The 60,948-nt window shown below is 37.1% G+C and overlaps 4 protein-coding genes across 7 annotated transcripts; all 4 read right to left on the bottom strand.

Moving 5' to 3' along the window:
- Positions 1 to 4,846: 4,846 nt before the first annotated feature.
- On the bottom strand, positions 4,847 to 8,609 carry LOC113761926 (protein trichome birefringence-like 25). Of its 2 annotated transcripts, none has more exons than XM_027305114.1 (3): positions 8,009 to 8,609; positions 6,877 to 7,157; positions 4,847 to 5,999 (listed from the first exon to the last, which is right to left on the bottom strand). In XM_027305114.1, the coding sequence occupies exons 1-3, from the start codon at positions 8,307 to 8,309 to the stop codon at positions 5,223 to 5,225; spliced, it is 1,359 nt and encodes a 452-aa protein (XP_027160915.1). In that variant the 5' UTR covers positions 8,310 to 8,609; the 3' UTR covers positions 4,847 to 5,222. The 2 variants fall into 2 exon arrangements, with proteins under 2 accessions (XP_027160915.1, XP_027160916.1); XM_027305115.1 differs by having other exon boundaries at positions 6,877 to 7,154.
- A 13,995-nt stretch (positions 8,610 to 22,604) lies between these two features.
- LOC113762622 (protein ENHANCED DISEASE RESISTANCE 4-like) lies at positions 22,605 to 27,985 on the bottom strand. Its single transcript, XM_027306156.1, has 5 exons — positions 27,508 to 27,985; positions 24,841 to 27,166; positions 23,986 to 24,046; positions 23,668 to 23,891; positions 22,605 to 23,131 (listed from the first exon to the last, which is right to left on the bottom strand). Exons 1-5 carry the CDS (start codon positions 27,620 to 27,622, stop codon positions 23,077 to 23,079), a joined length of 2,781 nt encoding a protein of 926 aa, XP_027161957.1. The 5' UTR covers positions 27,623 to 27,985; the 3' UTR covers positions 22,605 to 23,076.
- Positions 27,986 to 35,544: 7,559 nt separating this feature from the next.
- Positions 35,545 to 35,994, bottom strand: LOC113760355. Its single transcript, XM_027302904.1, has one exon. The coding sequence runs from the start codon at positions 35,992 to 35,994 to the stop codon at positions 35,545 to 35,547; it is 450 nt and encodes a 149-aa protein (XP_027158705.1).
- A 2,803-nt stretch (positions 35,995 to 38,797) lies between these two features.
- Positions 38,798 to 43,631, bottom strand: LOC113761168 (jasmonic acid-amido synthetase JAR1-like). Of its 3 annotated transcripts, none has more exons than XM_027304035.1 (5): positions 43,231 to 43,631; positions 41,576 to 41,891; positions 41,364 to 41,465; positions 40,412 to 41,199; positions 38,798 to 39,537 (listed from the first exon to the last, which is right to left on the bottom strand). In XM_027304035.1, the coding sequence occupies exons 2-5, from the start codon at positions 41,875 to 41,877 to the stop codon at positions 38,999 to 39,001; spliced, it is 1,731 nt and encodes a 576-aa protein (XP_027159836.1). In that variant the 5' UTR covers positions 41,878 to 41,891; positions 43,231 to 43,631; the 3' UTR covers positions 38,798 to 38,998. The 3 variants fall into 3 exon arrangements, with proteins under 3 accessions (XP_027159836.1, XP_027159835.1, XP_027159837.1); XM_027304034.1 differs by lacking the exon at positions 43,231 to 43,631 and adding an exon at positions 42,685 to 43,178; XM_027304036.1 differs by lacking the exon at positions 43,231 to 43,631 and adding an exon at positions 42,048 to 42,098.
- Positions 43,632 to 60,948: the final 17,317 nt, after the last annotated feature.

Raw genomic sequence — 60,948 nt, 5'->3', positions numbered from 1 at the left:
TCCCCCTTAGATTAGAATAGTGTAGGATATTATCGATAAAATGACGATTGACAAAAAAAAAAAGTAAGTTATTTTAGGGTCAATTAGAGCTTATAGTAATGAGCACCAGTTAATCATATTTTGAAAAAAGTAATGTTAACCATAAAAGCATATAAATATAGGATAGGATAATAATTGTCAGTGTATGAATGAATTCATATGGTAGATTAGACGTGATATAAGTATACTAATCAATGCCCATTAGACAATCATTAGAAATTTTTTTTTTTTCATAAGAGTATCCATCGAGTAAGTATTCGTGCCGTGATGACTTTAACCATACATTTAGATAAACACCTTTATGCAAAAGACTTGACAAACAGTGTATTTATCATCCACTCCCATAAATAAATAAAAAAAGAGAAAAGAACAAAATACTACATGCTTTTGAGAAATTGACATAAGGATAGAAAAATCAACTCGTTTTGAGCGAATTGGCCACTACAATAAGTTCCTTGTTAAGTTGTAATTTAGGGAATTAGATCTCCTTAGTTCAATTTAAGGCAATAATTCAGGGGAAAAAAATAGAGGGCAGGGGTACCATTCAAATTCACACTAATAAATTAATGGGTTAATTACATTTACCTCCCCTGAGGTTTGACCATATTACCAATCAATCCTTGTAATTTGTCCAAATAACGGTCTCACTCTTTGAATGATCAAACATTTAACAAAAACCCCCTTAATGGCGAAAATACCCTTATTGAGGCCATGTTGCATTAAAAAAAGAACATATTTTTATTTTATTAACCCTGAAGCAATCCAAAAAAATAGAAAAAAGTTTTTGCTTATTATTTTATAAAAACCATATATTTGCTTCCATAAATAGTTTTGAATCAATAATTATTTTAAATCTTAAAAATGAATATTAAAAATTAGATAAATTGAAAGAAAAATAAAAAAAGAAGAAATTATTTTAATTCCTGGAGTATGGTTCAAATTGAGGAAAACATGCCTTGTGCTCTCCGCAACATGCCTTGAACCACAAATTCGAACCATACTTGAGGATTTAAAATAATTTCTTCTTTTTTATTTTTCTTTCAATTTATCTAATTTTTAATATTCATTTTTAAGATTTAAAATAATTATTGATTCAAAACTATTTATGGAAGTAAAGATATGATTTTTATAAAATAATAAGCAAAAACTTTTTCTATTTTTTTGGATTACTTGAAGGTTAATAAATAAAAATATATTCTTTTTTTAATGCAATATGGCCTCAATAAGGGCATTTTCGGCATTAAGGGGGTTTTTGTTAAATGTTTGATCATTCAAAGGGTGATACCGTTATTTGGACAAATTACAGGGATTGATTGGTAATATGGTCAAACCTCAGGGGAGGTAAATGTAATTAACCCTAAATTAATAATACTATTGCAAGAGATGCGAATTTAGTTTTATGCCCACAAAAAAGGAAAAAAAGAAACGCATAAACACACCCTGCGAGACTCGTAATAATCTCTCCATCCTTTTTAACCTTTTGAATTTGTAGTTGCTACAACAAAAAATAATAAAATATATAAATATTCTTACATGTCAATTTATCTTGTATCTTGAAAGACAATTATAACCAAATACTAATTTATATCTTGTACTAGTCACTTAGTAAGTGGTACAAGATAATTTGAGAATTTGATACATACCAAGCACAGGGTAGTAAAAAGGCTTAATAAAAATTAAAAATTTGGGCAGAACTGGTTTTTGGGGTTTAATTGAAAGTGTACTTGTACACAATTGATTGGGGGGTCAATGTAATTTTAGAAACACAAAAACTAGCCTATGTAATTTAGCAAAACTTTTGGGGAGGTTAATAATATTTATCCTTTTCGAGGGAATGAGCTTTTTGTTTTTTTTTTTTTTTGTGCCCGGGGGGGGGGGGGGGGGTTGCGGGTATGCGGGCAGTAGTTATTTGGGGAACTGTGAAGGTTAGAAGAAGGATAAGGGAGGAATTACCCAATAGCGAATAGGGTAAATCGAAGGAGAAGCAGAGTTGGTGGGAAGGGGAAGATGATACACAGGAAATGGAGTTTGCTAACAGGCCCAGTTGCCATTCTGGGTTCAATCGTCGGCGCTGTTGTCGTCGCCAACTACCTCTTCATCGAAAATGTATGCCTTTTCTTTTCTCTTTTTTTTTTTCCTGCTTTTATGCTAATACTTTCATCAATTTCTTATCTTTTTTGTTTTCCTTGAATCAGATGCAATAGCCCCATAAGATTTCCTATTTCTTATGTTAATTTTGAAATTGGTTTTAGATCGCAAAACGTTGTGTGTTTTGAGTCGCTGTTTTTAAGATTTAAGAATTAAAGAATGCATGTTGTTCTTCTGCCTATCTGTCTAGTTATAAGTTGTTTATGTACCATGTTTGAATGGGGATGGGCTGATTAACTTTTGAATATTTTGGAATTAGGTTTTGGCTTGGTTCGTTTATAGATGCAGTAGTTGAAGCCTAACTTTTGTTAGTATGTTCTGCGATAAGCAAAGTATCCAGCAAGTGTTATTGGCCACTAGAGCTATTTAGATCAAGCCAATTTGGTCTTTGACGATGCTCTTTAGTGTTGAAGTTGGAGCTTGGATTTTTACAATTGCAAAAGGAACTAGTAATGTTTGATACCCCAAAATTCTTTGGTCAATTGAAGCATTTCCTCTGGGCAGGCCTCCAATTGATTTCTCTGCCTTTGGATCATGATAAGACTGTAAAACTTTTTCTTTTTTTCAATTAATAAGACTGTAAAACTTAGTGCCGCTCATATGCATTAGTGCTGCTAGGAAAGTTTACGAATATAGAAGTCAAGTAATTCCCTTGAGGTATCGCATGACACAGGAGGGAAGGGGCACAAGTACTGGGTGTATATTTGGTCTTGATACTTCAGGATATTGATCAAGTATCGGCAAAGTTACTAAAATGAAGGCTCTTGTTACATGTCATTAGATGGTTTAAGAGCCAGTGTTTTAACAAATTTTCTTGCCGTATCATGCCTCTAGATGCCAAAAGCATTTCTATCTAGTAGTTAGATAGTTTGCCCATCTGAGCTTGAACGCATTGAGTACCAGTTTACAGCCTAAACTGAGTGAAGTTTGTGACCAAGCATAGAAGTTAAGCACAAATAAGTATTAAGTAGTTATCCCTTCTGTGTCTAAATAGTATTCTGGCACTTTTTGTGACTTGTTGAGAAGCTTCCCCGTTTCATATACTACCATATGTTGAACCCTTGTACCAACTCCACATTAAAATAATTGGGGTTATAATTACTTCTTCATCTTCCTCTTGATGCTTGAACTTTTATATATATATATGTCTTTGCTTGGATTCAGTTTCTTATTCTCATATTTTCTATATGTATTCATTGTAATGTAGGATTGGTTCCTTAAGCCAGATCCAAGGAAACAAGAAACTCTGCCTGCATCCAAGTGAAGAGGAAATAAGAGGGGAAAAAAATCCTTCTTCAATGTGATTTAACCTGGCTTTCAGTGTCTATTTCTGGGCATGTTATCAGAACTGATGTTTTTGAGTTTATGTTGGAATAAATATTTGTTTGGATAAGTTGATTTTTGCCAGTTACATGTAGAATTTTCTTTCAGTTTGGATGGATAACCTGCAGTTGTTCAGTTCTTATTGATGTAAACATCTTTTGGGCTGCCTTCTCAATCTTTTGGTAAGATTTGGACAGATTCGGTACAAATATGGAGAATGTGACTTGTCAAAAAGGAATACAGTGTGCTAGATCCCGTTATATCGTTGTTATTTCTCAAAAAGAATGAGGAATTATCCTGTTATAAGACTATACCATAAAACTCTCCATCATCAACTGTTTTTCCTGGTTTTTCTCTAGCAAGTCTGAGCTTTTCCTCCTCCCATCTTTTTGCTGTATATGGCAGAACTTAGTACATCATGTAGAACTGAACTGAATATTTCACGTGAAACTTGTGTAGACTTGTTGCCTGAAATGAGTTCATTTTCGTCCGTATGGGTGATGAATTCACTGCTGCGCAAAACAGGAATCACAGCAGGATTGCTTTCGTCCACCAAAAGTTGCTTTCCAGTTCTTCTCTGCCTGTTGTCTTGGAGGTGGCAAAGGTGGTTCCGGTGGCACAAGTAGTTTCATGGCTCCCGTGACATATCTGCATGTATTGAAAAAAGTAAAAGTCTTGCAAGCTAGGTTCTTTCTCTTTTGCTGTTCTTGTTTCTTGAAGAGAATGCATGGTTTCATAACTACTAGTAGTATTTGTTTGAAGACCTAGGCTGGCAAAATTTCATTCCATGTCACTGCATGAGCTTTTCGGCAATCCACAGACTGACTTGAATTTGCAGTTTGCGCATTAGTTTTGTCAGTAGAGGATTGGAGTTTGGTTTTCACAGGCTCATAGTCAAGATGCATCCAAATCCAACAAACTCAACATAAATCACAATTTGCACTACTTGCGCTCTGTTGGATGCGTGGTTGCTTCCAGACTTCTGAGTAGAGCAATGAAGAAGATTTGTCAAATTCATGTTTAAGGGGAGAAAGGATAGAAAAAATCTCTGCAATTCGGACTTTTAAATTCTTTTTTTCTTAGCAAGGAAGGGGTGGGATTTAAGAAGCCGGAGGGAGCAAAGGAATTAAAACTCAGAACCTCTATATTTTAATGTCTCAACCTCTGTAATTAGGACTTTCTTGCTTCGTTTTCTCCCCAGTGTCCCAACAAATGCAAAGGCTTAAAACCATCCCTATTGACATGATGGCTGGAGCAATATTAACTTACATCTGCCGCTTAAAATTGATGTAATAGTGTTGATATTCTTTAATAGATCGCATGCTGGCATCACTGAGGAGTAAAATTGGCGGTGCTTCCAAAAGAATGGAGATGTTATAGACAAAATTATGAATCTTATGAGCCACAAATCTCATGTTTACTCTTGATCTGAATCTATGATTCTACATGGGCCTCATAATCATGACTCCATTTTCTATATACCCAGGAAAACAAAAGGCTACAAGTGAAACTGGCTTCAATCTTTCTGAGCATCGCTCTACACTGTACGCACACTAGGCATCAGATTAGGAAATGCAATCTGCAAAAAATCTCGATGCTGGTATAGCCATTCGAAAATGGAGAAACCTTTTCCTTCTTTGAGACCATCAGGATCATTCAAAACACCCAAAAATATAGTGCACACAAGATTTCTGGCTTAATCATCACAATTTTCAACTGTTCAGCAGCACATTCAGCATCAAATCATTCCAAGAGTCTACGGGCCCAGGCAAGCACCAATGGAGACAATCATTTTGGACTTTTACATTCTTATCCTTTCCAGCAAATGGCTGAAAATGCCGGTAAGCCCCTGGGTGCCCATCAGGCCTCAGTAAAGAAAGATAACTTGTATCAAATAATTTCAAGGTTATCCCATTCTGAGATCCAATAGTCGATGCCATCTCAAACTCTTCTAATTCAACCTTACGCAACATTTCATCTATGGGATTCATGTCAACCTCACCTTCTTTAAATGGCTTCGTCCTGTTGCAATAACCACCATTGTGCCATTCACCATTCTCAAAGTGATCAGGAGTTGTAGTTCTGAGGAATGCGTACACCCTGTGCTTTGAGCTTGTAATAAATTTTAGGGTAGAATTTATTACCTTGCCATAGGCGTAATAGAATCCTACTTCTGTAATATTCTCTCTCTGGCAGTTATGGCAGCCAACAATTGTATTGTTCTCATAGTAAACCGCAGCTTTGAGAAACCATTTTCCCCCGGCAGTCACTAGGTAATCAAAATTGTTATACTGTTGTGTCCACACTGCATCCAATTCATCAAGATGGAGCTGAATTATGTCTGTTGACATCCCATTGTCGTCTTCAAAGATGGTGGCTTTGGCCAAGAATGGAGACCAAATAACAGACAAAGTAAAGTTGTGAGCAGGGAAAGACCATCTCTTGCTCTTGTATTGCTTGTCATGGTAGACCTCCACAGCTTCTTCCACCTGCCACATGTAAGTGCTTTGAAATGGGCAGATTCTGACTAAAGATTAGACCAAATGGTATTTAATAAAATGGGCTATAGTGAAATGAGTGAGGCAGTAATGAACTGATTTCATACGGGCAAAATGGGGAAGAATAAGACACAGAAAAATCTGAATTTACTAAAGGATAATATCTAGTGATTGAATTTCCCAAAATGGCTGATATTACTAAGTGCCAAGTCTTTCGCCAAGAACAAGCATGCAGCCTCCCCCATGAAGTAAACTTCAGAAATCTTTTTCTCATGAAGACTATGGAAAGATAATTATGGCAGTAGCTAGTGGACAGAGGTATCCATGGATGGTAACCTTAAAGGTTGGTTATTACAGGTCATGGGTCACCGCAATCAAGGAAATTTGGCACCAGAGAGGAAGTGATCTAAAAATCTTAAACCTCAAGGCTTATTGGTATGATATTTCATTTTGATATTGACTAATGTCCTAATTGGAAAGAGCATGTCTCAGCTGCATGACTAAGCAGATATGACTCCAACCATATGCAAATGTTGATTATCTGTCATTTCTAATTATGGTAGTAGAATGCAATGTTGTGAAAGCTCCAATTCAAAGAAAAAGAACCTTACCATGAGACCCAACAAAATCTCTTGTTTTCATTAACTTCACGTATAAAACAGGAAAATTTTAGACTGCAGATGATTTCCCACTGATTTAGATGAAAATATGACCAAAGAACCACTTCAACGTAAATCTGATCATGTTCATCATACTAATTACTAGTTAAGAACCAACGAAAAATATTAAAGAGATCATCACAGAACACTGCCAGACACAAATTAGAGGAATACAGATATCCATGGACTTGAAAAAGCTCAAATTATACCTGAGAAAGAGTGCAAACCAATGATTGGCAATGATTACGCATTATTGAATCACCAATAAAGGCTAATGATTTGTTCCTCACAAAATCCAGAAACCGTTTTGCGTTAAACTTGGGTAAATCACAGTCTCTTGGATTCCATCTCCAATAGATGTAACCGGTATCGGGACGGCCATTCTTCATGCAATTTTGATGGCCTTCAATCAAAGAGCACGTACTATTGGAGTAATATGGACCAGTAGAATCCGGAACCCAATCTCCTACAAATAGATTACATTTTCCTGCTACAACACAGACATCATTGAATTCAATATCACTCTGCAATACCCTTTCACAGGGTGTGGATATAGTAGAGTGGGCTCACCACAACAGCAAACATTAATATCACAAGGCATGCTTTAGAAGTTAAGAATAATCAATAGATACAAAATAATGATTGACAGCGACAAATAACAAATATCATTCTACTCAAAAAATTCAAGTAAGGATCCTTAATCTGCGGACAGGAAAAAAAAAAGCACAATTACCATTTGATAGAGACTGATGATCCAAAGTAAACCGCAAAAAGCTCCCGTACCTTCAAAACCACTCATCCGCCCCAGCACTCCCCACTGCAACCCCCCCCCCCCCCCCCCAAAAAAAAAAAACATAAAAAAGGGAAAAGAAAAATAGTTCTTGAAAGGAAAGAGGGTTGCTCGCAAAGGTTCTAACATGCAGTAGAAATTTGTAGAGAATTGCAACAAAGAAAGAAAAAGAAAAAATACAGGAAAAAAGAAAAGTTAACAGGGGAAAAGCTTTCCTCGCCAGCACTACTCACAGGGAAGCATAATTTCATCTTTATTCCTGGAATCTGAAACCATTCTCCTAAAGTTAGATGAACATGGAAAGATACCCTCTTTACCTAAAAATGCACCAGTAAATGAGAATAATCTCCACAGAAGTGCTAAAGAATCCAATTTGAGAATGCACAAATTCACAGCATCCCACAATAATTCTATGCAGAGACCCCCAAAAGCATGAGAATAAATTCCATGCATGATTTCTTTAAAACATAGAATAATAACAATAGTTCAACAAATTATTCAGTCATGCATTGAAGGGTTTAAAAGAAATTAAAGGAGAATTATGGACTAACCAGCCTGAGAGGTTGTATTCTTGTTGACATCAACAGCCTCCGGAGGAGGATCAATGGTGGAAACCGGCGGTAACCCGCTGATCACCGGAGGTGGCAATGACTGGGGGCCCACATCATCGTCACCATTAATCGTTGTTGTTGTTTCAGTAGTAACCTCAACAGGGGAGAACTGCACGTAACTTGAGGAATACAGACGATAAGCAAGCCCAAGTAATAGAAAACAAATGACAAACTTAACAAGAATTGAGGAAAATGGGTTCTTCTTGACATTAAGGTTGTAGCTACCATTCAATTGTTTCATAGTTTTGGGCTTTAATTTAATTAGGTGATCAGAGAAGACCCTTTCAAAGAAAAGAAGAAAAAGAGAAAAGGACAGTGAGGTCTGTGCAATGAAATGAGGTGGAGCGGAAGATGATGAGTTGGTGCAAATTAAACTTATTAACAAATTTAGCTTCTTCAGTTTAGGAGATTTTTTTTTTTTTTTTTTTAAAAAGAAGTGAGGTTTTTTCGCAACTAAAATAATAATGGGGGTTGTTTGCTATACAGCCTATGCTAATGAAGCCAAAAGAAAGACGAAAGCTAAAGAGAGAGAGAAATTGAAGGAAGTGGGCGTGGGATCGGTAGCAATGAATGTACGTAAATGGGGGCAGTTGCCCGTTACTTACACTGACGTGGGTTTGCCTTTTGCTTCGTTTGTCTGTTCTCATCTCACGCAGCTTGGCTTGGCTTGGCTTATATTTTTTATTCTTTTATTTTTTGTTCGTAGAGAGAAAATTTGAGTGGTTTTAGCTACCAATGAGACATGCTTCCGGAATTAAAAATCGCTTACTTACAGGAGTATTTATAAATTACTCACCAATATTAGTCATTACATGGATCACGAAATTCAAATACCATTCATTTTTATGAGAAAATAATTCGTTGTTATCTATTGAATTAATTTATGATTTTTTTTTACGACAACTATAATATTGACTAATAAATATAAGAATCTAATTAAACCAAATGAGTATTTTGGTATCTCTTTTGAATTTTTTTAGTGCGGGTGGATTCTAACTTTCGACCTCTTATTCAAAGAAAAACTAAAAGGCCTTGTTTGGATTGTCGGTTTCCGTCGAAAAATTATGTCATTTTCCGTGATCACATTTCCCTATTACCTTTTTCCCTCACATACATCAAATCGCTACAGTAATTTTTCCATGAAAAATCACGAAAAATGCAATCCAAACACAACCTAAGTAGTTACTGACCTTTTTTTTTAATAGAATCAGTGGTTTGAACCAGCTTACATTCACCACTTAAACTTGCCATTCATAGACTCTCCTCTCATTTGCGAAGCTCTTGAGGTTTTTCCTTCGAATCCTTATTAAACCCTTCCCGTTCTATATTTTGCTCGGAGCAAGACCAAAAAATTTTTTTTATTACCAATATTACTAATTTTGACCTCATTGCTAGTTGATTTATTAGTTGGAAACTAAACGCAGGTTCAGCTGAATTCGAGCTCGATTGCTTTGGTAATCAAGTCAATTTGATTGCGTGCAGGATCTAATGATGGATTAAATACTGTCAATCCAGCACACTCTGGTGTAAATTTCTTTTATGAAAGGAAATGTAACAAAAGACGAAAAACAATAAAATGCGTTTTACATATCCGCCACTATGTCTTGTCAGCATCGGCTATTGCTCCAACTTTGCGTTCCATGGAACAGAACATAACATGAATAGTGCTCTGCTGTTGAGGCAGAAGGAACAGCAATCCGGTATGTTCTTAAAAGAGGGGTGAAAAATAAAAGAAAAAAAAAGAATGTGGAGATGATCAAATCATAAAGACAGGAGCTAGATCTATGAAAAAAAAAAAAAACAAGGGATTAGGGAATGGATTGGACTAAAATATGCAAAGAATGCAATGCATGTCATATACTCCTTTACGACATACACGTCTTACCTCCCTTGCAAATATAAAAATAAATCCGAAGAGTGGTTAGAGAGGATCAAGTCTGCTAGGTGGGAAAATTATTTATTAAATTTTATTTACTTGTATTATTGATATATTTTTTAATTATTTTTTTTATTATTTTCAGTGCACTTGTTAGGAAGATGAGGCCGAGATTTATACCATTCTCGATGCGAGACACAGACGAAAGACGTAACACATTGCAGCGGTGGGGACTGCTGCAACAATTTTTCGTCGGTTCCTATCCAAGAATTCGAGAGAACCACCGCTTCTCAGCCCATTTCTTTAGCCTGACTTTAAATGGGTCCAACATTTGATGCCACCGCAGGGGAAGGAAATGGGCATTTCAGATTGCTACTTTCCTTTTTTTTTTTTTTTTTTTTTTTTTTTGCACAATTTAACTACTTTAACATCTACTCTCTTTACCCCTTTAACAGCTGGAATATTCCAAATTTTGGTATTTTTTCCCTTTCTTTTGCTATGAGTTGTTTCAATGCTTTTACTATACCTATGTAGAACGGTTGATGGTAGAAATATCCATCAAGCTGTTTTTGGGAAATTCATTTAGTTGACCAGAGGCACCTCAACTGTGCCTTGCACAGCCTGGCCCCTAACAGCTTAGTTGAATATATAGCAACATATCTTTTTAGTACATAATAAACAAAATTATATGAGGAAAATTAAAATTTGCTACTAAAAAAATTCCATCCATGAAGTTAGTCGACTCACCTCTCCCCCTCCTACCAATTTTATAAGGAAAGAAGTTAGCCCCCTAATTATTGTGATTTAGATAAAAATTTTGAATCAGAATTGCGTGACATGATAATATCAAAAAAGGAGAGAAAGCAGATACACTATGAATGCATTACCAATTTAATAGTAACATAGCATTAATTGAAATTAAACCAAAAGTAGTCAAATGAATCTGCAGTTTCTCTCAAGCAAAAATAAAAAACCAGATTATGGTTATGAGAAATAGGTAAAAATAAAAAAATAAAAAAAAGGATCTATGAAATCCAACGCTAATCTTGAGGACAGTGAAGGCAAGCAATGAAACAAGTGTACGGTTGAGTGCAATTAAAAAGGAAGAAAGTTGATTTTCCCGTGCAACTTTCAGAAACAATTTATAGATGAACAAGAGAAGAGACTTTTAATCGATCACATCAAGGACCTGTTTGAATGTAAGAGTTGGATTAGCTACTAATCAAATGTAATTAATCAATATCGAAGGGCTAAAAGTTTTTCATTAATTTATAAAACTTGATCTTATGGTCATAAATTAGACAGCACATAAAAGCAGTAGAAGTCCATGCGGTTAATCAAAATGACCTGCGGTGGAAATCTTCTGCCTTATACCATATAATAGATCTTTTGTCTTCACCTATCAAGATAGGAGTGGGAAATAAAAAATGGGAAACAAATCACAGTTTCCTCAAAGGAGAGCTACGTCACGTATCGGAAAGTAGGGGTACTACAATAAATTTCCATGTCCTCGCTTTAGTTGTAACTAGGAGACGATCACCGTGCTTGCGCACGGTGGAAAATTGTATATATGCCCAGGATCAAAAGCTAGACAGCAAATTTGTAAGGATAGGTGTAAAATACGCAAATTTTATTTAATGGGAAATGCATGATGTGGACCACAAACATTCACGGAGAAAATGGACAACAAAGGAATACATGGAGATTTCAAACTACACGTGCATTAGAAAAGTCATTAGGATAAAACTAAGTTGTGGCATCTCCCATGGTAGAATACACATAAAAGCTGTTATACCATGGGAAATGTTTTTCTGCACCGTGTCTATCAAAGATTATAACAGTGTAGGTAGTAACAGATTCAGGAACAAAGACCAAAACTTCTCGAAACTGTAGTTGGTGCTCTGCCACAAAGATGTTCCAGTTGTCCGTAAATTGTCTTCCACGCATTGAAACAGTTATTGTTTTGTTTCCAGTCCTCAGAGTAACCGAAGGAGTCTTTGTGCTATGGACGAACTGAGCAACAAACCTTGGGACTTTCTAGCATTGCATGGACCAAGAGCTAAGCGTGTTGTGGGATATAGATGTAAAAAATTAAATAAATCTATATATTAAACTTACAAAATTATGCCGATTCAGTTTGTCAATGAACTGATAGAAACACACGCCTTCGGTTAAGGTTTGTACGAAATCAGGCCTGATGGATGATGACACTCGCTGGCGTAGCATTTTCTGCTGTTCATCACCTGGAAGTAAAGGACACTCGCATGAGAGAAACAAATTTATAAAAAAAAAAAATGGCTGATACAGAAAAAAAATGTTTAGCCCTCAACTTCCGAACTCGAGGGACAGCTGGGAATGCAGCATATTAGGCAGAGGATCTGTCCATGGCATGTATACTTGTTTTTTGTCCTCACAAAAATGGATGACATCGAAGATTAGGTGACCAGAATGTCGGAGCAAGAAAAAGTAATTTTCCTTGATGATGTTGCTGTGGCAAAACTCTTGCCATCCTTCAGCGAATGACTGCCGCTGAAGCTTGATAATCCAAGTTCTGTACCCTTCTCTTATAGTTAGCTGGCTACATCGGTGTTTGATTAGAAGGCCTTGAAATGGAATAGGCAATATCTGCAGTGTATATGTAAATAAAAGCTGCATGAGAAGCGATATGAGATGGCACGGTATGCTAATAGCAGCAAAATGGTAAAACTTCTTAGTACCTGTTCAGGCTCAGTAAATCTAAATAAGAACCAGCATCCCTTTGCAGCTCTATCTTTGGCTAACAAACTGGAAGAACCAACACTCTCCAGCTCCTCCATTTGTATGAGATGCATAAGTTCATATTCTTCATGGCACGGTTCATTTATATATTATGTACAAGAACGCATTCGTAGCCTGGGAGACCAGATTAGTTGGTTGGGGAACTATTTGTAGTTAATGTGTTAATATTAAGTGTTTCAATTAATATTGGCAGGTTCATTAGTGATTGTAGGCAAAGAATGCCTTAAAACTTTGAAACTAACAGAGTAATAAATGGCACTATGGGTTGCATGACTTGTGATATTATAAAAGAAGTCTTTGATAATCACAATGGTTATGACAATAGCGCTTTGATTTCTTAGAACTTCACAAAAGCTGGAGTGCTTTCAAAGCTGTCATTTCGCATTAAGTATGAAGAAGAGAAGGTTTGAATATGCGTAAAAAAAACGGAAAGACAGTTCTGAACTTGTGGTTGTAAAGTTCATATTTTAGCATTTAAAGGAAAACCGGTCAAATGATCCCGTTTCGATAGATTTTGTGGCCAAAGCAAGTAACAACTACGTATATGGCATGGTGGCTATTCGCAGTAACAAACAAGGCATGATGAGGGAAAAATACCAAATTTGCTTCCACACCATAATGCATTTCAGTACTCAGTTTGACGAGCATAATTGTAAAAGAACATGGCTAGTTAATTAATACAGGCCGCAATACTATCAAAAACCAGCTGAAAAAATGAGTTTGGATAACTCTAGTGGCAATCATCTTGCAGAAAGGAAAAATGTGAGCAAAAGCCTTAGGTATACCAGGTTTTTTTCCCCCTAATTTTTCCTGGCTTTTTTGTTTTTGCTAGCTTCGGAATTCGATGAGGCGGTTTCCTGTGGAGCATCACAATTGTTGAATCTATCAATGAGAGAAAGCTTAGTTTTTGGAAAGGAGCTCTCTTCTTCAACGGTTGGGATTGAATGAGCTCCATCAGAGATTTCTTCATAGTGCTGCATTGTATAGCGGCGCTTTCCATTTGCTAGAGGAGTCTGCACAGGCTTGACATGGGCTAAGAATTTTTTAGTTTTCAACTGTTGGTGCAACTTTCCCAACGGAAGTTCGAGATTCTGCATTTCCAAGGCAAAGTTAGGTCTTGACTGATTGTAAATAAGACTTGTATAATGGAAGTTCCATATTATGCATTTCCAAACCTGGTTGAAGTGTTCCATTGCTTCAACAGCCGTAAATGTCAGTAGTTTTTCTGCCAAATCACCAAATAGCGTAGCCGTTATAGTTCCACTGTCATCAGCCAGGTCAACATCAATGCGACATCTGAAGTTATAGTAAAAACTATAAGACACAAAAAATAGCAGAATCTATATTGAAAATGTAAATAATGAAAGGTAACGAAGCCGACCTTGGTGCAGCTTTGTATTTTTTGTTGCAAGTATTGCACATGAATATAACTCCATGATCTGCACTGGTGGAGCGGAAACACTTCTCACAGGCCATGTACCAAAGCCTTTGAAAGATATTTTCAAAAGAGAATGAGACTTTTACCCAGACGGCCTGCAAAACATGAGTTAAATGAATAAACAACACGCTCATTTAACAGTTTGGCAGATTTTTGTGACAGGAAGAAAGTCATTACTCTCTGGTTTGGTGTGATATTTATAATATCAGTAATTCTTTGATCTGGTCGAAAAGAAATATCAGGATTGAACTTGTTGTACGCTCTCTGATCAACAATGTTAGCAAGCTGCTTACTGTTTCTCATTGCCCTGCAACCAACCAACATCAGCAATGAGTGAGCAAGTTGAGTGCCACGGTTTTACGATATAAGAATGCTGTAAACATGCAATAGCATAACCAATTCTTTAGGGCTCTCGCTTCTTGCACAGGCGGATCGATAAGAATGGCGGAGTTGAACCACGTAGTGAGAGAGACTCCTATGTAAAACGAGAAAAAAGAAATGGCCACATTGGTAGCTGCTAGAGCAAAGATGAGCATCGGTAAAGCTGCAGAAATGTCCAAAAATAATGAATTAACTACCATTGTAATTCTGGACCTTCAACCTCCTTCCAATAAGAACAGGATAGTTTTGAAGATCTGCCGTGATCTGTGCACCCTCATTTTCAATGAAGGCATCCCACATAGACAGCATAATTGTTTGGAAACTGGCTCAAATAGAAAAATTGTCAACTTGTATGAGTAGACGTAAGTATCGAGTAGTAGTATGGTTAGAAAGAAAATGTCAGAAAGCGACACATTACTTTTCATTAACAATGACAAACTTCTGGACATAAGAATCCTTCTCTTTTCGGTTGATGAGCTTTTTCTCCAAGGCAGTAACGACAATTCCCAGAATGTCTGGTGGTCAATGGCAGAGAATACGAATCAAACAAACAAAGTAGCATAAAGGGAAAGCAAGAAAGAGTGAAATACTGACCAACTGATTTATCTTTTTGATCCATAAATTGTGCCAAATCTGCGAATTTGATGCAGTTAAATGTTGAAGGAATGATGTCTTCATCGTCAGCAACCTCCTCAACTATAGTTCGAGTGGTGATAACCCACTGCGCGGCTAATTCTGGAGTCTTAAACGCATCTGGGATCTTTCTAACCTCAGCATTGAAAATGAGATATTTCTTATAAACTTCAATTTTTGGACTCATGATAGGAATATCAGCATTGAACATAATTGCTTCAACCTTCGACCCCTTTCAAAGTAAACAGCAAAACGGTGGAAGATAATGACTTTTTTAAGCAACATCTCATGAAAAGTCAACCATTGAAGAAATCAAGCGGCAGGGAATACCTCTGCATCGACAAAGACGAACTTTTGCTTCTTTGTTGGTGTGTCCATTGATGAAGTAATATGCTGTCTCTCTTGAACAGTGATCTTCGAAGTCCATCTATTCATTCCAAACGGAACATCTTTGATAGGAACTATGCTATCCATCCTACAACAAGATAAGAAGTAGAAATTATCTATAGCACTCAGTCATGACAGATTTGAGCTAAATGCACATGCATATTAGACCAAAAAAATTTGTCCACAGAGATACTTCAAAAAATTAATTAACCATGCTGTGTTGAGCTGACAAACATTATAGCTAGCTAGTCAACTGCAAAATTTCATTAAAGACAACATTTCTAGTTTTGCAGTCCGTCTTGATGCCATCAAAAGTTCCAGGGAGTATAAGAATTTTCAATGCACTGGCTGTTCTAGCCCTTGAGAGTGCAACATACAACTGGCCATGTGAAAAGACCGGTTCACGCAAGTAAATGCCAACGTAATCAAGAGTTTGGCCCTGCGATCTATTGATAGTCATTGCAAAACATAAGCGCACTGGAAATTGTGTTCTTATGAAAGGGATTCCATTCCTTTCGTTGTCTGAAGTCTGCAATGGAATCCTGGGAATAAATATCTGTTTTCCCTTGTGCTGACCCAGGACAATTTCAGCACAGATACTGTTGCGGAGCAGCTGCCTACAAATAAGCCTCGTACCATTGCACAAACCTTCTGTTGGGTTTATATTCCGTAGAAGTATAAGCGGACAATTTTCTTTCAGTAATAGTTTGTGCGGAGGCAGGCCCTTTGGATTCTGTGAGTTTAGAAAATCTTCATAATCCCCTTGATGTTTCTGATCAGTGGTTTTGTCTGAACTGGTGTAGACATGGAGCTGTCCAGGAAAGCTTTCAATAATCATATCGTTGAGCTCATCAACACAAGTATTCTTGGGGGTCAAAATACATCGATTGATAAATTTATAAGGATCATCTGAATAGGCATTTAGATCTGGAAAAACACAGGTAATGAGCCTGTTCATGCAGATTTAATATTATCAACACAAGAGAAAAAAATTCAGAGCAATATAAAAACTTAAACCGAAAACCATCGAGGGGAAAATAAAAGAAAACCTGTTTAAAGAGACCTCTGGACCAAAGTATGGAATGACAATGTTGCTTGGAAGGCATATCTGGTTATCAGCATCCATGGGTTCTCGGCCTTCACCAACTCTGAGCAAAAAGGCCGCAAATGAAGGATCCGAGAATGCCCGCATGTTCATGGTCAGCTTCACTTTGTCCATTTGAGGCCATAGAAAAGAACTAACAAGGCTTGACTTGATTAGCTGTTCTTTTGCCGCGCCTGGAACAACAGGGAGCGTTTGGCGAAAATCACCGCCAAACACCACAACCTTGCCGCCAAATGGCTCGTCCGTCTCCATTATATCCTTTAGTAAAGCATCAAAAGCCTCTATAGTATCCCTTTTCGCCATGGATGCCTCATCCCAGAGGATCAACTTACAATCAGTAATCAGCCTGGCCGTGCTACTCTGTTTGCTGAGTTGGCAAGTTTTGGTAACTGAAAAATCCAATGGTATTTTGAATCTAGAGTGAGCAGTCTGGCCACCAGGTAGAATAGAGGCTGCAACTCCCGAAGTTGCAACAGCAAGTGCAACGTGTCCCTGTGACCTCAGTGTAGCAAGGAGGGAACGGTATAAAAATGTCTTGCCGGTCCCTCCCGGGCCATCGATGAAATAAGTCTGACCTTTCGAAGAGGAAATCGCATGCATGATTAAAGAGTATGCATGTTTTTGTTCTGTATTTAACTTGGATGTGGTCAGCAAATCTTCTGGTGTGACTTCGGCACTCCGCTCGCTCTGGACTTCCCTTGTCAGACGGTCATGGGTATAAAGAGAAAAGTCACCCTGAATAATATGGTAATCATAAATATGCCTCCCCATCTGTTCCAAGGCTCTATTGATGTCTAGCAAAACCCTTCTCTTTATTTCAGCAGCAGAATGTTCACCGCACAAAGATGCATGTTGAAAATCCCTTGACATATCTGCCTCAAACCTTTGCCAAAGAAACCTAGGATTTGTTGGAGCGCAATGTAAAAGCAGGGTAGCAAATAGGAACCTAAGTGAAGATGGCATTTGAAATCCAGCAGCCTCCTCAAGTGTGTCCTCAATATATGAATCGGAGTCTAGTAAGCCAAGCTGCAACGCTGCATCTCTAAATGAGTCTAGCTTACGACCATCAACTGTCAGTAAGTCATCGAATGATTTAGGACCACGAACATGCGATAGGAGCAGCCTCAAGTAGTACCTATCACCTTCATTTAGGCTCACAGTCACCAACCTACCTATGACCTTTCGCCTACTTCTTGTCGACCATGTGCGTGACGAGGGCGTCCATACAAAGTGCGCAGGGAATTCTCTATACAAACATTTGAGGGTTCGAGCCTCTGGGTCCGTACAGTTCATCTTGAAGAATTCTGTTAGCATGGTCCTTGAGAAGTCAACCTGCTCTAAAAGTTGCTTAAGATCAGCATTTTTAGCGAAAGAGATGTATTGCTGATCAGGTAGATGGACCTGGAGCGTGTAAACAGCCGGGGTCATCTCATTCAAGCGGAAGGCATAGATGCGCCACAAAGCCTCGGGGGGGGGAAACCCATCTACCCCGCTGGAATTCTGCAATTTCATCAACATCATGAGGAGTATCCTGAGTTACAATATGAAAGTTGACAACATCATGGCCCTTGAATATGTACTTGTATAGGTATTTAACTAACTTGATAGTGGAACAAATTTCCACATTCATGTGGCAGTCAAACAAAGACAAAAGATAAGGACTGTACGGAACGATCCACCGATTATCTAAATCATATCTCCTGACCTTAACGCGTTTACCATCGTCACGCCTTCGGTAAGAAGGATAGCTATCATCAGCATGGGTAGTCTGATGACAGAAAGCTTTAGGGTAATGGTTTTTGCAGTTGGCATTTCGCATGCAGGGGCTTTTTGGATTCATCGAACCACAGGGTCCATGGATCATATGTTTCACAACAAGAGAGAATAAATGAGGATGCCTAGCAGAATCAGGCAATTCAGCAGAAACAATGTTATCATAAGCCTCTGGATTGAGAGGCTTAAACTGAGGTTTTAAAATCAGCAATAGATGAGCGTGCGGGAAGCCGCGTTTTTGGAACTCAATCACGTAGACACAAGCCGCAACTTCGCCAAATAGCTTCTTGTTCAAAAGCTCGGCCTTCAACACCTCAAACTTTGATCTGAAAACTCTGGAAAGCAAGTCTGGCCTATCTTGGGATTTTTCTTTATACCGTAAATTTTCCTGTATTTCTGCCCACATCGGGTTGCATGTCATGGTTAAAAAAATATCAGGCTTGCCATATTTTTGCACCAGAGCCATGGCATCGAGATAGCGACGTCTCATATCTCGCGGCCCTCCGATAAAAGAAGCAGGCAAGATGACTCTACGGCCAACCTTGGAGCCAGATACATCCCCAGCAGAAACACTATCCAGCACACCCTTAAGTGCCTCTGTGCGAAGTTCTTTTTGTTTTTTCCTGTGAAAATCAAGTCTAGACGTCTCAATTTTGACGTAGACATCAACAGAGTACTGCTGCAGTAGGCGAAGGGCGTGCAACAGCATACTCCTATCGCCGTCTCGCATCTGCAACTTATAGCAATAATATTCCCTTGCAGTAACAGTGCTCTTCTTCTCTTTACCCAAAGTAGCGGCTGAAAAGCACAGAGAAAGTGAAGGTAAGTAATAATAAATAGGATATTAAAAAGGTCGAAGATTAAATAAGGTTTGTTTGAGGACAAAGCAAAACCTGCCTCTCTGCTCAAGGCGAACTAATTCGGAAGCACTGGTGACAGAGGATGGATCGATCACAGTGTCGTGGCCAGAAGAACCACGTTGTTGGGGAGCAGGCCTAACCTGAGTGCGCTGGATCCCATGGCACCAGCCAGATTCACCGTGTGAAAATAACAAAGGATACTGCAAACTATCATAACAAGCGTAATAATGCTTGATGGTGTAGCTTGTATCTGAGTGGCTGTATACTTGGATGTGAGCAGACCTATCATGAGTGTCGTCTACAACATCATCTTCTGTCCATATAGCCGCAACCTGTGAAGCAGACGGTAGATTGTATACACGCTGATCAAGTGTTGGATTGCAGTTTAGGATGATTTTGTGCCTGTCTAGGTCTGGGATGGACCGCAGATCCCTTAAGAACCTAGCATACTGGTTGTCCGACAAAACATGCATGAGAAGGCGAAGAGTAGATTCACGTAATTTGGGAGAGCCACCGACTCGCTGTGCAAGTTCGGAATCAGTATCGAAGAAGTACAACTGAATGCCTGAAGCCGTATTTCCGGGCGAGACCAAGCTATTCAAAAAGTGGTAGACCTGGCCCTGCAAACGAAATGTGTATACACCAAAATGATTTTTGGTCAATTCCCGGTCGTACTTGGCAGCAAAAGTGGTGAAAGCGACGTTGTTATTGTAAGTGCGAACGTTCCGCCTAAAGTGTTCACATTCTTCATCGTCACCAATAAACAAACGCATGAGGTCGTAAGGCATGGACGTGCCAACAAGCGCGACCTCGCCACCCGAGCAGCAAAAGTTTGGAGGTTCTAAGTGAAACCTCTTAGCACCACAGTGGTGGCAATCGGGAGCGGGTGGCAATAGCAAGGTTTCCGCAGCTATCTTGTGTAGCCGCGAAGGAGCGCGCCGTTTTCGGTTGGCAGATTGGCCCGAAGCAGAAGCTACAGGGACATAATGCATGTAATGAGGAAATGAGGAAATGATGGGAGGTAAAAGAACAGAATGCAATATGTTAGCGTAAGAAAATAAGGAAGTAATGGGCAACCTGCGTCGTGCGGTGCCGCAGATGGCGAAGCAGGGCGTGGAGGTACGGAGGCTGATGTGGCACAAAGCTGGACAACGTGAGAAACAACAGGCGCACCATGCGAATGCTGGCCGGAAGAGACAGGAATAAGCAAGCCTGCGTCTAGCGGGAGAGGGAGGGAACCCTGAGAGGCGACAACAGGCTCATGGGCACAGTCCGACACAGAAGGGAGCAGCCTGCTCTTCTTCGTAGCGTAAGCATCGCGACGACGGCGCAAAAGCGCATCTTTCTGGTGTGGTGGCATATCATGGTAGCGTTTGCGGCGGATAGAATTCCTATCCATGGAGCTGGAAATGGCTAAGCAAACAATGGAAGCGACTACAAAACAAAATAGCCTTGGAAGACAGATAACGAGCTTCCCAATGTTTGCTTACGAAACTACGAGCAAGGCAAGGGCAAGCAACAGCGGACGAAGAGTGTTTTTGTTGAGGAGTAACAGAAGGCAGCGAAGAAGCTAAGGAAAAAAAGGCACGCACACAAGGCAGCAGTATATGTATGGAATGGAAAGGGAGAGGCAAAAAGAAAAAGAGGAAGAAAGGTAGAACAAAGAAAGTAGAGAAAAGCAATATTAACAGCAAAGGTAGCCAAGTAAAAAAGGCATGCAAGTTTCGAACGGGGCGGGAAAGAAGGGGAAAAAATAGATGAAAGAGAAGCGAAAAGAAGAACAGAACAGGTACCTTGTTGTTGGTTGAGTAGTAGCAGAAACAGCAATGCTGATGATGAGGGGAGCGTGAGCAAATCGGACAGTAATACGGGGCAGATGGACGCAAGTTAAATAGAGAGTGCAAGGAAAACAAGTAAGACTGGTGAAGAGGAGACAAATAAGATGGGAAGAAAGAGGTACAAAAAAGAAGGACTGAAGGGGGGGATTATAAGCACGCGGATGCAGGGAAGAGACGCTATGAAAAGCAGAGATGAGGAGCACGAGAAGCTGGCAAGGAAAGTGTTGAAATTAAACCAAAAGTAGTTAAATGAGTTTGCCGTTTCTCTTAAGCGAAAGTGAAGAGCCAAATTATGATTATGGGAAATAGGTAAAAAAGAATCTATCAAATCTACCACTAATCTTGAGGTTAATGAAGGAAGACAATGAAGCAAGTGCACGGTTGCGTATAATTGGGAAAGAAGAAAACTGATTTTTCTATGCGACTCCGAAAAATAATTTACAAAGGAACAGGAAAAGAGATTTTAATCAATCACATAAAAGTCATTTAAATGTAGGAGTTGAGTTGGCTACTAATCAAACATAATTAATCAATATCCTAGAACTAAAAATTTTTCGTTAATTTGTAAAATTTGATTATACGGTCATAAATTAGACAATACATAAAAACGGTAGAAGTCCATGCAACAGTAAACTTCCATGTTTCTTATGTAAGATCGTAGGTAGATGGATTCAACAGGTGGTATAAGATAGTAGACGTAACAAGTGGATTCAGACATTTGAACCACCGTAGCATGAGATTATCACGATGATGATTGACGACCACAAGCAATAATGAAACCGACGAATTATTTCCCCGAGAGCCAAAGTGCAAGTGAGCGCTCGCTACTGCTTCTCATCAACCAAATTATCAGCTGCTAGTTCATCTGACGGCCCCATATGCCCATACTCTAAACATTTTTTTTTTAAAACTTTCTATCAAAGAGAGACAATGGTGGTAGTACATTTTTCTTAATTACAACGATAATGTCTAGCTCAAAGGGACCATAGGGGAAGAAACCACCTCCAATCCAAACTAGTGCATTAGAACACTAGCTAGACAAATTTCCAGATGGATTGAAGTCCCTTCTTGGAGGAGAAATTGGTTTACAGTCCCGTGGTTAATGATTGTAGTACGTGAATAATTGTTTTGTATACCAAACCTTTTTTATCAACTTTTTTTTTTTTTGACTTTGTATCTACTCCTTCATTTCTTGCTTCGGATGTGTGGCAGAGTTTCTTTTCTTGATAATTTTGTCACAGAGCTGCTCTATATCAAGATTTTTATCTTATTGCTGAAAGAGGATAGCAAACTCATAATGGATGGGAGAGGGTTGGATTTGATGATAAGATAGGAGGAATTGTAAATAAGAGATTGTGTCTTCAGAACTGTAGGCAGAACTTAGAGACCTGTTACTTACTTCAAAAAAAAAAGCAGCTCATAATGAAAATTAGTTTTGTTGGGGTTAGCAAATATGCATGCAAGGGAAGCATAAAGTTGAGCGAATTTAAGTGGCAAAAACAATACACACAAATCTCTTACTATACATACACATACAGTGGTTATCTGGACTCTGGAGCCATTAATCATTTCCGCACGATGCGTTTTAACTTTGTATAAAAATTCCAGTAACATACAAAGTGAAGGGAGAACTTAAGTGCCTTTCGGCGGCATCTCTGCGAGGCCGATCCATCAATAAAAGGGGAAAAGGGGTTTCTATATCCAAATGCAAAACAATAGGAAAAACCATTTTCAAAACCAAACAATAGCATTTGAAAACACAATCACGGTAGGAAAAGCAATTCCTTCAACCTCCGGCTCCACTATAGGGTAGAAAGCAAGCAAATTCCAGAGTTAACTGTGGTAACACTCTGTAGAAATCCTTCCCCTAACTTCCGACAACAGTTGTCTACCCAACTTGAAGGAATATGTGATCCTGTAGTCTTTGGAAGACCGTTGGTTACACCACTGCTTTTGGATCTTTCATGCCAAATCCACGTTTTAACCTCTCGATTCTGACATAAACTTTCACTGGTTAGAAAATTAATGAACAAACTCTAGGACCAAAAATCCACAAACTTTTCAAGAATTTCTTGTTAGGAAATGGCACAGATTTAACGAAAGCCTTTAGTCCAAATATCAAGGCAAAATGGCTAAATCTTGGGTCGTGAGCGCATATAATACTGCTAAATCTTGGAAGCATTAGCTTCTTGAGCAGCCGAACTAGAACCAGAAAGGGAGAAGATCTTTTCATTTGGCAATGATGGTTGGGCAGAGCTTGGTATTTGAGGGTCTGAACTTAGTAGATGGAAGTATTCCTAGTGGGGATGAAAAATCTGTCCGATGACCAAATAAATTTGATAATTGTAAACACAATCAAAGCAGGTCAAGAAACCAGTGGATAACAAGTTATATACTATAGTTGAAGGAGGCGAAGAACTGACATAGAGGTGCCAAACCTTCCCATTGATGTGAGCTCTTGGTGAAGATATATAAGGTAAAAAGAAGTCAGAAAAACTGAGGAAAATTTTAGTAAGACAGTTGAGCTTACGTTGGAGCAAGTTTGCCGAGGCTTTTTAGCTCTTCACCAGTATCCTCATCAAGGACTCTGCCAGAAATCTCAACGATAAAAGATCTACCTCTGTCAGTTGGAAGCCCTCTACTCCCTAGCAAATTCAAATCTTTCTGGTGAAGTTCTCTCCCATTAACAAAAACACCTGTGCTTCCACCAGTGCAAGTCTCTGGCATGGGGTGGTTGAATTCTTCAATAAACGGCTGCAAGAAAATGAAGTGTCTCTCTTAAATATCGGGATAAACAATTTATAGCAGACACTTAAGTTATATGACTGTAGGTAATAGAAAATTTTACAGGAATTATGCCGAGACAAGGGCCGCCTATCACACCCCAGAATCCAGCTCGGAAATCATACCTGGTCAAGGAAAATTAAACATAGCATGAAAACATAAAAACAAAATCCACTATTCTTTGGAAATGTGACAGAGACTACAATTGATTGTGCTACAAAACTGATCTTATATCATGTTTCCTGTAGAAATCAAATCCTGCTAGAATTCAAAAAATACAACAACTAAGTCATACAGATAAGTGCGAAATCATACGAGTCAATCTGGGTTAGCCTAAGGTTTTGCTTGTCCTTGTATAATACTTAAGGTCAATGGCAACGAGATTAAATGCTTACTTCACAACTTATACTTCTTTCTCCAAGATATTTCTACCTGAACTGGCTAAGAAAAAAGCATCCATGAACAGGGCAGCACTCTCTATACGACCTGGCATACTTACAATTCTCAAAAAGAAGTACAGGTATTTTCAATCTGATGAAGTTCAGAGATTACAGGTCAAAATTGCAACTTTTTTCATTTTTTCTCAAAAGAATAGAATTCACTCAAAATCATGACTCAATTTGCAACTCGCTAATTTTCCATCTTTTGTCATCAAAAGTAACATCCAACGGTATAGACAGCAATGGAGAAGCTATTACTCCAAGAGATGGATTGGTGGTTCATAGAAAGAAAGCATGTGTTGTGCAGGTTTGGAATACTACAACCAACGTTGCAGTCTTACCAAGCCTCCCTTATTTTCTTTGGTAAAAAATTACATACAGTTAAAAGAGGAAGCAGAGCCGTGTAGAAGATTAGATCAATCATGCATGATAAAGGAGAAACGCAATATATCTCAGAGAAAGTATTAGAAGAGACATACCAGTAGTGTCCAGGCTGGATTGGCCCAGCTTGTTTTTCAGCCTTTTTAATTAGCCTCTCCGAGATAAGATACCCATTGACCGTAACATTCGCCTTTTCATTATCAGCATCATCGTATGATATATTCGAGTCCCTAAAGCTCTTTTTTATCATGCCAGCAAAAAAGGATTCAGCTGCCTTATTGGCTCTCATTTGATCTCCTTCTCTGCTTGCTTCACCTGAATCCAAAGATGTCCCAGTATTGGAGTACTCATTGGAGGATATTTCTATCTCAGTTGCTGATGCATCCTTCATGGAATTCTGCCTCGTGATAGTCTTCTTTGATATTGACTTCTCCTCTTCAAAGTGCCCACTTCTAGTTGCATTTCCAAGCCTGTTAGCTGCGTTGTACTTGTTAGAATAATCAAAGTAATCTTGAAGTGGTGAACCTGCAGGAGGTGGAGATAATTTGCCCTTCACTGGCAATTCAGAAGAATTTAAACTTTTCCTTATGGCAGTCAAGTTCTCCAGGTTCTCCTCTTTCTCAGACGAAGAGGAAAACGTAGAATGAGGACTCCTGATGTCAGCAGATTTAATTGAGCTTCCAGGGCCAGTTGACAGTGGTCCAAATTCCCTATCCATTGACTGAAAATTGCAACCACTATTGTCATAATCATCAGAAGAAAAGTTAATGCTAGCCTGCTTTGGATGACCACGGGTTTGTGAACTCCCTTCCTTCAAATTGTCACTGTGGCGTACATTGAACTTTTTATGAGTTGGATTTAGTTCTGCATGAACAGAAACACTAAGTCTCTTAGAATCAACTGTCAATAAAATCAATGTTGAGCATGCTCCACATCTTATTTTCATTAGGTTTTTGTCAACTTGCACTTTATCGGGCAGTAGTAATAACTCGTGACAATTTTGGCATGCAAAGAATGGAGCACCACCAGCTACAGGCAGACATCGATGCCTGCTAGTGGATAAGAGAACCTTTGAAGGGCGGCTACGAACAAGACCACTAGCTTCAGATTGTAGATCACTAGGCCATCTTGTGCGGGATACCGAACTACTAGATTTAAAGGAAGCAGAAGCATTAAATCTTCCACCATAACGTTTTGCACCAGAGGCATTTTGGTATTCGTGATGATAGAATGCTGGATCATCTGTGACATCAGAGAACTGCTTAACACCGTATGCCTTGTATGGAACTTGGCGTGGAACTTGATATGTACTGTGGCAATGGAAGCAAGAGCATGATGGGTGGTGATTGTGCATGTTAGGCGGGAATGATTCAAATGAGTCCATAGGAGCTATATTACTATCAGCATACATTCGAGAGAAGTGCGCAGGAGGTGGCTTTTGCTGGAAAGGAACAGGAGCTTGCGGACCTCTCCTGAACATTTGGGACCTTAAAGGATCCTCAAATTCTTGGAGATGGGCAGAAGTATGCATGGGAGGATAAAAGCCAGGCCCAACCATAGCATGCCTATTTATAAAAGGAGATGTCTCGGAAGAGTGATTTGCATATGATGGTCTAGCAGCATCATGATAAGGAAAGGAATATGGTGCTGGAGGCCTATTGCTTGCTAAATAGTTTTCAGAAAACCATTTCTCAGAATAACCATAAGGATCTGGGTGTACCATCCTCCTACCAGGAGGAACTTTGTCTTTAGGCTCGTCAACCACATTGCAAGAGCGACTAAGTTTATCCTTTAGTTCGTCCAATTTCCTCAGAAGCTCAGCTTGATTTTCTACAAGATGCACAACATCATCAGAGCCACCCAACTCATTCCTGTTTATTACTGGTTTTCTGTAACCATAATTGCTCTGCAGTTGATAATTTGATGGTCCCTCTTCTGAATATTTTGAAGCCAAATACCTTGTACCATCCGGATCAATTCTTTGATCCCTTCGGAAGTCCTCCATCTCACTTTCTCTCCCCCTGTTTCTCCAATCCAACTGCTCACTGGAAATCAGGAATCCTTTCCTGCCCCCAATTTGGGGTTTCATATTCTTAAAATTTTTATCCCTTTTTGTACCATTGATTCCAATGATATTGTCATCCACCTCTAGACCATCCTCAACAACCCACTTATCAGCCCCAGTCACCTGACTAGCCCCATAATTTTCAGTTCTATCATGAAAAAATCTCCTTCTATCACTTCTGTTGGAAGAATTGTCATTAGACTTAACATCATCCTCAGAAACCTCGCCTGCGTTTATTTTACTCATTTTAGGAACTTCAATGTCTTTAGATTTCTCAGCTAATCTGCCTGAAAACCCTTCATTTCTTTCTTCTTCAGACTTCTCAGATAATGCATCCACATCACCATTTGTACTTTTAGCTGTGAGCAGAAGTACCAAACATCACTTTGCAGCACTTTTATTGTCCATATCAGGAAATTTAACATCAATGCGTGCATCAGTGCAACCAGAACCAGACAGGCCAGAAACAACACAAACCAAAAAAAAAAAAAAACTTTTTTTAAAAAAATATATATATAGACACAGACACATATTATGCAGGTTTGTTTGGAAAGGGACAAAGCACAAAGAAATTAATTAGAAAACAACCATATAAAACCAAGACTAAACCTTTAACCGACATTTCCATATGTCTAATCTTGTTCAGGTTGTATTAAGAAGTAAATAAGATGTGCAAACGAGAAAGATTGAAGAAATGTACCTCTTAGGACAGCACTACAAGCACCACACTGATAAACAGAATAGTGAGTAAGCTCTGGAAGAAGGTTTTCACACTTGGGACACTGCACTAAACGAACCTCTGCTGGTTCAGACATCTTTCAATAAACTTCCAAGCCAATTTCGAGGCCAACCAACAGTAATGCATTCAAGAATATTAAGAGAGTTTCCTCTGAAACTGGGAATGAGAAGCTCTCTGTCAGCAATGAAGCATCAAAAACGCATACAAACACTCATGATGCGTGATTTACTTTTCTGGGGAATATTTAAGTTTTCTTTGCTAAGTTGAGAAGTAGGAAAAGGAAACGATTCCCCAATCCGCGTAGCAGAGGTAAAGAAAGAAAAAGGGAAAGGGGGAGAAGTACTCGTAGGTATACACTTTCTGTTTCTTTGCTTTGGTTTCACATTTGTGTTTGTGCACAACTTCGGGAGTCTTGGTCTTGGCCTCCGTGGGAGGGACGGAGAGAGGAGACTTTTGTAGGGTCTCTGATACAAAAAATGAGGTTGAGAATTTTGGGACAGAGTACAGAAATTGTTTTTATGCATACTATATATCATTAGTGTTTTGTCAAGAAAGGAGAGTGGGCGGCGTTGAAGGGAGGAGCTACCTTTGACATTTTTGCATTCCACTTGCTATTGACAGATGGGCTATATTTCAGAAGTGCCCAAATGTTTAAAAACTGGGCAAAAACTCCTTTAGCAGACGTGACATTATCCTGTTTGGATTACAAATTTTTTTGGAGCTTTTTTTAGAAAAATATGCTGTAACATACATATAAGATAAAAAAATACTTAAAAAATAGATTCCTATTAAGTAAGTATTTCAAAATTTTTTCTGCGAGAAAATTTACAATCCAAACATTTATTAATCAATTTTGAATGTCAAATGAAATCCAATCATAAAAATATTAAATGAGAGCGGCCCCGTTTGGATTAGATATTTTTGAAATTATTTTTCAAAAACAGTACTGTAACATTTCGTTTTTGAAAAACGCATGATCATTGTCATGGTCCACTTCCTTGTTTTTGCTTCAGTTGAATTTAAGTCCAAAGAGTTTTTTTTTTTATTTTTTTAGAAATTCTGAATTCAAGTCCCCTTCTTTCTTTGACTTCTTAAACTTTTCTCTTATCAAAAAAATTTATAAAAAGTGCACAAATTTTTTTTTTCTTTTTATGAAACAGAGTCCGTAGGAGTTCAAAGTTTATATTTTGGTTAAAGGTTCACTTGTTTAAGGTTATTGATAAAATTTGAGTAAACGCGTTACATATTACAATTTATGGCGACTACGTCTCTCTCTCTCTCTCTTTTCTCCTTGCTAACAACCAAAAAGGTCAATGCTCTTAAACGCCCGGAGCAACACCGAACAACCAAGATGAGGTTCTCTTGCGTTTTCTGATGATGTTAAACAACTCATGAGCAAATGACAAATACATTTTCCTTTTGCTTTTGTTTTTCTGGTTTCTTACTTCTTGCTTCTCCAAGGAGAGAGGAAATGCTAAAAAGGGACGACTTACAAATTGAAAAACAAAGAATTAAGATCAGAAATTAATCATAACTTGGAGGAGAATACGTTATGTCATGTGAGCTAATATACTGGAAAAAGTTGTATTCTTATGACTCCTGTAACTTTTGTTAGCTTCTTCACATGTTGATCTATCTGGGATTGACTACGGAAAGCATGATTTCAGATGACTTTAATTTGGGGCCACAGGAAAGAGCATGTAAACTTCTGTTAGCTGCTTCTTCTTCACAGGTTGATCTATTTTGGCTTTTGACTCTCTGGAAAGAAACCAAAGGCCAACTTAATGAATTGAATTCTGGGTAGTACAGCTTCTGCAGCTGCTCATATATACTTTATTAGTCGGAAATATCTGTCACCACAATTTGAGTTTTTTGCCAAAATAACACTCTTTCTAAAAAATATTCTCAACATGATTCACTTTCAAATTTTATTCCCAAATCGATGTTATTGTTGCCACCTAATTACCCTGATTGCCATGTAGTATAACAATAAAGAAAAGCTTTAATCTAGTCTATACTTTCCAACAAAAACTAAAAATTTAAACTTTTTTATTATAGAGGCACAAGAAAATTGCATAACTTTAATAATTTACACACTCACCTAATTTATCCTTTATACTCAATCAAACCTACTTTCTAGCTTTTTGGATATGTGATTATTTGAAAAAAAAAAAAAATTCATGCTTGCATCACAATTATGCGTTTGATTTTTTTTTTCTTAAATTTTTTCAATCATCTTTTTATTTGACGTATGTCATATCACAAATAATACTCTCCGAAAACGAGCTCTTAACTTTTCAACTAGATGCTATGTAATTTCTTGTAGACTAAAAGACATCGATTCATTTGTTTCCGATGTTGATCCATTACTTGAGTTTGTGCCTTAGGATTTGCATGGTAAAAGGTCATGAAGATTGACATCATTTTGCTGGCACTCGGACAAACAGTTGAGATTTGCTAGCATGCAATGGATGCAATTTGCGTAAAAGAATTAGCATTAATTTGCTTGACTCCAATAAAATTCTTCACTTGTATAAGACCTAATTAAACGACTGATTCCCAATTTTTATTTTTATAACATATAAACTAACAACTAGCCTAATCCTACTTCTGATTTGTAAGCATAAGATAATCTAGAAAATTATTGGCGATTAAATATACAGTTTATAGATGAGAAGAAAGCCTATTCTTTAAATCAACAAGGCCTATATAACTAAGTCAACCGTATTGCAAGTCAACGTTTATCTCCAATATTCTGATCTCGGGGTCGGGGGTAGATGCCAAAAAAACAGAGGGATAATTTAAGAAACCTCCCTTGAGGTTTTTGGTAATTTCACGTAATTTTTTTAAACTTTTAAAAATTACACATATCTCCCTTGAGTTTACCGTTTTGGTAACAAAAACTATTCAATGGTCAAAATTTTGAATGAATAATCCAAAATGCTCTCATGAAATTGTGAAGTTCGTTTTACCTTCTTATAAAATTCTCTAAAAAAATATGAAAATGGCACAAAATTTCAAATCCACTTTCAACTCTCATATCTACTATTTTAAACTCTTCATATTCCCGCATCTTAAATTAGTACCATTATCACCATGATCACCACCATAATCCATAAATTCTAAAACCTCAATCTAAGTTAGAAAAGGGGAAATAAAAAAGCAATTCAGCATTGTTAAACTCAAAAATGTTACTAATAACATCATATCCCTTAAATGTTGGAATATCAACATTAGCTCCATTTTTTTTAAACCTTCAGCTTACATCTTCTTCTATTCATTTCCAGATCCTCCAAGCAAAGTCAAAATTAATTTGTAATATGTTAAAATTATGTTTAGGAAATAATTATTTATTCCACGAGTGAATCTTATTTTTGTTTTCATTAAATGTCTAATAGTGTGATGCATTCATACAAACAATATTAAGAGCGGATTGTTTAATTGCATGAAAAATATTAAACATATCATGGTTATTATGATCATTTTGTAGAGCCAAGGAAGGTAAGTGTAATATTAAAAATTTCAAGGATACTAAATGAAATTGTCCGAAACCTTAAGAGAGGTTTTTGAAATTATCCCGAAAACATACTACTACCCTACGTATTTTTGTCTACACAGGGATGTCCGGGTCAATCCTTACGGGGCCCGACTAATCCCCTGCGGCCCAGCCAGGCGCCCCAGCCCAGCCCAAGCACGATATGTGCGCGGAGGAATCCAGCGGAGTAGATACTCGAACTTGGGACCTCTCGGTCACTGGTGGGAGGTGCTACCGCTGGACCATTCACGCGAGGGCGTATTTATATGATACTAGCATGCCATCTTTTACTCTATAGTAGTCTAGTTAGGACTCGGCATATTTTGGGGCAAAAGGTCAGTGATATATCCCCTAAGATCGGAGTTGTCATTTTCGTCATTTAATGAACCAGCCTTGCTTCATCTCATTGGTTAATTATGATGGCCGGCCACACAACTGGATAACGATATGTTGCATGAAAAGGAAATTCTAATATATCTCCATTTAATGTTTAAAGGGTAAACCAACAGAAACACAAATTGATATACGCTCAATGGGGAAAAAAAAAATGATTGCAGGTGACGTTGTGAGAAGGGAAAGACCACCTATTGTTCTTGTATTTCTCATCATGATAAGCCCCAACAGGTTCTTCTACCTGCAGGAAGTTAAATGCTACCAATGATCAGTAACCATTTATAATAGAAACTTCTATCATGGAAGGTGAGAAATTGCAATTGCAGGTATACAATCATGCAACATTAATGGATGGACTAGATACATCTGCTTAAAAGTTGAAATCTAGTACCTGAGAAAGAATGCACTGCAATGATTGCAGCTGGTTCCTAATTATTGAATCACCAATGAGGGCTAATGTAGGCTTAAAATCAAGGAGTTTCAGGGGATCAAAACTTGCGTAAATCCCAGCCTCTCCCTGTATCAGGGCGCCCATTCTTGATACAGTTTTGGGGATCTTCAATGTGAGAGCATGCATGTATTTGTTGGTGTAACGCGGACCGCTTGGATCTGGAACCCAATCTCCTATGAGTAAATTGCATTTTGCTGCTACAACCATACAGCTTGATCATCAGAAAAAGTAGCAAGCACAATTCGATCTTCTTAACAAGGGACGAAGATTTAGGTGCTTGCTTAATGAAAGTGGCAATGACTTGTTTCTACAGCAGATGCTGAATAGTCGGTGGCATCAAAGGCTAAAAATTGTACTACAAAACTCGATAAGTACGGATAATAAGCAAGTCCCACGCATATTTTATATGTGTGTAAATTACCTCCCCACATACTTTTTTTTTTTATCCCATATATCTCCTATATATTTTTGGTGAATTTTTTGGATTCTACATCCTCAAATTTCAAAAAAAACTGATGAAAAAGGTTTCTTGTTGCTGAGGCTGTAACTCAATTCTTTCATCCACAAAACTCTGGTAAGAAAGTCCGTTACACGCTAAATAAGAAGAGAAATGATCAAATTCGAAGAGAATAAACTGCAGATTTTTTTTCGTCCTCAGCTAACCAATGTTGTTGATCATGATCCGACCAACAGACAAAGTTAGAGAGAATTTGTTGGTACGTCATATAGCAGTATTCAAGTGACAAGAAGTTAGCATGGCGTAAGTAAATCATGAGTGGCAGCTATCTGAATTTGATTTGCCAATCCTTTTAATCATTGAGATGATTAATAATGTCCATGTCTCGTGTTTGACCAGGAACTGTGAAGATATTCTGACTCCAATAATAGTTGGCATACTGAGAATTCAGAACACTATATTAAGGTATCGTGTGTTTTTTGGGAGTTTGCGCCCGGGGGTGTTCGGGCTTCCGTCCCACATCGCTTGTGTGTGGGTTCTTCAGCCTAGATTTAAGTTTCATGGGAGTTTCGTCCTGTCACCAATTGATTGACATGGGTTCTCTGTGGGTTAGATTTTACGGGCGTAACTTCCGAGTGTTTCTAATCTAATTGATTGGACTGAGATTTTTGCACTCAATTAATTGAACTCTTTGTCTCTTCAATTCATACTCTCGTTTTATGCACCAAATCTATTTGGAGAGTTGATAATATAATAATATCTGAATTTGAAACAATTAATCAGGACATCTGACGATTGAAAATATACACAAACGCTCTTGAAACTATAAGTACTTTATCTTATTTTTGAAGTATTTTTGAAACTTTATCGTCTAATTTATTTGTTCTTTAGATATATAATATCTATCACTCAAGTCTTGCGTGTGTGTATGTTTCATAATGTAATTTTTGTCATTAGTGCATATTTTATTTTTTTTTGCCAATAGTGCAAATTTTAATAAAATTAGGATTTTTTATTTAAAAAAGAAAATCATATTCCCATTTCAATTCGTTTGTACACTACTATAAAATTTGAAACTGGACCGGACTTTTGTTTTTGTTTTTTTTAAAAAAATGTCAATAGCAGGAGTTAAATTCTAACCATTTTACTTATACTCCCCTCCTATGAATCACCCATTCCGTTTTTCAGTCCCCATGGGGGAGCATCCATTATGAAAGAGGAACATTTTGTTCCAACTTGGCCCGATTAGTAACAGAGAGAATCACACAGCTGAAAAGAAAATTAAGTTCGGCCCAACTGTCAAAATTTATGGGCTGGGTTCCCACAATTTTTGGCGGATCTTTGGCAGAGGAAGAACTAACCACTTTGGGCTGGAAGTTACCTTAATCCATCATCAAGACCCAACTCTGTAGGTGGGAATTTTAACCAAGTGATAATGAGGACTTTAATATTAAGTACTTTCTTCTTTCTAAAGTTAGAAAAAAAAAAAACTTTTTCCTTTCTCCCATATAGGGATAATAAATAGGCGATGGAAAGGTATCTAATTTAAATTAGAGTATCCCATGAACAAAATAATAATAATAATAATATTGGGTTTGTCTGGTTAGGCACATTGGCAAAAAAAAATTTTTCAAATTTTGTTCTATTTATATTACGAATACAATTTTCAACCGTCTCTTTATTTCACATACATCATATTATAAAAAATATTGTAGTATTATTTCAAATAATATTCTATCCAAACGGCCCAATAATTCACAGTATAAAGTACGGTGCATATTTGCAGCAAGTTGCGTAAAAAATATCAAACGAGGCGGTAAAAAAAAAAATACACTAATTAAGCTACAAATTTTTGTTCTATGACTTTTATCTATCTTTTACAAAAAGCGCATGAACCGAAATTTAGCCACAAGTGTGGTAGGGTCAGAAAATGACTACTGGATAATGATCAGTCCATTACAAGTCAACAAAGAAGGTAAGACTTCATAAAGATCATTCTTCTTGCAGCTGCAATTGCAATTGTCGGAACCGAAGGAGGAGCATGATCAGCTGGACTAGTAGGAGAAGCGTAGCATGCAGCCGAATACCATGTTTGCTTGTGCAACGGATTAAGTGGGTTTCCACTTTGATGCACATTCTATAAAAAGAAGGGGCTGATTTTTGACATGAAAATGGGATGCTGAATCAGATAATGAATTTTGTCGCCGCTGTTATGCTGCGTTTCGTTTTTCTTGATAATGATAATTAATCAGTTATGCGTGCAGTATATAGATTGAAAGTTACAAGAGATGGCAACAGGGCATCATCATCATCCTCCTCAAAGCTAGGTGACTTTGGCCAAAACATGGCTGCTACATTGCAAGTAATATATATATATATATATATATGTCTCATCGCAGCTGAATCAATTGCAGGACCAGACATATCCATATCCATATCCGGCCCCAGCGCATGCTATCGTGATATCACATCTGGTTACCAATTTAGCATGAAAGAAACCAACCAATACCTGCGCTTTTATTTATTCAACCACATACTCAAATAGACACTCACCCTTTATATCCTATCTACGCACGTATCCCTACCAACTTACAGCACCGTGGAAATGCTGCTTGTCACGTTACAGTGTTGAATGGTACCATGAAAAAGGCTGTATTCCACTCCATAATTCGTACCAGTAACTAATATCATTAGCCGTTTGTTTTTTTTTTTTTTTCTTTTGGGCTGCATAAAGTTGACGGACATCAGTTGCCAAAGTTCGTACGTGGAAGTAACTTCTTGGTAAATAATCTATACGTAACTTCTTCACTTTAGTACACTTGGTAAAAGGAAATATTGAGAGTTGAACCTAAACGTCTGCCTAAACTATCAAAGAGAGTTTCCAAAACAAATTACAAGATTAGAAAGAAAAAGGGAAACTTGAAGCGTTGCAATTAATTGCCACATGCATCCTAGAAATCTAGATTTTTGGCGGTGCATTGATAGCACTAACAATGCTAGACAATGATTTGCAGTGCATTGTCCATGCCCGTAGCAAAGCTAGACAATGGCTTGAAAGATGTCTTATATAGTACATGAAACGATATATGGAAATATAAGAAGCAGTTACAATCATTTACCCTTAACCTGTTTGATTCATGTATCTCTCTACATGATCTTTACCTATTTCCTCATTGAATTAATCCTATTATAAACTCTATAAATCCCGCCATTGATCTTCACAGTCTTGGGCTTTTCCTTCATCTGTCCACAAATCCTCCTCTTCCGCGTACTCCTTTCCATTAACTTGCACAAAAAAGTCACTAAAACGGAAGACCTTCTTGGTTTCTTTGATGCAGCAGCTTCTTCAGTTGCAGTTGAAGGTGAAAAAAATGATGGGATCACATGACTTGGTGCATGAGAAAATCGAGAGCTCCTTCCCTGTCTTGATCCGCTAAGAGATGGCAAAACCATGATATGCCTATCGATCACATGGCTAAGAGAAACCAGTTCATATGAATCATATAAAGGGCTCCCACAATCCCATATGTGAGGAATTGCTTCTTCACCATCATCTTCTTTTACCTCTGGTTTTCTTTCATCGCGATCAGACGGTGCCCGTGACTCTTTCATCTTTGATTATGATGCTGATGATACTGCTTGAGTGGAGACTGGAGAGTAGACTGTTTCTTCTAGTAATTCAGCGCCATGTTCTTGTTTCGGCCACCTACAGGGACTGTGCGACAATTTTTGCTAGTGGGAAACCAACCGTATATTTTTATTAGTTTAGGTGAGCATCCAGATAAGAAAAATAAGAGTGCAAAGTTCCATAACTCTCCCTACTCTGACGGCCTTGACGTTGTGCTTCCTGGCAAGTTAAATGTCTTTTTGCACCGGACGAATACTGAGTATTAGGCTAAATCAGGGGTCCAATGTATGTGTATCTGTCGAAGAAGATGACAGATCTGCTCATTTAATATAGAGAATGAGGTAACGAGGTATACAATCAATAGCCCGATGCCATAGTGCGTATGGCAACACATATGATTATTCATTCTTAGGTAAGCAATTCGAGTAATGATTGGACATTACGATGGTGCTTTTGGCGAGCAACTTTGTGAATATGTTACAAAGTCACTTTAAATTATGAAAAAATTGGCCGTTACAATTTTTGCTTACCTTGCAACTCTCCCCAAAATTTTCCCAGTCCATAAGATATGAATCGCTTCAAATCATCTGTTCCGAATTTTGTCTCTGTCGTCCTGTATTTATTTAACTTCCATTTGTACCAATTTCTTATCGAACTGTAGCGGATAATGCTATGGTTTTAATTTCCAATACTAAACACCGCTTGCATGTGGGTTTAGATTAAGCATCCGATACCCTCTATCTATTACTTAAACTTAGCAAATCATTCATGAAACCAAAATAAGCATTTAAATAGTTCAAAAGTTTTAGAAACTAACTTTTGTTAAACTACAAATTTAGTACTGCATCAAGACTAAAACATTCCATAAGAATAAAAACGTAAGTTAAAGCCATTAGTTTAACAATCCTCTCATATACAATTTAGAAAGAAAAAAAATATCACTTCAAAGATGGTGTCCAAATGGTCAAAATAAAATGAGAACAAAATTCCTTACAAGACAAAAAATTGCATATGCTTATTTAAACTCCCGATCATGAAATGGTACTTCTATTTATATTCATATGTTGGGTATTGAGCTTGTTGAGACCTCTTTACCAAATTCTATCGGACTGCTTGTCGACCACTCCTTTTGGATATCAAACCCTAGTGAATATTCCATTAGTTGCATATAAGGGTGTTCGCAAATCGAATATCCAATCTGTGAAATTCACAAAAATGGGACAAGCCATTTTGTGATCCGTATCTGGATCTTCTAACGCAGAAGACATATGGACATTTGCATTATATGCTGATTGGATTAATCGGATATCTGATCCATATCTAATTTTTAAAATTTTATTTTTAAAATATAAATTCCCAAGATAAAATAATATTTTAATGCATTAGAATTTAAAGAATATCACATATATATACACACACATGAGTGATGTATAGTACTAACTTTCATCATTCTTTTCTTTTAATCCAATTCAAACCAATAAGACTAAATACTTCTCGCAATCTTTTTTTATCCACAAATTATATGACAATATGTTTAAAACTTAGCATCATATACAAAGAAAACCTATTTCGAAAGAGAACGCAGACATAAAAATTAAGAAACAAGAAATAAGACTCTATTGTGTAAATTAACGAATTTAATGTGTATAAAAATTTCAAAAAATAGGAATGGATAGAATAGTAGGGGTGGCGCGGGTCGGGTACTCGCCCCATTTACCATTTGGCTGACCCGACCCCGCACCTTGCGGGTCAGTCATTTTCTGACCCTTACCCGGCCTGCATATCAGTGGATACCCTATTATAGGGTACCTGCTGAGATAGGGTTGGGTCAGCGGGTACCCGCCCTACCCCATTTATCATTTAATTTTTTTAAAAAAATTATTTATACTAATTTAATTTTATATTTTATACATTCATCTAAGATTTAATAATTTTTTTTTCTCAAAAAAGGTTTCCCACTAAGAAACAAGCATGTGAAGAGAATATAAGATAAAGGCAAAAAATTAAAAGAATTCAAAATCAATAAAAGTTTGAAATAAGTAACACAATTTTTAATATATATGTTCCACATCAATTAAACTTTTTTCTATAAAATATAAGATCATGACCTCTACAAATGAATTTTGTAAATAAACTATAGTCTCTCATATTTGTAATGTAATTTGTTCAATAAAATTACTTATTTAGTTCTAAATTATTATTTTATAGTGTGTGTATAAATATAAAAATAAAAAATATATATATGCGGGGCGGATCGGGTACCCGCAGATTTTTAATTATGTGACCCTAACCCGCCCCGCATCTTAGCGGGTACCCGACCCTCTTTTGACCCGATCAAATAATAAAAATCGGATATCCTAATTTTCGGATCGGATATGACGGATTTTCGGGTTAGGGGATAATTTTGTCCACCTCTATAGGATAGCAAAACAGATGACATATATAACTTTTTGATCCGAATATGATCCAACGTACATATGATTTGACAGATTGGGTATCCGTTAATTCGAACTGAATTTGAATCGGATCACAAAATTTTTTGAATCACCGCCGAATCAAGATGCACACTCTCAGTCGTTTGATGACAGGAACAAGAAGGGTAGTTCAATTTCAGGTGTGCCGTGCCTCTCACTATTGCTTGCTCACGGAGAAAATAAATCGGGGGGTCTTTTTATTTATTTTGCAACTGGACTTAATAATCTGCGTTTTGCCTGAGTGAAAAGGTCAGTATGAGAAACAAAAGAAATCGGGTAATGAAAATGACGACGACAACTACGGGACTATTAATTTGTACAACTTGGAAGCATTATTAAGTAACCCCAACAGAAATGAGTAACATGACCGACGGCCTAAGCCTAACTAACTATAATATATTAATTAAACAACTCTCTCTCTCTCTCTCTCTCTCTCACGCTCTTTGTCTCTTACAGTTTCAGTTACAGTCTGTACTATAATCAAGTCTGGCTGGCCGTAATTGACAGATTCAAACTAAAAGGCAGTACTAGAGTAGCTCTTAACAACGTTATTACATAGTATTTGCAGCACTTTGTTATTGGTGGGGCCGACACATCGCGGGGTCTTGAATTGACTCACAGCAGCCCCTAACCCCACATAATGATCCAGTATCTTGTGGAAGGTTCCTCTCTTCACAATTCTGAGCTCAAGGGCACCGATTGCTTTAACTTTGCGGGAGCTTATGTATCCAGCATCAAGAAATGATTCATCCAGACAATTGCAGCATTCCTCTAGAACCTCGTCGCTTGCTTCCCCGCTTATTTCCCAGAATATGACGTAGTGCCCCGGTTCAGTTGACGAATCAATTCGGCTGGTGAAGTCCACCACTTCTAGCTTGTTTTCTGCTAGAACCTTGGCTGCACCTTCAACTGCTAGCTGTAAATCTTTCTCGGTATTCTTGTCTATGTTGATTGTCAGCAAGAGATTTCTCCTGCAAATAAACTGGAGTTCTGGGGTGGAGTTGTGGAACCCTTTTACCTTCACCACATCCCCTAACCTGTAACGGTACAGCCCTGCAAAATTGCACCACAAAATGCAAATTCATTTCTCAATTACATCCCACACCACACTGGGAAAAAGTGTAAAACCAATAATGCCAAAGTAACTGGAAATCGTGGTTTATGGTGCGTGATTGAAGGTTTTTGCACTTCATTTTTACACTCTGTTTCAACAATTTTAGTCAAATCATTTGTGTGACGTGACGCATGTTATCTGTCTGATCTTTTATACCACAGTTTAAGAAGTCCATCTTTCCTAAGTTCCATCCAAGTGAAGTGATATGATGAGTTGGTATTCGTAGAAAAAAAGATTCTGCCGGACAAATAAAAAGGCACATTACAGGGTTGAATGAGAAGAAAAATATCTTTCTTTTTTCCTAGTCACTTTATGGGGTTGTTGCTATGCTGTCTTCAATCACATGAATGGCATCCATGATGTCAAAGACAATCACTACTAATTGCTTAGACAAGTAAACAACGTTATCTGTAAAGAAGATTAAAATAGTGGCAGGCACACAAAACAAGCAATGTACGATGTCAATGGTAAGGCACGAGATCTGATGACCTTCATATATTACTGGACACGATGGGGCACATGCATGGTCTGAACGGCGAGTTTTTAAACAGATGCCACCTCCTACAAGTCTGTAACACCTAATGGGAACAGAGACCCCCCCAAAACCAAAAAAAAAAAGATCTTTGCAAGCAGTGTCATTAGTACCGTAATCTAAAAAAATTCTAGCCACTTATGGGTTGTGCAGCTGGTTTAGTCTTCTGTTTAGCATGTAATAATAGAGACGAGGTTCTTCCTATAGCCACAGCCCCAAAAAAAAAAAAAACATACAGGGCGTTAACAGAAATAGATTCATAAAAAAGACAAATTTTGTACCTGCAAAACTTGTAACGATAACTTCATACTCTTCACCAGCTTTAACTTCAGCGAGACCAACAGGCTTGGCTTCTAGGCCATCGAGACTTTGCCTCAGAGGAAAAAACTCAAAATAACCAATATTTGGAAGAACAGCAAAAGTGGCCATCTCAGGGGGCAATTTTGGATTGACGTTCACTCCAATCCATCCTTCAGAAGACCCATAATCTGCACTTAGCAATGGTAGCTCTCCTGCATAATGCCTCAATTTTTTCAAATACGGCTCCATGGAACCTGTCATTATCCCATATATGTACCTGGTCTTGGGAAATAGCTCTGGGATCAATCCGTACCAATTGCTCAATCCCTGACACTTGTTATAGATTAAATCAGCCAACTCAGGATTTGGCTTGAGCAATTTTGACATTGCCGTTCTAACTGATGGGACAGAAATTCGGCTGCTTAACACTCCTTCCCTGATATCAGTACACAACTCCTCCCAGTCCTGCTCGAATGTTCGGAACGCATGAACAATGCTGTGAGCAAATGTAGAGGAAATTACTTGAACTTCTTCACGCTGGATGAGTCCACATAACAGATGGCAGTATAATGATTGGTGGAAATCCGGACCAAAAATCACTTCTTCAGGGCTGCAACATGGGCTCTGCATAGCCTTCATCGTTCTCTTGAACAATGGGTTGCGGTATACATTAGTGGTGGCAGTCCCTGCTGCCAAACCTCCTTTCGTTTTAAACTGCCTGCTACCATAGATGAGCTGCAAACATTTCCCATTGCCAATTGGGAATTCCCTGCAAGGATAATTATGTTATTTTCTTCCATCGCTATCACTTCGGTCATACATAATTTAAACAAGGACTACCACACGACAAGTCAATGTGGATACGGAAAGCCATGTAAGGAAAACCAGAAAAACCAATCAAATTTTCTGCTCGCAAGGAAGTGAAGCACTTGCCTGTTCCTAAAGGAATAGGAAGTTTTGTATATCTGCATGGTGGATTCCATCAGTTCATCATTGAAAGGGACAAACTTGGGCATCCCACGAGTAGTACCGGAGCTGCAATAAAATTCCAGTTATCCAAAGCTGCCATAAACGGTACATGTGTGTGCGTGTATATATATTGTTTCCATTTTCCCCATGAATGATGAAACTGAAAATTGATTTACCTTAAGGAGATGGTTGTTATTGGGTTTCCGGTAAGAATTGAAGAATCATCACCATCAACAATCCTATTGATGTAAGGCTCCAAATCCTCATGAGTGACAAGAGGAACGCAAGATTTGTAACTCTCAGGATCAGTTCTTCCATCGAGACCCCATCTCTGCAAATACTCTGTTCGACCATTTTCTTCAAGAATTTTCTTCAGTGTTTCTATCTGAACCCTCCCAGCATCTCTAGTCATTGCCTCAAATTCAGCTATGACATCTTCTGGATCCAAAGAAAGAGGCATCTCCTCCAGCATCCCCATATTCCTTCTAGGAGCTGTTAAAACGATTTAAAATTTACGATAAGGTTTGAATCCAATTACTAAAGCAAGCCACTTTAATGACAGGGCTAACCAATAAGATAGTGACACAATTTAATGATGCTTCTATGCAATAGAAATGATTTGACAGAAAAAAAAAGATAAGTATCAACCTATTAAATTGTTAAAAAAAAAAATCTGTTGAGGTCAAAGTTCATAAAGAAAGCAAATATGAAATGGAGAAAGTTCAGAGAAGCCCATAATGCTTAATGAATCCTGGAAACTAAACTTATAGCCACCTCTGTCCCCATTCTGTGGACGGAAAGGTGTTCTTCTTTGACGCAAGTCAACGAAGCTACCAGTAATCAATAAAACAAGGGCAAAAAGAAAAAGAAAAAAGAAAAACCCCTCCCCCAAGAAGAGCTAAAAAAAAAGAGAAAGGAAATTCTTAAATACTGCTGTACTAAAACAGAGAAGGAAACATCAGAGGGGGAACATAAAGCAAGAAAGAGAAATCCCAGATACATACAAGGCTTGTAGTATTATTAGAATCGGATGAATCAGCAGATTCATGAACCTTTTAGGACAGTTTTAATGCACGAGAATAAATGAGAGAAAGTACACGATTTAGTTAAAGCTGAATGAATTTCCAAAAGTTTTGAGGGAAGTTTTAGCTTGATAAATTCATAAAGTAATCTAGTATTCTAGTCTAGTATAGTAGTAGTATATAGTATAAAACTAGCTCTGTATGTATTGTATGTAGCAGGAAAGGAAGAAAAAAGGGGTAGGGGAAGGACACGAGAATCGTACCAACTCCAAAACTTTCTGCAGAAAGGTCCATATATAGTAACCACAAAAGCAGAAAAGAAAAATTCAATTCCAAAAGCTGAACAAAAGATTAAAGATGGAAAAATGAAAAACTTAATAAGATCTCTCGAGAGACTTTAAGACAGAAGAGATAAATTCTTGGAAAAGTGGTAACCAACAACCAAAGAAGGGAGGGAACAAAACAAAAGGTTAAAGTCCAGAAATGAAGTGGGCGTTTGATGACATGCATAGATAGAAAGCATAGAGCGATGACAGAGGGAATGAATGAATGAATCATCAATCAATCAGTGGACGTCATTGTTTGAGCCCAGTGATCAGAGATAGAGAGAAAGGGGTTTAAGGTGTGCATAGGATGGCCCTCGCCGGGGTTGGCAGTTGGGGGAGAGGGATTAAACATTAAAGAGGTGGGGACCTCCTCCTTTCCCCTGAATCCCTGGAGTTGACTCTGGACTCTGGAGATGGAGTGAGTCCGAAAGAGAGAATCAAAGAAAGAAAGCGTTGGAAGTGGCGAGGTGAGGCGAGCCTTACAAGGTAAAGGCGGCTGAGACAGACGGTGGATATCCTCCCGAACAGATGAGGTGGAGGAGCGAGTCAACGAGGAGGATTCAACTATTCAGGCGGCAATCAGCTAGCGAGTAGACTCAGTAATCAGTGTCTGACTACTACTGCTCCTGCTCCTGTAGTGTTGGACCGCTGGTTTACTTCATCTATCTCTGTGTGTGTGCGCGAAGGAAACAAATGAAAAGGAGGAAGAGGGATGGCACTTGGAACTTGGAAGTCTCCTCAGTCCCTTATAATATATATATACGATTCAATTCACCCCCGGTTACTGCTTACTGAGCGTGAAATGAAAGATGGGGGTTGGTCGGCTCTTGCAAAGGTCGAAATGAAAATTAGTAACAGAGAGGGGCAGGGGTGAGAATTAGGAGGGAGGAGAATGAGAAGAGGAAAGAGATTTGAATTGAAAAACGCTAATTGGTTGCTAGGGCTGGACCTGGCGCTGGTTGATTGGGTTTTAGGGTCAAATGGCAGCAAAAGTAGCACTCGCCCTCTTTTGTATATTTGTTATTGTCGTATTTTCACTTTATTAATGCCATAAAATAATTGTTATTGTTATATTTTTACTTTCTTAAAGTAAGAGTTTCGATTTTAAATTTAATACATGCTTTTCAATTTTATCATTGAGAAAAGCATCTATCAGTGTCATTTCATCCAAATATAATGATTATCATGTTTTTATTAAAAAAGTTGAATTTTCAGAAAATGACTCTAATAATACTGGGACAAAAGGGAGCAGCGCATTAGCAAATAGCAATTAGGATCTTACGAATAATCCTAAAAAATAGCAAAGCCCTGGATACCGTGGCAGGCAACCAAAAAAAAAATAGCAATTAGGAAATTGAGGAGGCTGACTAAGATGAGAAGAAACTAGTGGAGAATGAGACAAAATGAATTGGCCTTTTTTTTTTTTGGATCATCTTCACTTTCTTTTATCCTTTTCTCGGTTTTGCTTTGGCTTTTCTGTTGCTTTTGGTGGTCACCTGGGTTAGGGTGGTCGGATGGTCGCTGATAATTTTTGGTATAAGCCTGCTGCTACCTGTTTGATTGATAACTCCACTCTCCACTCTCTATTTCTTTCCTCCTACCCTTTTTTTTTTTTTCTTTTCTTTTCGTCTTTTTGTTGGTTCCGAAGCTTCAGCGGAACCTCCGGCTCACACTTTTCAGGCGTTGCAGTTTTTTTTACGTAATATAGTAGTGTAGTGTAATCAGAAACATAGGAAGACAGATAGAGAGAGTGGGATACGCGAGAAAAAATATCATAGACTGGGTACGGATTACGGAGAGAGTTTGAGAGCGCAACGGATCTTCTGTCCCACATCCCTCCCCAAATGTGGGACCATCACACCAGTAGTTGTTTTTTTCCTCCTAAATTGAAATGCCCCACGTTACAACTTTTCCGACCTGCTTTCAGAAATAGGAATGAAGAAACCGAGACCGGGAGTGACGTGGCCATTTAATAATCGCATGTCTACAAGTTGAGCCGTACACCAGATCTACTCAAATTTTTGCCAGTATTCTTTATACGGGTTGTGCACTCAGTTTGATGGTTAAAGCTACTCAAACACATAGAGATGCCTCAAATCTAGATGCGTCAAAACTTGCATACTTTATTATATTGAGGGTCAATTGAAAAATTTCCTCTGAGATTTAACCAGTTTTGCACTTACCCTTTTAATGTTTTTTTTTTTTAAAACTTTACGCCTTACGCTGTTTGTCAATTCTAACGTTGCGTACCATTGAAATGTCAAAAAGATCCCTAAGGGTTTTTTTTTTTTTTAAAGCATAAAAGAAAACTTCCATTCATTTCAAATCTTCAAGATCCCTATGGGTTAATTATAGTAAATTTCCTTAAGGTATAGCACATTTTGTACTTTATCCTTTAATATATATTTTTTTAATTTATTTATTTGTCACCAAAACTATTAGTCAACTCCAATTTTTTTTTGTACCAATCAAGACAAATAATATTTTTAAAAATAAATATCTCTAACATAATAATCAAAATTATTATATATTTATGGATATGGATATTGTTAAATTTTGTCCCTATAATTACAAGTTTTTTAGATAGAGGAAAATATCCTGCTCATTTCACGTGATAAAGGGAAAAATTATTAGCCCAAAATTAAACTATAAAAATATTATTAAAGCTCTATAGATTGGGTTTGTTTGGATTGAAGATTATTTGACAAAATTTTTTTGAATAATAGCACTTTTTACAATTTGATTTTTGTGAGACAAAATGATGGTTGAAAGAATAAAAAGATTATTAGAAAAATGTTTTATGATGCAATGAAGATTTTTTCTTTTCTAGAAAAATTCAGCAATCCAAATAAAGTGTCGTATATTAAAAGAACGTAGAAATTTTGAAATTCAAATCAATCATGTTTCTCTATTTTTCTAGTATTACAACAAAAAAAGAAGAATACTCCCATACAAAGAAATATCTAGCTATTAAAAGAAAATTTTAGTCATATGCACATTCGCAAAGAGAAACTGACTATATCTCGGCCATTTTTTAAATTTAAATATATTTCTTATTTTAATTTTTTTAATAACAATTTTTGTGTTTTTTCATTATTATGTCAAATTAGTAAGATATTCTCCTCAATCCAAAAAATTGTGTGATTATGGAATGAAATTTAACTAGGACCGTGCCTATAAAAGTATTATTTTTTATTATTATGTACGGAATATTAATTTTTTAGATATTATTTGTCCTATGTGTTATTGAATATTGGAGTTCACTGACGATTTTAGTAACAAGCAAACAAATTGAGAAAAAATGATATCGAGGAATAAAACGTAAAACAAGCTACATGTTAAGAGGATTTATTGTAGTTAACTCTTAGAAATATAAATATTTTTTTGATATTACCACTACACACGGTTAGAGTTGACTAATGGTTTAGGAAATAAAGTTAATAATATTAGGGATAAAGTAAAAAAAATGACTATATCTTAGGGAGAGTTTTTATGATTAACTATTATATTAATTTATTATGTGAAGGAAATTAACAATACAAAATAGAGCCAACTTCCAAGATCAAGTTTAAAATGAAAATGTGATATAAATGAATAATGTACCTAGAAAGAACAAAATATTAATTGATATAAATGAATAATGTAACTGAACTATATTAATGCTTTTATTTATATGTTAATTAGGCACGCGGGATCATAACTCAAAGACCTCAATACTTGAAAGATAAAAGAAAAAACCCTCAACGTTAAGGGAAGGAACAAGAACATAACCAACCCTCAGTAATGTAACAATTTTCAAACGGATTATAATTTATTACAAATTAATTATACATTTTTTCTCATGTTCTTAAATTTCACTGTTGATACCAGAACTATATTGATGGACATTCGTTATAGTAGACCCATCATTTTGAAACATATTCTCAATTGTGACGATGATTGAAATCGAACCCATTCAAATTTTTCTTTTAAAAAGAATGGTAGCTCTCGTTTGGGAGGATTGTTTCTGAAAAGCCTCCCGGATCCTTTTTCCAAACTCGTAGAGCGTATTCCACGACGGGTCCAGACATCATCCTGGTTCATAGACTACTGTAGTGTAGACGAATTAATATATTTTTTTTTTCGAAGGAAGACAAATTAAAAGAGTAAAGCCAGAAAATATTCAAGGTATTGATTCGAGATGTCTTGAAAAGATTAATCGATTGCTAAAGAAATCATATCAACGCAAATTTCAACGAGTCAGGAATCAGGATCCACCCATATAGATCAACTTTTGGCTCGCCCAGAAACTTGCCAAAAGTAGCGGGTATACGCGTGTAAAACAACTCCATGGCTTTGGAATACCCAGAGGAGCCCTTCAGTCATGGGTTGCATTGCACTATGGCTCTCCGACTTCCCCAGATTTTTGGTTCTTTTCTTTTGCGCTCTCTCTCTCTGGGTAATATTAGGCTTTCATTAATATACCTAAAACTGTTAATCTTTTTCTGAATGCTTCTAATTCATTATCAGACATTTTAAAACTCGATTTGTTATTTTTAAAGATTTTTTCGCTGTTGATTAACTACTGAACACTCATTAATACATCTAAATCAAATTCAACCGACCCTATAAATGCACACGTGAGCACGACGTGTAAATATTTGCAAGTCAAAAATTCACAAGGACTAGAAACAGTAGCATTTCTTGGTAAGTATGTGTCTGCGTTGCTTTAGTGCATAAAAATGCATTTTGATACGATAATGTGCTTATTCTTTTGGCGACTATTTTTTTTTACGACAATGATAATATTTTTATAATCTAATCTATCATAATTTACAGGGAGGGGAGGCTAAAAAGACTGTATATAAAAGGTTAGTAGGTATAAAAATCCGATTAAACGAAAAGGGTATTCTGATGCCTCCTTTACATTTTTTTCATTGCAAGTGGGTTCGAACTCTCGATCTACAGTTCAAAGAGGAATTTAGTGACTTTCGGCAATCATATGGATCACATTCTTGTGATGTATCATTTTTAGTCCTCCTTCATTGAACTCAAATCATGAAAAACTTTGAAAAGGGCAAAAGCAAACAAACAAGCTCAAATCATGTAGTAGTCTTTTGTATGCTGGTGGCATTGGGTAACAGAGAGTCCAGGGAATCATGAAACGAAATGGAAATAAAATGTACGACAAATAATGAAGACAAAAGGAACAGTGCAACATGTAGGGCGGCTGCCACATATCCTAAGCTAAAATGGACGTTGAATTTGTATCAAAGGAAGCGACGCCTTCCCTTAACCCGAGAAATAGCAACAAAAGACAATCAGTAATCAACATATTGTGGCTCCCGGTGGCTTCTTTCGACGGATTTCGTTCTATTCTCTTAAACTAGATTAGAATAAATTATACAACTGTTATCGTTGCGACAAAAAAAAAAAAAATCAACCATCAGTAGCCAGTCAGTCAATTGTGCAATTTGTAAGAAAACGGATGAATACAGGAGTTAAGCACAACGTCATTAAGACTAAATGTTACAGAACTCAACATTATAAGTCCCACTTCTCATTAAGATCGAAAGTTAAAAGGAGTAATCAATTTTAGGTTTCAAAATGGATGACATTATTGTCATGTATACCAGTGACTGAGACTCGAAATATTGCGGACTAATACGCAGCCAACACTTAACTGGCCGGTTTATCACTATTATTTAGTACTATTGCTGGTCAAATTGGCCAATCCTTTATTAATTAAATTTGGAAATTGATGTTTCAACAACAGAATAGACAGCGGAATCCACGCTCATTCAATGCATGAAGGTGAAAGGAGCTCATATTCGTCAAATTCCTTGTCACGTAGAAAGGGCAAAATTAAAAGAACTTCAAACAACGGCTGGAATTTGGAATAGATCCGCTTGGGTTTCTAGATTGAGAGCACTATTTAGAAGCTGCAGTGGAATGGGCAAATAGAACCAAAACTCGTATTATTAACTTCTTACGTTTCCATTTTATATGCTAATAAATTATAATTTCTGGGCTGTTGACGTTACGTGTCCAAAATCAGTGAACCTATATCATTAAAAAACTATCCAGTTGGAAAAATAAAGCATTTTTATGTAGTTAGTGTCATTTTCAGCCTGCCTTGCTTGTTTGGCATTACTTGGAGGTTCAAAGTAATTAACAACTACCAATCATTAATTAACCCACAAAAAATCAAGTACGAAGCGTTGCAGTTCTCTGATGACTTCATAAGAAACCCCACACCGGGATATAGACAAAGCATAATTAGCTCCAATCTTCACGATCACACTCAACTGTTGCCTAAATTACAGTGACCTTCATCCTGTTTCTCATTCCTATATTATTATTAAGAAAGAAAGACTTTCGGCACTTGAATACCAAACCTTATCATTTGACCCCGTCTAATTGTACGTGCGGATAAGATCAGTTTCGCATTGTAAACAACAGCTAGCGGTTTATACCCGCAACTGAAAGAGATTCATATAATTCTAGGGAAAAAACTAAAAAGAAATTCCAGGAGGGCAGTTGTAAATTATGAAAAATACTTATTTTGTCTTGAGTTCTTGAATGCTCAAACGAGGTGGATTTGACATTGATTCAGAGCTCAAATCAACAAGCCTAACTTCACATCAGTCTGAGAGAGCCAAAAGAGAGAGAGAAAAAAAAAAAAAAAAAAAGAACAACTGAACCACAGGAATTTGGTACCAACCATGTTGGTGTCCGTGTCCCCTCCAATCATCTACACATTGTCAAACAAAGGCTGTTGTAGCACCAAGCAAGCACCAGTGTGAATCGGCTTAGCTGTCTTGTTTCCCTGGCTCGATACCTTCCACGTTTGCGGGCTGCGGTCTAGTAATTTTGTTGACTTTCTGGACAAGGAGAATTCGAACCCCCGCCAAAGTCCCACCCTCCCAACCAAAGTCCACCCCTCAAATGTGGTTTCATTTAATTCCATAACCAAATTCAATATTAGGGGCCTGAGGAGCTATGCCCGGAACAGCCTCACGTTGTTGTGTATTGGTGCATGTGCAGTTTACACTTTACAGTCGAGAATCTATAAAATTTCTGCTTGAGAATGGGGCCGGGGGAACAGGTTATAATCAAGCAGCAGCATCATCTGCAACTGATTTGCATAGATAGAAAGTTATGATAGATACCAAAGAGAAAATGCAATCCGCTGCCGACATGATTTGCTGCGTCGGTGATCTATAAGAACCTTGTAAGTTATACTCCTAGGACATGCCGTAGCCTATAATGGCGATCGAGTCAAATCTTTCCAAACTTTTTTAAAAAAAAAAAGAAAAGAAAAAGCATTTTGTCAATGTTGTGGTAACTAGCCAGGAATTGTTTGGCGAATAATGAGGTTTTACACATATTTATCAGTATAGTTTCTGATCACAATTTGCACTTGGCAGTTTGCTTCATTCTCAATGTTACTGTAACCAAGTGCTTAAAAGTAGCATTTTTGGATCGTTCGCATTGCCATACTTTTCTTTCTGTTCGGTTATCAAATGAAACCAATAATTGGAGATCCTGAAAATTATACTCCTGTATAAACTCGTGTAGAAGTAATTCCTCAAAAAGTTGACTTTTAGGAGTCACACAATTAAGAGAGAGTATGGTTAAACACACTCAATGAATTTCGTTCTAAACATGACTCTAATTCAACAGCTAAAAATTTTATGAAATCAAGGTTGACCAAATATGTTATTTGTAGATTCATCAGTACATACTTGCAGAAAAATAGATAAACCTTAAAAATGAGTTTTTTTTTTTTTAAATTTGCAGTCACAAATTTCAACAATTAAGAAAATTGGACTAACAAATTTTAAATTTTTTTCACCTTTTCGCACCCTCAATCTTGTAAAAATTTGCTTTAATCTCACATTACCTCCTATAAAGATTAGGGGAAAAAAATTTCTTACTGATGAACTAATTTTCTTTGTAACCAAATAATTAAAACTCAGTCATATGCTGTTGATTCAAATGATTATTATTGCCCCACTAATAGCTGGAACCTTACTCCACCACAACCAATTCAAACTTTTGAGAGCAAAAATGGCCGAAATGGTCAGTGTAATGATCGAAATGTATCGCAGATATGTCACGATCAGGATTCAGCTCTCAATTGGAAGAGAAATAGAATGTATACAAGCAATGGAGAAAACAAATATCCAGTTAGTGCAAGTAAGATGTATGTGTTCTAATTCACTTCTTCTTGTTATTATTATTGGCAGTATTATTATTGTTGTTGTTTTGGCTATCTCCGGATGCATTAACCACCCTTTCTCCTGCGCCAGCAATATTCAGTGCTTGATAATAACATGCATTACATCAAAAATCAAAACCAACAAATTGTAGTAGTTTTTAGATACCCAAAATCCTTTTCTGGACCATCAAAAGTCAAATGCATATGTGCTTTCTGCCTACAGTTTGAGCACACGGGACATTTTTCAGTCTGAAATTTGATTTTCCTCTCACGTTGTTAACAATTTGTCATTTTGATTGGCATAAGAAGGGCACCATTAGTTCTTTTTCTTTTCCGTGGCCAGTGGCCAAGCATGACTCGAAGACTCTGATAGCGATGAAGATTGAAGACAACAACTCGCTCTTAATGCTCCAAAATCTGAAGGGTTGAAGGAAAGCAAAAAAGAGGTGGGGGAGGGGTGGGAGAACATGATAGTGATCGTAAGCATCAAAAAAATTATGGGGAGCGGAAAAATTAAACGGCGCCGATAATTTGCACTGTCCGAATTGTACCAGATGACAATCTGATCTGATGCTGCTGCTTGGGGGTGTTGATACAGTTGGGCGGTGGCCTTGTGATGGCCACTCCCTTGCTTGCAACATGTGATGCACATTGTGAAAAAGCAGCTATGCAAGTAGCATTAAACTACTAAATTGTCGTCGTTAAGAAAAAATGGTGGCATCCTACAGAGCAGGAGTAGCCAGCTACTGATTACTGAATGATCATTGCAATAATCATAAATGTCTGCAAACTTTTAAAACACCCTCCTGTCTTTTTCATGGGATGTGTCTTTTTTTAACATTTACCCGTCTTATCATCTTGAATTTGCACATACATCACATATTTAGCCCTCGTGCCATGTTTTCCAGCCAACCATCGAGTACCTGCAGGTAGCACTTTGCCCCCCATGCATATGGGGAAAAAGCTTGATTTGCTTCTCGGGGACTGGTGATCAGTGAAATTTTCTGGAAAAAATATGACTCAATTACCTCTCTTGTTGACGTAATTACGTGTGTTTTGGACAAAGATATAAAGTAACTTTGTCCTGTTTTTACATGCCTTTACGTATCTAGAAAAAAGCAACGTCGTATCCCTTAAAATATCTTCCATTAGAATCCCCGCTGGAATGCTTATAAACAAAGCATCAATCTTTTAGACCTTAAAAAAATAAAAAAAATGAGGCCTCATAATTCATATTCATAGTAAAATTAGCTTCCTTGCAAATCGTTGAGGGTGTTTTAGACTAAAAAGCTAGGATGAAGTTTCTTTTAAGAATCTTTGAGGGTTCCTCATGTCCATCGATCGATCCGGAGATGAGCCTGCCCGCCCACAAACCAGATAAGATTGCTATGTCCAGCGTCAGTGAGTAAAATTTTACATAATATGATAATTTTCTTTCACTGCTTATTTAAAGTTATACAGTCGATTTTCAGACCTGTATATATTTGTATCATGTGCTCATTTAGTGGTGCAGCTGTTGCAATATGCATTAAATGTGTAAGATCCAAAATTCGGTTTCAATGGCAAAATTTCTTTGATTGGAAGTTGGAACAGTCTATCTTCAACCAAGTATCTAGTGTCCCCAGCAATATCATCTTTGATTGGAGGTTTCTGACTATTTCACTGATTTCTCTTCAAGTTTTGAAAATCACATTAACCTTCCTTGAGATTTATTATCTTGTAGTGTTTAAATCCAACCAACAATTAAAAAATGATATAAGGAGAGAGAAGATAATGTGATTCCATCATTGCCCCTCATCTACTAAATTGTTTAATTAATCTAATACCAGTCCAAATGTTAAAGAAAACACTAAAATTTGCTGCTTATCATCAGGGATTAAATAACATATGACATCAAAAAATAGTATACCATTCTATATATTTCACTTAATGTAAGATCCAAATTACTCTTGTAAATTACGAATCCATTGTCAAACATGATCAATAACAAGTAATCGAAAAAAATCTGCAACGAAAATATTACAAGGAATGAACTTTAATACCATAAAAAATTCAACAACTAACCTTGATATATTGAGAATAATATTTATGAAGTTAAAGTTTGTTCTCTATAATATTTTGGTTGCAAATTTTTTGATTATTTGTTATCGATCATGTTTAACAATGGGTATGTAAGTGAAAAGAATAATTTGAATCTTGTATTAAGTGAAAAATATAAAATGATATACTATTTTTTGATGCTATATATGATTTAATCCTTAATGAAAAATAGCAAATTTTAGCTTTTCATGTGAGTTCGTATCAAATTAATTAAATAACATAGTAGATGAGGGGCAATGATACAATCATGTTATCTTCTCTCTCCTACATGTTACACAGGATAATTAACTTCAAAGAAGGTCAGTGTAATTTGAAGGAAATCAATGAAACAGCCTGAGGGAGGTTTCTGGAATTAACCGCTTTCTATTTCTCGCACAAAATCGACATGTCAGAATCAAAGGGGGTGGTGGATTAACTGCGTGGGTGTGAGTGCATGTGGCCCTTGGCAACAATTGGCGGCATGTTTTTTTCCGACGGAGTCGTAACTGGGTAATTAGGTGGGTCTTCCACCAAAACAGTCGTCAACCTATCCCACTGAGAAGGAATTTTTCAGGCCTTGCAAATCCATCGTCACTATCGCCAAGCCGTTTTCAACTCTTTTCGGCAATCCAAAAACAATTGGCATTATCTGTAATGGTAGTTGTATCATGTATGGTTGGGTCCATATTTGAGTGCTAGTAGGCACTAAGAAGTCCTTTAAAAAAAAAAAATAAAGGCACTAAGAAGAAGAAGAAGAAGAAGAAGAAGTCTGGCCGGTAAGGGGAACGCCAAATTACGGCCGCCGAAATTGCTATGGAAGTGGAGGTACACAAAAACCAAAGGAGAAGAATGATTGAACTCCTGACGTCGTTGAGAATTGTCTGGTTTGGTGCTAAATTTGGTCTTTTATATTCAGATTACCTGTTAAAGAACACGACGATTATTTGGCCACTTTGCATTGTGCCATTATTGGCATGTCTCATGTCCACCCCAACAATTGATACGTTGAATGGAAATACAACGTGCAATGCCAATTTTCAGTTTCCTTCTTGTTAAGCGTACGCTTTCAGTCATTAAGAAGGATGGATCATGGATCGCATCATTAATGTTCTACGTGCAATATGGTAGTAATTAATTGGTAACTCGAAGGTGCAAAGTATCTATGAATAAAAGTTTAGAATTTATGGTTGAAAACATTAAGGAAAAAAAAACATTTTCCCAGAGAAGGAAATGCAAAGAGTGCGCTTAAGAAAGGCCACGAAGAAGGAAAGGAAGAGGGAGGATCCTGCCCTTGGTTTATTATTACTACTACATTAATCGACTATGACTAGTGAATCAAGAGATTCCTTCCATACTTAACAAGTAGTAAAGCTAATCAAAAGCTCATGTCAGAAAAAACAAATTAGTCAAAACATATGCTGCCGGTAGAAATTTATTAGCAAAGCAACTGAATTTGATAACAGGTACTTGGCCACCGTGTGAAATATAAGGTGCGGGCGGACCTGACTGTAGGTCGAAGGTTCAAATCTTTGCACTCACGGTAAAATACAATTGATGTGCAGTAATGCGTCGCAGTAGTTTATATAGGTTAGAATCGTGTAGAAATTGACGATTGATTAAAAAAAAAAACTTATTTGTCTTAGATTACACACACAAAAAATTATTTGTCTTAGATTACGCAAAGAAAAAAAAATCTAGTAAGATATCCCACGGAATCAATATAATATTAGAATGGAATTGCGTTGAATGTCCTCTTTCCAAACCCCTTGATCAGATTTTGTCCTATCCATCAACATTTGGGTTTTATATTTCGCCTCCTGGTGAAAACCCATGGGCCATGGCACGTCGCCTCTATGTTTCAGTGGTTTGGGCGATTGGATGGGGACGATCCCGTCTGTATCATTGCAAAGCCTTCTCAAAACCGAATCCAAAGTCCAAACAAAACAGTGATGATGAAAGAGTTGGGTTACATTACTTGAATCAAGAGGTAACTCTCTGTTAACTTGTGCACTACGCAAAAATTCTTGATAATTGACCAAATATGCTCATAAAAAAACTATCCTTGATTCATTTTCTCACGAGTAAAATGCTTGGAGCTGGGGCCTCATAATCCAGAGAAAGATAGCATGGTGACGAGAGGGAGCTTTAATGTCGCATCCGGACGATGCAACAGCAGAAGAGGATGGTAGATGTATGGAGCCTTCTCATGAAAACAAATTTTTATGTTCTGTCAAAAATTCTTAAAAGCTGTCCCATGATGCGAGCTAGAGACTTGAATTGACAAAGTCAATTAGAAGTGAAATTATGAGAGAGTCTTTGTCAATCGATAACGACCAGATTATCCGTCTGGAGACATTTAGCAGCCTGAAGGTTGAGCGCAGCCCAGCACCCGACCCACCAGGGACCACGGACAGAATATGGGACCAGAACGGTTGCAAAATCAATAGTCCCGAACATTTTACGGTGGGTCTCTCTAATTACTTGCTATCTTTGTTGCAATGTTCCAACTTTAATTACTACTGATTGCAACTTTTTTTTTTTTCCCAATTTAACTGTTTAACTTCTATATAAAATGTGCTTCTAATTAGGCACCGACAAAACAGACCCTGAATTATATGCCATACCACAACTGACGCAAGATGTTATCCAGTAATGATATCATGTACTAGATCGCTGTACCGTGGAACAAATCCTTAATCACATGCTACAATATTGTTTGATAAAAATAATGATCCCTACATGATGATAAAACTTCATTCCATTCTAAGGTTGCGTTTGATAAAATTGAAATCTGAAAATTGAAATTTGAAATCTGAAATCTAAAGTTTGAATCCATTAAATTATTGAATTGTTAAGTATTAAATATAATATATTTGACTGCATATCACATTCAGTGATAAATGAATAGTTTATCACTTAATTTTGGGAACAAATTTTGTCTAGAAATTCAGTGACACTTAATTAATTCAGATTTCAATTTTTGGTTATCAAACACTCTGAATATGTTAAGATATGATTCCATTAAGTTTAACTGCTAAATTAAATTATCAAACAGAGTCTAACGTTGCTCTTGAAAGTCGTTCAAATTGTTTAAGGTATTATATATGATTCCTTCAAACACATCTTTGAATTTTAATTTCATTAAGCATATCTTTGACGTAAGCACATAATATCAAAGTTAGTTTAGCATAAATTACTCCTTTCCTAAAACCACGCCACGAAGCAACTATATCAAACAGTAATAGGAAAATATATTTAATGTAAAAAATCCAAATTGAGAAAAATTATTAGACCTAATACAGTCAAAACTCTCCATCCGATCAAGTTGCAAAACTCCCTCTCTTCCTTCTCTTCAACTCCCGCTTTCCCTCTCTTCGTTCTGCACCAAGTATGGCGGCTCACTCTCTCTTTGTTCAAAATGAAACTCGCGACTGCTGCTATTACTCCTCGCAGCTGATGATTCATCAACTGAAAATGACGGTTTACCTAATTTCCTCTAGTCAAACTTTGACTAGTGACGGTTTACTACCTATTCCTCTAGTCAAACTTTGACTGGTGATAACTGATGGGCTTTACTTGTCATGGGCTAGCCAAACAAGTTGGACCAAGCCCCGTGTTGGGTACTATTGGATCTTCGTAGGAATAAGTGATGGGTTTTGGTTTTCATGGGTTAACCAAATGAGTTCAACCAAGCCCGATGTTAGGTACAATTGGATCTTCCTAACTCAAGAGTTACATCAAAGTTTGAGACTTTCTTTCACGTTTATAACGAAACACCATGTTCCTTCAACGATTGATGTGCGATAAATTCAGTTACTTTCAATGTCCGAAATTCTTGCTACTGCTCTAAAATCACATTGGTTTAAAAGATTGTAGTTTTGTTTCTATTAATTTTCCATCAATGTACTGGTGGTTTTCCCATTTTTTCTTTTTTTGGTTAGACGGAGGCGTTTGCCTTGTTTGATATTGTCATCTTGAATAATTTAGTGAATTATTTGTACAATTTTATTCGCTTAACATATTTTTTTAACTATATTTTTATCGCACATACATGATATATCATATCAAAAAAGTGCTGCATTATTTTTAAACAAAAATTATCCAAAATAATCTACTATCGAAGCACTCCGTGGGGTTCGCAGCTATTGGGTACGAGTCCTTGGGCGTATAAAATAGATAGGCGCCGAGGCCCAGACCTTGTTAAGATCTTGGAACCTTCACCGAACACAACAAAATGTAGGCCTGCACAAACCCAAATAATGGACAAAGGCGGATTTACACTAAACAGGCTGCCCATATCAATACGTGCAATCTTCTCGTAATTCTCTCCAGAAGTGGCCGAGAATTATGGCATGGCTCTGGCATATGACCTAATAACAGAACGCATAAAATTATCCGCCCTTCTTCTACTTCCAATTTTAATGTTTTCCTGTTCTAAAATTACGAACATATATGGCCTGCAAATTGAAAAGGGGGAAAAAAGAAATCATATAAGGCTTGCCCTTTATATGTTTATTAGTTTCAGAAGTTGCATATCAAAAAATGGTCATTAGTTTTTTCCGTTGTCGCCCAATAAATTTGATGGGGGCCTTGAAAACATTAGATTGAAAATTATTTGAAAAAATGCTCTGTAATCGAAACGAAGAAGGTGGTTAAAAATATTAAATAAATGACACGAAAACGTGCTTTTGATATAATATAAAAAATTTCAAATAATTTGTTATCCGAACACACCATTAAGCCGTATTTATCATGCTGTATATTTAGCTAAAGAGCACTTGAGATTTTGAGTATGAGATCAAAATTGAATGTTTTTAGAATAACTTTCATATTTTAAAAGATAAAACATAAAATTTGACCATATTATCATGAATTACCAGTTGAATAAAGGCATAAATACGTTTCAAAAATTCAAAATTACACATTATTAAATAAAACATCATTAAATATTTAATAAGTGCTTTTACTAAATATTCAATTAAGAGAAGTATTTAATAAGTCGCTCCGAATCTCAAAGGAGCGCGTCTCATACATTGAAAATCACCAAAAGAAACTTAATTGAATATCATGAAAAAGCGTCATGTCAATAAATAATTCAAGACGGCTTGTCTCGCTCTGATTTATTTAAAGCATAATTTATCATTTCAAAGAAAGGAGCACTAGAATTCCAAAGTTTAAGAAGGAAGGATGAGCAGTACCATGTGATTGGTCAATTCTCGCAAACCCTAGTAAACCCTAACACCCTAGGGTTTACCTGGATTTTTAAGGTGCGAGTGAGTTGACTGCGCCAGTTTGTCTCTACTTACATTTTAGTTAGGGATAATTTTAGAAATCTTCCCTAAACTTTGTGATAATTGTAGCAACCTCCATTGAGATTTGAAAAATTATAGAAAAAACCCACCCTAGAGAGTTTGTTTTGGTAATAAATGGTGATGTAAGCACAAAAAGTCTAATGAATATCCTATATTTGCCTCTATTTGATTTACAAAACAAATTAAATGGCAAAAGAAATCAAATATTAGCATTACTTGCTAAGTAAAAAAATTTTAAGATAGTTTTTTGCAGCAAAATTTAGGCCACGTTTTAAGGCATCATTTTTTAATGTCTGAACTTCCTTTTTCCTGTACTAAGTATGTTGTGAAGAAACCCTTTTTGACAAATGCATCACTATTCGTCGGCTATTTTTTAAACTAAACAAGAAATTCATTTAAATGATACAGGAATTGAGTATAATATATTAAATGATATAAGGTTTAGAGCTTTTGGATAAAGAAATATATATTTTTCCTTTTCTTTACACCTACTCGTCACTTAGGATTTATATAGTTGTCAAAACTATTACAGTCTTTTAATAACACTAAGGAAAGTAAGTGTAATTTTTTAAATTTTAGGGGAGGTGACTACAATTGTTAGAAACCTAGGAGGAGATTTGTGAAATTATTCCTACATTTTATTATCATCCGTCTTTAGCGTTAACTGGTCAGCCGGCACAGCCTGGTCGTATTAGTAGGGCTGTCAACGGGTCGGGTCCGGGCCGGAATTCATTATTCCGGACCCGGACCCGAATTACTATGCCGGATCCGGATCCGACCCGTTTACCCGACGGGTCTTTTATTCTATGTTCCGGATCCGGATCCGGCGGGTCCCGGATCCGGATCCGGGTCTACCCGAACAAATTTACCAAAATTTATAATTTCTAATAAAAATGAGAAAAAAATATATTTGTAAACTAATTTCTAACTAATGCAAAGAAAAAATCAAATAAGAAAAGAAATCAAATTAACTTTATTAAAATACATCACCCTAATCAAATTATATTGATAAATATATATTTTTTAAATTATTAATTCATTTATATCCGGATCCGGGTCTAATACGGGTCGGAATACTATATTCCGTATCCGACCCGTTTTTTGTTTGACAAAACGGATCCGGATCCGGATCCGGGAAACGGAATTAAATCCCTACCCATACCCGCAATAATTTCACGGATCCGATCCGGATCCGGGTCTAGACCCGACCCGTTGACAGGCCTACGTATTAGTGGGACAATTAGCATGCATGGGCCGGAAATGTCATATTCCAACAATGGAAGTATGGAAGACCTCTCCCAAAAAAAAAAAAAAAAAAATTACTTTATCATTCATGGGAAAATACACATACCTATTTCTTGGTGGGATTTTTTGTTTTTAGGTTGCATCACTCCTGCAATATCACACGGGAAGTGTAACAATTGTTTGAATTTTGAAGTGCTTGTAACAACTGAAACAATTGGAAATCAAATGGAAATATATCCTTGTAATGTTCTATTTCTTTTTTTTTTTTTCCTTTTTTGGGCTCTTCTTTTTGGTTTTTCACATAGGGGAAGGAATGTATTTTTTTTCGATCAGACGCGTGAATCATTATATGACTTAATTAATTGAATCGAAAATACCGTTTCTAGTGAAAAATTGAATTTCGAAAACCTCATGAGACGGAGTTTTCTTGAAAAAACTATTTAGATGGGCCTTTTTTTTTGAGGATATTTCGCCTTTTTTCCTTCTTTTTTTTTCTAAGAGCTTGCAACCAAACGTACGTATGCAGTAACCATAATAAAGAACATACCCTTCAGTTCACCATTCTCTTAATAATTCGCAGAGCCTAAAATAGTTGCTTTTGCAACCTCAAATACCATGCATCAATTGGCTCAAAGATCTAGCTAATTAAATCACAAGAGAGCATCATAGTGCATTGTTTCTAACGCATTCGATCCTACAGCCAAATTCTTCCGTTGAAAGGTTCTACATACTTCTCCACTAATCCAGAGATTAGAGACTTAAACGTTCATTCTGGTAGGCACTAAAAAAAAAAGTATATGAAAAAGTATATTATTTCCAAATTTCCCTCTTAAAGAATGTAAGGTTGTGTTTGGATTGCATTTTTCGTCATTTTTCATGGAAAAATTACTGTAGCGATTTGATATATGTGAGAAAAAAAGATAATAGGAAAATGTGATCACGAAAAACGATAATATTTTCCGACGAAAACAAGCAACCAAGCATGACCTAAATAATCGCATTCAATCTTTAATTTCTAATAATGACTTCGACTTCGACTGCACTTAAAAATTTTAGTCCAATGACACCAGACGAAATTTCCCTTTACAGAACCTCGCCTTCCCACGCGTCCGATTATGAGCACCGAAGAGACTGTAGAGTAGCTCACTTTTTCCCAACTTCCAGCGAGCGAGGAGCCCACTAGCGCCAGCCACACATATTTGCAATCCCAACCCCAAAACCCCGCAAAACCAACCACCACTTATTTAAAACAAACCAATAAATGCACACTAAGATGCCTCCCATCTATACCTCAAATTGCACTTTAACCCATGAATTTTTATTTTAGATATTTTGACCACTTATTGCTATTTTTTCGTGCGA

Source organism: Coffea eugenioides, chromosome 2, assembly GCF_003713205.1.
Source record: "Coffea eugenioides isolate CCC68of chromosome 2, Ceug_1.0, whole genome shotgun sequence".
NCBI classification, from domain to species: Eukaryota; Viridiplantae; Streptophyta; class Magnoliopsida; order Gentianales; family Rubiaceae; genus Coffea; species Coffea eugenioides.
The sequence above is the reverse complement of the archived record's forward strand: the minus strand, read 5'-3'. Positions and strand labels throughout refer to the sequence as shown.

Excerpts from the sequence above, each read along its gene's own strand:
- LOC113761926 (XM_027305114.1), bottom strand. The coding sequence starts at position 8,309 with ATGAAACAATTGAATGGTAGCTACAACCTTAATGTCAAGAAGAACCCA. Across the intron at positions 7,158-8,008 it reads GAATACAACCTCTCAGGCTG|CAGGAAAATGTAATCTATTT; the intron begins GTTAGTCCATAA and ends TCTGTGTTGTAG. Across the intron at positions 6,000-6,876 it reads TGGTTTGCACTCTTTCTCAG|GTGGAAGAAGCTGTGGAGGT; the intron begins GTATAATTTGAG and ends TACATGTGGCAG.
- LOC113762622 (XM_027306156.1), bottom strand. The coding sequence starts at position 27,622 with ATGTCTGAACCAGCAGAGGTTCGTTTAGTGCAGTGTCCCAAGTGTGAA. Across the intron at positions 27,167-27,507 it reads TTGTAGTGCTGTCCTAAGAG|CTAAAAGTACAAATGGTGAT; the intron begins GTACATTTCTTC and ends TTCTGCTCACAG. Across the intron at positions 23,892-23,985 it reads CTTGTCTCGGCATAATTCCT|CCGTTTATTGAAGAATTCAA; the intron begins GTAAAATTTTCT and ends ATTTTCTTGCAG.
- LOC113760355 (XM_027302904.1), bottom strand. The coding sequence starts at position 35,994 with ATGAAAGAGTCACGGGCACCGTCTGATCGCGATGAAAGAAAACCAGAG.
- LOC113761168 (XM_027304034.1), bottom strand. The coding sequence starts at position 42,715 with ATGGACCTTTCTGCAGAAAGTTTTGGAGTTG. Across the intron at positions 41,892-42,684 it reads TGCAGAAAGTTTTGGAGTTG|CTCCTAGAAGGAATATGGGG; the intron begins GTACGATTCTCG and ends TCGTTTTAACAG. Across the intron at positions 39,538-40,411 it reads TATCGTTACAAGTTTTGCAG|GGCTGTACCGTTACAGGTTA; the intron begins GTACAAAATTTG and ends GCAATTTTGCAG.